General features: G+C 46.0%; 1 protein-coding gene and 1 pseudogene across 3 annotated transcripts; both read left to right on the top strand.

Annotated features, from left to right (window-relative positions):
* LOC145505247 (small ribosomal subunit protein uS2 pseudogene) overlaps positions 1 to 6,494 on the top strand; it is a 7,751-nt pseudogene extending 1,257 nt beyond the window's left edge.
* Positions 6,495 to 16,042: 9,548 nt separating this feature from the next.
* On the top strand, positions 16,043 to 70,540 carry VANGL1 (VANGL planar cell polarity protein 1). Of its 3 annotated transcripts, XM_081493323.1 has the most exons (10): positions 16,043 to 16,172; positions 18,600 to 18,789; positions 18,907 to 18,988; positions 27,286 to 27,492; positions 35,150 to 35,282; positions 39,826 to 40,433; positions 60,017 to 60,150; positions 61,624 to 61,756; positions 63,138 to 63,372; positions 67,692 to 70,540. In XM_081493323.1, exons 4-10 carry the CDS (start codon positions 27,422 to 27,424, stop codon positions 67,950 to 67,952), a joined length of 1,575 nt encoding a protein of 524 aa, XP_081349449.1. In that variant the 5' UTR covers positions 16,043 to 16,172; positions 18,600 to 18,789; positions 18,907 to 18,988; positions 27,286 to 27,421; the 3' UTR covers positions 67,953 to 70,540. The 3 variants fall into 3 exon arrangements, with proteins under 3 accessions (XP_081349449.1, XP_081349447.1, XP_081349448.1); XM_081493321.1 differs by lacking the exons at positions 18,600 to 18,789; positions 18,907 to 18,988 and adding an exon at positions 61,267 to 61,305; XM_081493322.1 differs by lacking the exons at positions 18,600 to 18,789; positions 18,907 to 18,988.
* The last annotated feature ends 686 nt before the right edge of the window (positions 70,541 to 71,226 follow it).

The following is a 71,226-nucleotide window of genomic DNA, read 5'->3' as shown; positions in this document are numbered from 1 at the left end:
TATAAAACCAACCACATCAATAATTAAATTACTTGTAAATCATCCAGGAGTTCTATTTATACTTTTAACTAAGATGAAATAACAGTGACCAGATTTATCCTTCTGCCTGAAATTTTAAAACTGGACAAAATGATGTTTGAGACATTTCACATGAGGCAACAGAGGACAGTGATCCCTGATAGACAGGGAACAAATAAGGTGAGGCCTCTGATTACCCAGGCTTACTTCCTTGGGCCTACTGTGGTTAGGAAAGGCAAACCCAGAAAGTCCCAGAAGACCACATGAGATAAGGAGACATAGCTCTGAATGTCCAGAAAAACTAAGTTAGAGTTTATCATAGAGAGTACCAGAGAGGAGAGGGCTGCACAGAGATGCTCAGAGAGTCCCTTTAAAGACTTGTACAATAGTGATGAGTGCATTGATGTGAGGAGAGTATTGAGACTAAGGAAAGGACCACTCACAAGGAGGAGAGGGAAAAATACCTGGCACTCACACTAACTACAGAGAGTATCTGTTCCCACGTCATAACCCATGGAGTGCTGGGTAGTATACTCAGAAATGTCTTCCTTGGTGTTGGAAAGCAACTAGCTTAGAGTAAACATGACCCTGGTCCCATATAAAGTGTTCAAAAATTAGGACCTAAAAGGATTAAACAACTTCCAAGTAACTTCACTGCATACCAAAACAATGCTCAGGAATATTTAAAGGAATACAAAACTATCTAACATCCAACAAGCCAATTCACAATGTTTCAGTTCAGTTCAGTCGCTCAGTCATGTCCGACTCTTTGTGACCCCATGAACCGCAGCACACCAGGCCTCCCTGTCTGTCACCAACTCCCAGAGTTTACCCAAACTCATGTCCATTGAGTCGGTGATGCCATCTAACCATCTCATCCTCTATTGTCCCCTTCTCCTCCTGCCTTCAATCTTTCCCAATATCAGGGTCTTTACAAATGAGTCAGCTCTTTGCATCAGGTGGCCAAAGTAGTGGAGTTTCAGCTTCAACATCAGTCCTTCCAATGAACACCCAGGACTGATCTCCTTTAGGATGGACTGGTTGGATCTCCTTGCAGTCCAAGGGACCCTCAAGGCTCTTCTCCAACACCACAGTTCAAAAGCATCAATTCTTCGGCGTTCAGCTTTCTTTATAGTCCAACTCTCACATCCATACATGACTACTGGAAAAACCATAGCCTTGACTAGATGGACCTTTGTTGACAAAGTAATGTCTCTGCTTTTTAATATGCTATCTAGGTTGGTCATAACTTTCCTTCCAAAGAGTAAGCGTCTTTTAATTTTATGGCTGCAGTCACCATCTGCAGTGATTTTGGAGCCCCAAAAAATAAAGTCTGACACTGTTTCCACTGTTTCCCCATCTATTTGCCGTGAAGTGATGGGACTGGAGGCCATGATCTTAGTTTTCTGAATGTTGAGCTTTAAGCCAACTTTTTCACTCTCTTCTTTCACTTTCGTCAAGAAGCTCTTTAGTTCTTCTTCGCTTTCTGCCATAAGGGTGGTGTCATCTGCATATCTGAGGTTATTGATATTTCTTCCAGCAATCTTGATTCCAGCTTGGGCTTCCTCCAGCCCAGCGTTTCTCATGATGTACTCTGCATATAAGATAAATAAACAGGGTGACAATATACAGTCTTGACGTACTCCTTTTCCTATTTGGAACCAGTCTGTTGTTCCATGTCCAGTTCTAACTGTTGCTTCCTGACCTGCATACAGGTTTCTCAAGAGGCAGGTCAGGAGTTCTGGTATTCTCATCTCTTTCAGAATTTTCCACAGTTTATTGTGATCCACACAGTCAAAGGCTTTGGCATAGTCAATAAAGCAGAAATAGATGTTTTTCTGGAACTCTCTTGCTCTTTCAATGATCCATCGGATGTTGGCAATTTGATCGCTGGTTCCCCTGCCTTTTCTAAATCCAGCTTGAACATCTGGAAGTTCACGGTTCACGTATTGCTGAAGCCTGGCTTGGGGAGTTTTGAGCATTACTTTACTGGCGTGTGAGATGAGTGCAATTGTGTGGTAGTTTGAGCATTCTTTGGCATTGCCTTTCTTTGGGATTGGGATGAAAACTGACCTTTTCCAGTCCTGTGGCCACTGCTGAGTTTTCCAAATTTGCTGACATATTGAGCGCAGCACTTTCACAGCATCATCTTTTAGGATTTGAAATAGCTCAACTGGAATTCCATCACCTCCATTAGCTTTGTTTGTAGTGATGCTTCCTAAGGCCCACTTGACTTCACATTCCAGGATGTCTGGCTCTAGGTGAGTGATCACACCATCGTGATTATCTGGGTCGTGAAGATCTTTTTTGTACAGTTCTTCTGTGTATTCTTGCCACTTCTTCTTAATCTCTTCTGCTTCTGTTAGGTCCATACCATTTCTGTCCTTTATTGAGCCCATCTTTGCATGAAATGTTCCCTTGGTATCTCTAATTTTCTTGAAGAGATCGCTAGTCTTTCCTATTCTTGTGTTTTCCTCTATTTCTTTGCACTGATTGCTGAGGAAGGCTTTCTTATCTCTCCTTGCTCTTCTTGCGAACTCTGCATTCAAATGGGTATATCTTTCCTTTTCTCCTTTGTTTTTCGCTTCTCTTCTTTTCACAGCTATTTGTAAGGCCTCCTCAGACAGCCATGTTGCTTTTTTGCATTTCTTTTTCTTGGAGATGGTCTTGATCCCTGTCTCCTGTGCAGTGTCACCAACCTCCGTCCATAGTTCATCAGGCACTCTGTCTATCAGATCTAGTGCCTTAATTCTATTTCTTACTTCCACTGTATAATCATAAGGGATTTGATTTAGGTCATACCTGAATGGTCTAGTGGTTTTCCCTACTTTATTCAATTTAAGTCTGAATTTGGCAATCAAGAGTTCATGATCTGAGCCCCAGTCAGCTCCTAGTCTTACTTATGCTGACTGTATAGAGCTTCTCCATCTTTGGCTACAAAGAATATAATCAAACTGATTTTGGTGTTGACCATATGGTGATGTCCATGTGTAGAGTCTCCTCTCTTGTTGGAAGAGGGTGTTTGCTATGACCAGTGCGTTCTCTTGGCAAAACTGTATTAGCCTTTGCCCTGCTTCATTCTGTACTCCAAGGCCAAATTTGCCTGTTACTCCAGGTATTTCTTAGACATTCATTTCTTTTTTATGTGAAAAAATCAAATTAAAAATATATATTCTATTTATTATGAGAAATACATTCTACATGAAAGAGGTTTTCAGAGATTTATTCATATATTCAACAAACTAGGTTACTTTTTTCATTATTTAGATTTCAGTTTCCATGATCTCATTTTAGATATTACTCCTAATATTTATTTTTATTTTTTAAAAATGTATTTATTTTAAATTGAAGGATAATTGCTTTAAAACATTGTGTTGGTTTCTGCCATACATCAGCATGAATCAGTCATAGGTATACATATGTCCTCTCCCTCTTGAACCTCCCTCCCTTCTCCCACCTCCCACCCCACAGGCATTCAAAGGGCAGAAAAATATAATCGTAATGAGGGGAAATAAATCAATCAACCATTTGAAAATGACAGAGAATTGATATAGATGTTAAATTTAGCTGACAAGGACATTAAAATAGTGATTATAACTAAATTTCATAGTTTCAAAAATTTAAGTAGAAACATGGACAATATAAAAGAGACATGAATAAAATTTTAAGGATGAAAACCAAAAAATGAAAAAGTACACTGGATAGGATTAACAACAGATTATACATTGCACATTTAGAGGTTAACAAATTTGGATATTTCTAATTCTATGAGTTCACTCATAATGCTATGAGTTCACATGAGTTTTTTTGAGTTCACTAATCTTTGTTCCAACAATGTCTAATCTTTTGTTAATCCTGTTAATTCTAGTTGGTATATTTTTTATTTCAGACATTATAGTTTTCATCTCTAGAAGCTCAACTTGGATTTCTTTTATATCTTCCTTTTCTCTGGTTATCATGCTTAATTTCCCCCCAAGCCTTTTTAAATTAATTTTTATTGCAGTATAGTTAATTGTTGTGTTAGTTTCTGCTATCCAAAGTGAATCAGTTATTTGTATACATATATCCACTCTTTTAGATTCTATTCCCATATAGGTCATTACAGAATATTGAGTAGAAGTCCTTGTGCTAAACAGTGTGTTTTTATTAGTTATTAATATCCATATTATATATAGTAGTATGTTTATATAAATCCTAATCTCCCAATTTACCTCTCTCCTTCCCTTTAATCCTTGGTAACCGTAAGTTTGCTTTCTATGTCTGTGATTCTACTTCTGCTTTGTAAATAGTCTCATTTGTACTATTTTTTTAGATTCCACATGTAACTGATATTATACTATATTTGTCTTTCTCTGACTTACTCCACTCAGTATGACAATCTTTAAGTCCATTTAAGTCACTGCAAATGGCATTATTTCATTCTTTTTTACAGCTGAGCAATGTTCCATTGTATACATACATAATATATATATACTATATATGTGTACAATATGGTATATATGTGTGTAGAGTATATATGTACTATCTCTTCTTTTTCCATTCCTCTGTTGATGGACATTTAAGTTGCGTCTGTGTCCTAGCTATTGTAAATAGTGCTACAATGAACACTGGGGTACATGTGTCTTTTCAAATTATAGTTTTCTCTGGATAGACACCCATGAGTGGGATTGCTAGATCATATGGTAGCTCTATATCTAGTTTTTAAAAGAAACTTCATACTGTTTTCCATAATAGATGTGCCACCCCTAGCTTTTTGAATTACTGTTTTGAAGAGGTTTTTGTTTGTTCTACTGATTCCATCATCTGTGTCAGTTGATAGATTTCAACTGATAGATTTCCCTCCCCCTTATGAGCAACATTCCTCTGCTTCTTTATATGTTTGGTCATTTTTACAGGATCCCAGTTATTGTACTTTACTGGATGCTGCATGTTTGTGTATTTCATAAATACCCTTGACCTTTGTTTGGAACACAAAATACTTGGAAACAGATTGAGGCTTTCAGGTCTTGCTTTTAAGCTTTGGCACAACCAGAGCAGCATTTAATGCAGGGTGTTTTTTCTCCCCCGCTACTGAGGCAAGACCAGTCCAATTATACTACCCAGTATTTTATAGATTATGAGGTTTGCCAGCCTGGCTGCTCATAACAGGTACTATTTACTGTGTGACTCTAGTATTGTCCCCTTTAATCCATTCAAGGAATTCTTTCCTCACACACATGCACTGAATAGAACTTAACCGAATACTCAAGGGAAGCCGCTGTGTTTTTCTAGAGTTCTCTTTGCCTGTAGCTTTCTCATCTCTGTTACTCTACCTCCTTAAACCCTAGCTCTTCCTCTTCAGTGCAAGAAGCCCACTAGGCTCTGACTGGTTCCATCTTCCCTGTGCCACGGCCTGAAAACTCTCTTTAGGCAGCAAGTTAGGGCAACAGTGGGGATTACCCAGTTGGTCTCCTTCATCACAGGGATCTGTCTTCTGTTACATGATCCGACTTCTTGAAATCTGTTGTTTCATATATTTTATCAGAATTTATAGTTACTTCATATGGGAGCATAAATCCAGACCTGTTAATGTACCTTGGACCTGATGTTTTAAAAAAGCATTTAAAACAAACATACGTTTGACATTTTATTACTGAACTTAAAATGTCAAAATAATTTTTAAATTTAGAACTTAAAGTTTTTGTACTCAAAAGAAAAAAATTGTTATTATATCATGGAATTTACAATTTGTTTTTCAACTTTTCACATAGCTGAAAAACACATAACACAAGTAACACTGCCAAGAAAGTTTTTTCTTTAAAGGGAACGGTAGGGCCTGTCTGCTCTACTCAGACAGGGGTCCATATGGCATTGTTCAGCATTTCCATAATCACTTAAAGGGAGTCCTTGATGTCCTGTAAATAAAGAAGAAGGATGGCCTCAAATTCCTTGCAGCAGAAACTCACTTTAGGTAGCATTAACTGTGACTTACAAATTGAATAGTACATCTACAAAAGGAAACTATGTGGCACCTACAACATAAAACTGGAGAGAACTTGGGTAAAACTTCTGTTGGTAGCTCTCATCATTGTTGTCATTGAAAACCTGGCTGATGTCAGTGTTATATTCCCCAGGAACACTGGCCAGAGAGTTGTGCAGAAGTTTGCTGCTGCCGCTGGAGCCTCTCTTATTGTGAGGACTCCACTCCCAGAACCTTCACTTAACCGGATCGAGGCAGCCCTCAGGGAGCTGAGACTACCAGTGGTTACTGACCCCAGGGCTGACACCAGCCTCTCACAGAGGAGTCTTGTGTTAACCATCGCTCCCATAACACAGACTCTCCTCTGCATTAAGCGGACATTGCCATCCTGTGGAGCAACAAGGGAGCCCACTCAGTGGGTCTGATGTGCTGGGTGCTGGCCCGGGAAGTTCTGGGCATACATGGCACCACCTCCTGTAAACACCCATCAGAAATTATCCCTGATCTCTGCTTCTAAGGGATCTTGAAGAGATTGAAAAGGAAGAGCAGGCTCAGGTGAAAAGGCTGTGACCAAGGAGAGATTTCAGGTGAATGGACTGCTCCAGCTCCCAAGTTCACTACTACTCAAACTGAGTCCAGACTGGCCTGAAGGCACAGGTGCCCTGGGTGCCTATTCAGCTATTCCCTACTTAAAAGCAGAGTGCTTAGCCCACAACTGAGGACTGGTTTGCAGCTCCCACTTCTCAGGCCACTGAATGGATATGAACAACCACTAAGTAGTCTTCGGTTTGATCTTCCATAAACTCTAAAAAATGGAAACAGGTTGATGGAAAATAAACAGCTTCTTATACATAAATAGGTAGATAGATAGATAAAAGATAGACAATGAGAAAGGTTGACTTCCCTGGTGGCTCAGACAGTAAAGAATCTGCCTGCAGTATGAGAGACCCGGGTTTGATCCCTGGATTGGAAAGATCCCCTGTAGAAGGAAGTGGCAGCTCATTCCAGTATTCTTGCCCGGAGAATTCTATGGACAGAGGAGGCTTGTGGGCTATAATCCGTGGGGTCGCAAAGAGTCGGACACGACTGAGGCACTAACACTTGACTTCACTTCAAAGGGAAAGGTGAAAGGAAAGAAAAGTGGTAGAGGATGGGGTGTGCAGTGATCATTAATCAGAGAAGGGAAGAAGGAATAAAGAAACAGCAAGAAAAAATCTGTCTTCATTATCTATGACTAGTGCAGTGGGAAAGCCTGGCTGGGAACTAGAAGGCCTGGATTTAGCCTGTGACCTTGGAAATGCCACTTTAAACTGTTTGAGTTTTTGTAAAATATCTAACACAGAATTACCAGGAAAATACTATTAAATAATAGACTTAAATGACTATTACAATGCCTACCACACAATAAAAAAAGCACAATAAACATTAATTCCTTCTCTCTGCCTGATCATTTATATGGTTCACAATGAGCACAGTTACAGTAGAGATCCTGCTTTAAAGTGTAGGTTTTATTACTATTCAGGTATAATAAGGCTAACAGATAAAGGGACAATTGCCTTTAGGAAGGTAATTCCAAGAGGAAGGGGTACCCTATACCATGCACAGTCACATAGAGAAGCATCAGGGTCAGTCAGGACGTAGGGAGAGTGGGAGGAACACATGGGTAGGAGCCTTTATTTTCTTGTGAAAAGGAACAAGCAAGGCAGGGTAAGCAGGCTTAGGATGGCTAGTTTGAATAATTTCAGCAGCATCTGGGATGCTGGGGCTGTCTCTACTTTTCCAGTACCCTACCCTGGGGTAATTAGGGCAGATGGATAGTGGTCCTGAGTGTGAGAGCTGGATAAAGCAGGAGGCTGGGTATGGGCTCTGGATGAGTTGTTTTGCCTATGAGGAATGTTGCTTGTGAGTATTAACCACCTCTACGAATTAGCTAGCCCTGAGGCGGGCAGGCTCTCCTGGGGCAGCAAGACCCCCAGAGGTCAAAGCATCAGAAATGCAGAAAATAAAAAGGCATGATTAACTCAAACCCTGATCACTAAGATGGATTAATGTTGCTGTCTTTTGATGACTCGATGAGGCCCGCCCCTTCTGCAGCAACCATGGAGACGGTTCTTGACTTGCAGGGAGTGGGTCCGGCTGTGGGCCAGAAGCCAGGGGGTGGGGTTGGGGGGGGGTTGCTCTTCCTTACACACCTGTGTCTCCTCAGAGAGAATGAGCCCAGGCCAGCAGCAGCAGAGGCTGGTTCACCTTCAGGAAACAATGCCACCTGGTGTCAGGCCAAGTAATTAGCTTAACGCGGTGTGTGAGGTGTTATTCAAGTGCTTCTCATAAATAGGTAATGAATTACTGACGATGACGCCCCAGATTAAAAACAGCAATGCAGAAGAAACTACCAGTTCCCCAGAAGGTACGATTAGCCTGCCTATCCCCGTCCACGGTCGGCCTAGAGTGTGATCCTTTGCACTGCCCCGGCAAGTGGAATTGCCTTGGGAATACTTAGAAGGCCCAAGGTCACGTGCACAGACTGGTGTCTTTATCGGGCTCTCTGCCCCTGGCTTCTCTCCTTTCCACTGATAACAAGTGAAAAGGAAGGGCTGACTGAAGCCTGGGCAGCATCCTGCTTCTGGAATCTGAGTTCTATCCGACATCCCGCTGCCTCCCAGCCCCCTAGGCGATGAGAGCTGCTGGGCCTGCGAGCGGCCTGCCCATCCCCAGGCCCGCAGAGCAGCGTCAACGCCGACATCTGGCCCCACTGGGGTGTTAGTGCACTTGGCCCAGGGGTCACGGCTGCTCCTTTAGGTCCCCCTGGGCCTGATCACTTTATACAGAGCACATTTGGTTTCTTGTCCACTGACTACAATCCCAAGACCCCCAAAGCTATATAATAGAAAGTCCCATCATTTCCCCTCCTTTTTCAAGTCTGTATTTAGACTATTTAGACATCCCACACTCACCTCAAACAACTCATTGAATATAACAATTCTTAGACATGGAAGAGACAGTAGAGAAGACAATGTCTGGGGTCCCTTAGAGGCTGTTAGTCTGTTTGTCCATCCAAATGATTGCACAAAGTAGGGGATGTATGCTTTCTGTGATTTCCATCTCAATGGGAATCAGACCCTCCAAGGGCTCCTGAGAAGCTGTCAGATACACCTCTCTCTGGCCCGACTCCATCTCCTGACCTCCCAGGCTCTGTCAGAGCCTCTTGCTTCCTATGAAGCGCCCTTGAGCCCTCCACACTCACCTTTGGCTCACCTCTGGCTCACCTCTGTCTGAGCCTTTCCAAAGCTGGTCCTTCTACCCTTCTCCTAAGTTACCCCTCCCTTCTTAAATTTTGAAATTTAAGATTTCTTCTCCCTGGTCTATAAACAGGCTTCAGGGCTTTCTATGTTTAAACGAGACAACGATGACCCTTCACCTGCACATGTCCCTGTCATATCTCTCTGCCTCACACATTCTGCCTGTTTCTACCCACCTCTTGCTGTTTTCTCTACTGTACTGTCAACCACGTGTAATCTCTGAAAGCCATATTCATTGTCAGTAGCTGATCTCCTCCAGAGTTGTAAACGTGCACTGCCAAGACGTAGTATCGCTGATGGGTTAAAGGTGGGGAGTCTGTGGTCGGCAAATCTGAGGTCAAAGCCTGGCCCCACCTGTCAGCAGCTTCGTGATCTCCTGCGACTTCTCTAACCTTTCTATGCCTGAGCTTCCTTCTCTGTAATCCCGAAAACACGGGTCGCAGTGAAGGATGAATCAAAACCTGTAAAATACTCAGCACAGTGTTGGTATTTAATAAATGCTTCATAAAAGTGACCTATTATTGTTTGTACCTGCACCTCCCAAAGGTACTTGCACTCAACATACCCGAAACTGAACTTGCTTTTTCTCCTGGAACTTCTTCCTCTCTGTTCCCCATTTATGACTGATACATGCCTACAAAGGCTGCAATAACTCAGGCTCAATCATCACATCAGGTTTCCTTTGTCTCTCCGAAAGGGTCCCTCTGCCTTCACTTTTTCCCCAGGAAGCCACTCTCCAAACCATGAAGTCAACTCATCTTATTCGTCTCTGTGAAAACCTTCAATCAATGGCTCCCTATTGCCTCCCAGATAAAATCCACAGTTTTAAGCCCACCGTATAAAGCCCTGAGAGCTCCGGACTCTGCCCCTTTTTTCATGTCGTGCCACCCCCCTCCACCCATCTCAGCCCTGCTTCCTCTCTTCTGCTCTCCCCCGACCAAATTGCCCACTGGCCTCTGAGGAGCTCTGCTGCTTCAGTGCTTCCTTCCTGTCCCCCCTGACACCAGCGGCGCTTCATTGCCTCATCCCTCCAGACCTGCAGCTCCCCGCGGGCCTCCTGGGCCCCCACTCGTTAGCGCATCAGGCTACGAACCCCCAGCAGACTCGGCTTCCTGGATACACTCTGTCACACTTCTGTGCCTGTGCCCAGAATGCTTCCTCCCTCTTTATCTGTCAGATAGTCATCCTTCAAGGTCTGCTCCCAGGGTCACGGCTGGGTGAAGCGACACAGCAGCTTCTGCAGGCTGCTCAGGTCCTGGTCCCAGCGCTCTCCTCTTCCACCTCAAGCCTCTGCTGAAGCTGCAGTCTCGCCCAGCAGCCCAAGATCCTCCAGGACAGTGAGGTGCACACCACGCCCCCACCTCCATGCCTCATCCAACTTTGTTCTCTCCTGAGCCTTTGCTAAACCATCTGACATGATATACATGCTGCTTGTTTGCCCATCTCCCCCCTCTAGAACATAAACTCCACCAGGGCAGAAGCTTTGGTCTATTTTGATGTATCCCCAGAGCCTAGAATTGAGACTGGCACAAAGTAAGAGCTCAATAAAGATTCGTTGACTAAATCGTTTAATCACAGATCAAAGATACATTATCTACTTTTGTATCCCCAGGAGCTCATATGTTGCCTGCCTCTAGAAGGTAGTAAGTATGTTTTTGAATGAATGGATGGATGGATGAATACTTTATCATGTTACTAGCCCATTTTTAAAAGTTCAGACACTAGAGTTGGATTTGAAGTTCTCAAACTTTTAATCCTAGTCACTCAATGTTGAATCCTCCATGTCTCAGCACAAGCCCTTATCTTGAGCTTAACTGCCCTGCTCATGCCCTTGACTATATCTCCACACCCCTGCCCAGACTCCAAACAGAAATATTATTCACTCATTTATTCAAATCAGATTTATTAAGCAAGCCCTTGAGATAAACCAATCAGTGTTGCAGCCACTGTCCTCCACTTATTCTCATTCTACTTCTTTCTTCCCTCTTCCATTTTTTCTTTCCTTGACCTCATGGACAATTTGACCCTGACCATTCAGACTCTCCTCGTAGGCACTAATAACCCATAGTTTTTGGCTGCAGCATGTGGGATCTTAGTTACGTGACCAGGGGTCAAACCCACACCACCTTCATTGGCAGTGAGGAGTCTTAACTACTGGACCACCAGGGAAGTCTTTTAATATCCCATATTTTAACACCTCATCGCTGACATTCAGTTCAGTTCAGTCGCTCAGTTGTGTCCAACTCTTTGTGACCCCATGGACTGCAGCACACCAGGCTTCCCTGTCCCTCACCAACTCCCGGAGCTTATTGAAACTCATGTCCATCAAGTCAGTGGTGCCATCCAACCATCACATCCTCTGTCATCCCCTTCTCCTCCCACCTTCAATCTTTCCCAGCATCAGGGTCTTTTCCAGTGAGTCAGTTCTTCGCATCAGGTGGCCAAAGGATTGGAGTTTCAGCTTCAGCATCAGTCCTTCCAATGAATATTCAGGACTGATTTCCTTTAGGATGGACTGGTTAGACTCCTTCCAATCCAAGGGACTCTCGAGAGTTTTCTCCAACAGCACAGTTCAAAAGCATCAATTCTTTGGTACTCAGCTTTCTTTATAGTCTAACTCTCACATCCATACATGACTATTGGAAAAACCATAGCTTTGACTAGAGGGACCTTTGTTGGCAAAGTAATATCTCTGCTTTTAAATATGCTGTCTAGGTTGATCATAGCTTTTCTTCCAAGGAGCAAGCATCTTTTAATTTCATGGTTGCAGTCACCATCTGCAGTGATTTTGGAGCCCCCAAAAATAAAGTCTGTCACTGTTTCCATTGTTTCCCTATCTATTTGCCATGAAGTGATGGGACTGGATGCCATGATCTTAGTTTTCTGAATGTTGAATGTTAAGCCAACTTTTTCACTCTCATCTTTCACTTTCATCAAGATATTATTTTCTTATAAACATTAAACAAGACATTAAACATAACACAAGACAAATATTTTCGTATTTTCATCACTGACATTATTAACATATAAACCGGTATTACACATACTTCCATATGTGTATTTTACACGTGTATACCTCTGTATTTTTCATAAAAAGGACTTTTAAAGAATCAGTATTTTGGACTTTCCTGGTGGTGCAGTGGATAGGAGTCCGCCTGCCAATGCAGGGAATAGGGGTTCAATGCCTGGTCTTGGAGGATTCCACATGCCTTAGAGCAACTAAGCCCATGTACCACAACTACTGGCCTGCGTGCAGCAACTACTGAAGCTCCAGAGCCTAGTGCCTGTGCTCGCAATAAGAGAAGCCACCACAATGAGAAACTGGTACACCACAACGAAGAGTAGTTCTTACTTGCCACAACTAGAGAAAGCCTGCATACAGCAATGAAAACCGAGTGCAACCAAAAATAAATTAATTAATTAATTTAAAAAAAAGAATCTGCACTTTTAAACTTCTCAAACATTTTGGATGGAAATCTAATTTTTTTAGCATCTTCCCTGTCTTCTTAAATAGAGTACTATCTGTAGAATATACATCTAACTTTTATAACTCAGGGTCATCAGTATTCTGTGCTGTGGTAATGTATCAAGAGGAGAAACTAGTGAAAGGAAAGAGTATGAGTTTTGGAGTTAAACAGTCTTTGCAATGATCCCCCCTTTGCAGTTCCTGGGGTCTCCTGAGGTCACCTCCTGTTCTCTCTTAATGTTTCTAATCTACAGTGAGCTTAGGAATCAGACAATGAAGTTTATTAGAAATATTTGTGAACTACACGTAAACAGTGTCTAAGTAAGGGCAAGAGACAATCTTATGTATAAAGTCTATCTGTTTTAAAGCATAACTTTATGCAATCTACTTGGTTGATCACAAGCCTTTCTCACTTAACTCCTGTTTTTCAAGTATATTCAGAATTCTTGAGGCTGAATAAGTGACTTCTTAAAAAGTGTTCCAATAGTGCATTTTACATATTCTTTTGTTGTTAATTATCTTTTTGTTCAGGCTTCTCATGTGGCTCAGCGGTAAAGAATCTGCCTGCTAATGCAGGAGACTTAGATTCCATCCTTAGGTAAGGAAGATGCCCTGGAGAAGGAAAGGGTTACCCACTCTAGTATTCTTGCCTGGGAAATCCAATGGACAGAGGAGCCTGGCAGACTGCAGCCCATAAGGTTGCAAAAGAGTCAGACAAAACTTAGTGACTCAACAACAACAATCTTTATGTGCACATGTCATAACTTTCCAATTAGATTATTCTCTGATTAGATTATTAATTTCCCAGGGCAAGTGGTATTTTATAGTTGTTCATTCATTTGCTAAGTATTTTTCAAAATGACTACTATGAGCAAAGATCTGATAGGAAAGAGATAAAGACAGCATTTACACATTATTGAGGAGTGAGATAAAATAACCAATACAAGGTAGAAGGTGAACATAAAAATCCAGAGAATTCAAATGAAGGAAAGAAAATATTTTCTGGTTGGGAGAACTGGAGAAGGCTTTGTGTAAGAGATAGCACTAGTAGACAGGAAAAACTTTCTTGGGTATCATTCTAGGGTTTGCAAGAGTGAGCAGGAATGGAGATTCACATGCATGATTGTGGAATTACAGTCACTCTGTTGTTTTGAGAGCACCCAGTACATAGTACCCCAATTCCTCAAATGAGTTTGGTGTAAATAATAAGACCAAGGAGTGACAGATTGAGTCCCCAGTATTACCTTTTTTTTTTTTAATGATTAAGGCTAAGCTGGAGCACTCGAGTCTAGGCAAGAGCTGAATAAGCCTGTTAAACAAACCCTAGGATGTGGCTGACCCACTTTGTAACAGATAATGGGAGCTGGGTTGCATAGAAAATTCAGTTCCTGAGAATTTTTTCAACTCGAATACTTGAGATTGTTAGATAAAAACAAGCAGTAGATGGTATTTATAGGTGAATTTATCTTTAAAAAGGGTTTATTTTGCACTACCCCTCTTTGCCACAAAAGCATCCACATAAGGTAGCTAGACATAATACACCAATGTGAATTAAAATCGCTTCTCATGGGAACCCACTGAGGATCTGTAGCTCACATGGGGGCTATTCAGGTATATCATAAATAGAATTGGAGATCCCTGGCCTGTTGCAACTTTGAAGGGTCTACATTTTAAAGATGAAAGAGACATGATTTTACAAAGCTCTACATTTCTGCCCCTGAGCACTGATTCAGGCTTTACCCCTAGGAAGCTGGCTGCCCTCAGGAGACAGGTAGGAGGTTGGGGGTGGGGATGGGAATTGATACCTTACACCCCTTAGAGTGAACATTAGGGCTGGTGGGGCTGCGTGAAGATCACCTACATGGAACATATTATGTCCTCAAGAAATACATACAGGAGAGAGAAAGGGGATTGGGGAGGATGGAGAAGAGATGGTGAGGGGAGTGTGAGGACTTTAGAGGCTAAAGTTCCATAACTAAGGCTAGTTCAGCATGGGTGTGTTTCCCCACCCAACTGCCCACACGGCTTCATTATACACCACCTCTATTGGCGAGCACTGCCACGTGAACTGCTGTGGGTCCCCGCCGGATTCTGGACTCTCCAACATGGATCCCTGACCCTATCCACCCACACCAGAAAACTAAGTAAGAAGAGTGTAAATGTTCCTTTGAATAGTTGGCAACTGTTCAGTGCCTCCAGGGACAAGCCACTTTTCATAATCCTCACCACTATTCTGCAAGGCTGGCTTTATCATCTTCTCTGCTTTTCAGACAGGGAAACAAAGACTTAGAGAGAGACAGATCTGGTTGAATCAGGATTGGAACCTGGGGCTGCCTGCCTTCAGAGGTGTGCTCTTCTAGTAGTTTCTAGAAGACTGGGGTTGGGGGGCAGTCACCACTCTCTGTTAAATGGAGGAGGAGGGGTAGAGTTAGCTTTGGGGGCCCATAGGGGGGTCTGGGTGTGTATGGTTACATGTGGGGTTATTTCCTGGGCTGTGTGTGAGTTTAAGTGTGAGCGTGTATGTTGTTTGAGATGTACGCATATATGGATATTTGTGGGCTAATTCTTGGAATATGTGTATTTAAGTGTGTATATGTGTATGGAGGGGGCAGTTTAGTCCCTGGGCTGCTATGCAAATACATGTATGTTGGGGCTCCAGTATGCACAGATGGGCTTGGATTTTTGTGTATGATTGTGAGTCTGCGTGTGCATGGGGGTGTGAGCTTGAGCAAGTGCTCTGCTTAGTTGTTCAGTCTCTCTGCGACTCCATGGACTGTAGCCTGCCAGGCTCCTCTGGCCATGGGATTCTCCAGGCAAGAATACTGGAGTGGGCTGTCATGCCCTCCTCCAGGGGATGCCCTCCTCCAGGGGATCCTCCCAATCCAGGGATCGAACCCAGGTTCCCCGAATTGCAGGCGGATTCTTTACCCTCTGACCCATCAGGCAAACCCTTGAGCAAGTGGATAGGGGTCAATCTCTGACCATGTGTCTGTGATGTGCGAATGTGTGTGTGTGTGTGTGTGTGTGTGTGTGTGTGTGTGTGTGTGTGTGTGTGTGTGTGGTCAGTCCCTGGGGTCTGTGTGGGAACGAGTGTGCTTGCGCGAGGGTGTGTGTGTGTGTGTGTATGTGTTCGGGGCGCCGGGCTCCTGGGGGTTGGGGAGACGCCGGCCCGGCCCCGCCCTCCGCTGCAGGTGGGCTGGGCCCGCGGCGCGGCCGGCCGCGCTCGCTGCTCTTGGCTCGCGGCCGCGCCGGGCTCGCAGGGCTGGGCTCGGGCTGCGGGGCGGCGCCGGGACAGGAAGCGGAAAGCAGCAGTGCAGCGGCGGCGGCGGCGGCGGGGCTCTGCCTCTACAGGAGCCCAGCGCAGGCCGCAGAGCCGGGGCCGCTGCGAGCCGAGACTGCGGGCCGCGGCGCCCGCACGACCGGCGCGGAGGTGAGTCCCGCCGGAGACCGGCTGCGGCTGAGCGGCAGGAGCGGGGTGCAGACCTTCTGCGGGAAGACGCCCCCACCCGAACCTGGGACCCCGCTAGCCCCTGCGTCCTCCTCCCGTAGCCCCACCCGGGACTCCGACCCCGGTTCACTGCCCTCCCCCTGCCTCTGGCCGGGAGCCCCCTCCCCTCCCACGGACCGCAGCTCGAGCCGTGCTTCCCGGGACCCCAGTCCTCTCCCATCCGCGCGTGGTGCGCCCCTCCCGCTCCCCTCCCCGCGCACCCCACTTCCTCGGTCCGGGCATTCCCTCCCCACGCCTCGGACGCTCCCTTCTCCCCAGGCTGTACTTTGGGGTGCGCTTCCCGGCCAGCAGGGAGTGGCCGAGCATTCGTAGAGGCACCCGGGAGGAGAGACCCGCCGTGCGAGGCAGAGGCCGGGGTGCCCTGCGCTCCACGGGAGCCAGGCGCGCTCCGAGGTTCCCACCCCGCTGCGGAGCTCGACCCGGGAACCTCCCGCTCCCGGGGGCCCGCCCGACCCAGGGCCAGAAATCAGCACAGAGCTGGCCTGTGTTTCCACCTCGCTTACAGAATGGAACCGGCCCAGGAGGCCGCGGGGGGGCGGGGGGCGCGAGTCCGGTTGCGCTTCAGAGAGCGCAACAGGCAGGTAGGAGTTTACTTTCAAAAACGCCGGGGTGGAGCAGGAGGTGTCCGGCAAGTCTCTGCCCGAGGCGTCCCGGTTGGAGGCGATCTCACCGCACCGGGGCAGCCTTCGCCACGGGCAGGACCTCATTTCCTCCTACAGGCTTTGAACTGCCCCAAGCAAACGCGTCCAGAGAAGTGTGAAGCTTTATAAAAATTTAAACGCGTCGGTGGCGGAGGCAGGAGTGGGGCGGAGCCGCGGCCTGGCGGCCGGGAGATGAGCTAGTTAGACTTGGAGCCGAGAAATCCGTGGCTCAGTTTTCACAGCTTCAAACCAGGGAAAAGGCCCACCCGAGAAGGTGTTGTGAGCTCGTTTAGCTGCTCGTGAAGAGACGTTAGAGCGCTTTATGATGATGATTGTGTGGCTGACACGTGCATTTTGTTAAACCCCTTTGAGGGGGCTGTGGTTGGAAATGCATGTATGTTTAGACGCTTATTCCAAAAGCTAGCAAGCTGTAAAGAATCCGGCGTTTTCACTGATGTGTTTATAAATTTTACAAGGTTGCTGGAAAAATATTATAACTTGTGTCACCAATCAACAATGCTAATTAGCATTCTCCTTCTAGTGGGTGGGTTGTTTGATTACACAGCTCCTAGGCTCTTTAAGTGAGATGGCAGAAACTGTCTGAATCCAGGGAGATGTAATTAGTCATTTTATGAAACCACTAATTAGAGTTTTTAGAGTTGAATTAAATCAATGTGATATAGTTGGGGCTTTGATTTGTGGGAGGAAACTGTTTATTCTCCAGTTCAAAGAAATAACACTCTTCACCTACCCCATGAGCTTTTAGCATTCCCAGACTTTGGTGTCTCTCAATATAATTAGTGAAACAGCTAGTGTGAAATTTTCACGGTTACAGTGTTGGCAGTGTGACTTGGCTGCAACTTAATTTGTAAGTAAAATGGGAGAATTTTGAGAATGGCATATTTGTAAGGACGGCTTGCCAGGCAGTACATGTTTTATTGCCTTGTGTATTTGAGCGAAAGGATGAGACCAAAAGGAAAGTGTCCTGACCAGGCCACAATGCCTTGTCACCCTGGTCCCATTGAAGATTGAACAAGTGTTGAATGAGGAAGGTACTCTCCATCCCCCAATACACACTCACACCCCCTGGTTGTAACTCCAGACCTCAGGAGGATTTGGTTTGCACAGGCGCCTATCAGATTGTATTTGAAAAGGCAGTTTCCACCTTTGGGCTGTGAGCTCTGTGGCAGTTAGAACTATTTCAGATTCATTTCTTTTCTCCTGTACCTTCCACAGTGCTTGAGACACTGAACCTATGAATAGGAGTTGAAATTGCAGAAATCTTTGTAGGTTATGTGTGGTTTTGGACAGTTTATGATTGTTGCCTACCCTCCTCTCTGAAAATAAGCAATTCTGATAATTGCTACATTGCTGTATAGTTTCTATAGTTAAGAGAGCAGTTCTGGAGTTAGACTCTCAAAAGTTCAAAGCCCGGCTCCAGCATTTACCATGTGTGTGACCTTGGTTTTCTTAACTGTAACAGAAAATTAATATTTTTTTCTCCCATATAAGTCTTGTTCTGAGGATTAAGTGAAATATAACATGCAAATGACTGAAAGTAGTTCCTGACACATCAGAGGCACTCGACTAACTTTGAGCCATTAGATTATTTATGGCCCTCTTCTCTGTATAAAGTGAACTAGCTGTGGTTAGGGGTCTAGCTGGGTATGGGTATATGATTAGAGCCTCGTTCTATACCATTTTCCAGAAGGTGGACATGACAGGATTAGGTGGACATGGGGCTGGCCCATGTTTCTGGTCGTGGCTTTGGTCTCACCTGAAGCCTGATGAAAAGGTACATGTGTGTTCTGCCGCAGTGTGTTTCCATCCGTGACCTTCTGAATCCCACTTATTGGACAGCAGTCATTGGACCTGGCACCACTGGATTTACAGAGGAGGTAGTAAATACTTATGAAGTGTATTTTTATGAAGCTTAAAAATCTGGCAGGGGACAAGGGGGTCACTTGAAAACAAATATACATCATAAGAATTCTGGACATATTAACCATTCGCAGCTCTGCAGAAATTTATACCCAGCTGCTGGGAGTGTTTCAGAGGTAATTGATGACTGGAGCCGAGAGCAATTATTTGAAGAAGGTGAGTTGAAATCATTGGCAAGACAGGTAAAGTGAGGTTGACATTTTCTTTCCTTGTGAATAGTGGCCCAGAATCACTCTTTTGTAAGAACCCTGTTGTAATGAAGAATCACTGAGTTTGTTGCAAATACACCAGTCCCTCTGATTCCCACATCGGTGACCTGGATGATGTGTTATGGTTTATAGACCACAAGTTCAGTAAAATACTTCTTCCTACCCTCCCTTACAACCCTGAGGTCCTCCAGATAAATCCGATAAAACACACATTTTTCTCTGATATTCACTTCCAACCTGGGAACAGTAAAAGAAGACCTGCAAGGAACAGAATGGAAATCAATAAATTAGTTAACTATAGCTAATGGTATCCATTAAAGGTAGATGGCTCAGATGGTAAAGAATCTGTCTGCAATACAGGAGACCTGAGTTCGATCCCTGGGTTGGGAAAAGTCCATGGAGAAGGGAATGGCAACCCACTCCAGTATTCTTGCCTGGAGAGTTCCCATGGACAAAGGAGCCTGGTGGGCTACTGTCCATGAGGTCGCAAAGAGCTGGACACGACTAAGCACTAACGGTAGGCTCAAATTGACCAAAAACATGTACATAAGTTTAATGAAAATGATACATAAATCATGTGCCTTATAAAAGTTTTCTTTCCAATGGAAGGAATTTAGATTTACTAAGTAATAATACCTATCCTGTGCCAGGCACTAGTCTGAAAGATTACAAATGATCTCATTTAACCCATGTTGAGCCTATAAGGTAAGCAAAGTATAATTCTGTTGCTATAATTAGGGAAATAGGCACAGAAAGGTTAAGTAACTTAATCTGAGGTCACGTAGCTGATAAGGAACAGAGCCAGGATATGAGCAGTAACGATCTAACTGCAGAACCTGTGCTCATGGCTTATCCTCTGTAAAAGCTGACTCTAAACAAAATAGCTAAGTTACCCTTTTCCTCTTGAGTAATTAAAAATGGGTACCTTGAGAAAAAATAAAAAATAAAAATGGGTACCTTGAGAAAAATGTTAGCTTGAAAACACTAAAAATTATAAATGCCATAAATCCTTTAGAATTCTGTATATGATAAAAACAAAATATTCAAAGTAATGCACACAGTATATGTAAACACAGATGCAGCAGAAACCTCTTTCCCTTGGAAATACATCCACTGCAGAAGGAGTGGAATGGCTCTTTAAATTCAGCGTGTGTCTTTGTACCCCTTGCAAGGTAACCGTCCAGTCCCAAGTTCACTTAATTACTTAATAGCTCTAGGCAGAGCTGTTGATGTTTTTATAATTTCCTTTTCTGAGAAGATTAGCTTATGTTTACCACTGTCATCCATAGCATATTATTTCCCTCTTAGGATTTTTCTGAACACTGTGTTTTCCTTTTAAGTAGGAGTCAGGTATATTTTATGTAAGTGAACATGGCTTTAGGGGCAGATAAAGAATCCCATGCAGGAGATGGACTCAGACTCAGATTCTCCTGAGTCTGCCATGCAGGAGATGTGAGAGACTCAGGTTCTATGCCTGGGTCGGGAAGATCCCACAGAGTAGGAGATGGCAAACCTACTCCAGTATTCTTGCCATGGAGAGAGGAGCCTGGCAGGCTACAGTCCATGTGGTTGCAAAGAGTCAGACATGACTGAATGGCTGAACACACACACTCTCTTCGAAGCCACTGATCCCCATTTTGGTTTTAACAAAGGGTGGTGAAGAAGATTCTCTGCTGTTGTTGCCGAGGAATTCCAGATTTAAGATGCTGCCCTCCTGCCCCCCTGGGATGTGACTTGATGAGCACTGAGCCCTATCTTGTCATTCACCTCCAGTTCCCGGAAGGGATAAGTGACAGGAGGGGGAGGCAGAGAACTAATGCTGATTCTTACTCAGTGTGTCTGGAATATAACCTTTGCCGGTGAGAGAGACTTGTGTGAGCAGCAGGGCACCTCCACTCTCGGTAGTTCAGCTGTCACTGTGGAATCTAATCTCTGCATCTTTTCCCTCTGTTGTAAAACTGAGGATTTAAAATAGATGACCTCTGAGGTTTCTTCTGCATGAGTCTGTGGCCTCCACATCTTGATATCTGCCACCAGAACCCTTCCTTCACTCAGCGTGCATTACTGAGAGCCTGGTGTGCTCCAGGGGTTGAAGAGACGGTCATGAAAGAGGCCCCGCCCTTGTGGAGCTTCCTGTGTCTCCAGGAGCCAGTCCCCGTGTAACTGAAAACCAGGATGTCAAGGAGAAGTACGGGGAGCTGAGACTGGAGGATCAGGAAAGGCTTCTTTAAAGAAGCCGTATTTTAGTTGAGAGGGATGGGTAGGAACTGGGTGGAATGAGGTGGGTGAAGAGTCAGTAGAGCATATACACTGAGGCTGCAGAAAGGCATGGTGCCGTAGAGCAGGGGTCCCCGACCTCTGGGATCTAATGCCTGATGACCTGAGTTGGAGCTGATGTAGTAATAATAGAGTATAATGTGAAATAATAATGAAATAATGTGCCCCATAGACGTCATGTGCTTGACCCATCCCACAAGCAACCCTCCCCCCGGTTCCGTGGAAAACTTGTCTTCCATGAAACCAGTCCCTGATGCCAAAAAGGTTGGGGACTGCTGCCTTAGAGGACCTTAGAAAGAGAAGGAAGGCCAAGCTGAAGATATGGGCAGGGCCTGGCCGACCAAGTGGAAGATTTTGTGTTTTATTCGAAGCGAGGCAGAACACCATGGAAGGGTTTCAAGCAGGGAAACAACAGCCACATTGTGACCTGAGAGATTGCTCTGGCAACTGCCCAGTCAGGGCCAGCCAGAGGCTGGGTCTTGTCAGGGGTCAGCATGATGGAGGGACAGTTCTACATTCCAGGATCCCCATTTACACCTTTTTATGACCCTATCCCATTCAGGCTAGTGCACAGCCTATTGGTTTATTACCCCGGGAACCGAGCCCTTTTCATTACTTTATCTTCACGATAAGGCATCCCCCTCAGACCTTATCTGAGGTCTGCTAATTTCTTGTGCATACAAGGGAACTATCTTCTAAATGCATTGCTGCAAAGATAAGCTTCAGGATATATTTTTCTGTTAACCATACCAAGGCTCTTGTGTTGGCTTTTGAAATGAGTTCACTCTGGCTTTTGTCAGTTTGCCTTTGGCTGCTGCTTCTTAATCCTCACTGAGATCTTAAAAAAAATTGATAGCTCTGATAGAAACTGTGACGTAGAAGGGGCCTGAGCTCTGTAGAGCCTGGATTCTGTGAGGAAACCTGCAGGCTTTGTAACAGTTTAACCCTGTGTCCCCAGAGCCTGGAAGAAGCAGGTGGTTGAGAACCAGAAGAGTAAAGGGTGGATCACGGGGGACAGAGGGCACTTAATGTCAGTGAAATATGTGGGATGAGAGGGAGAGGAAGTTATGAAAATGGTGCCGGATTGGCTCTATAGGGTCAGTAGGGTGACTGTATAACTCCGGTGAAGGAAATTGAAAAGAATAGGCTGGAACACTGGAGAGCATCTTGGGGATGATGATCATCTCAAGTGGAGCAAGAGGGGTCTGAGGTGGAAATGCGAGTGTCTGTGTGCTCAGTTGCTGAGTCTTGTCCAACTCTTTGTGACCCCATAAGCTGTACCCCACCCGACTTCTCTGTCCAGGCAAGAATACTAGAGTGGGTTTCCATTTCCTTCTCCAGGGATTCTTCCCGGCCCAGGGATCGAACCTAAGTCTCCTGGGTCTCCTGCATTGGCAGGCGGATTCTTTATTACTGCACCACCTGGAAAACACAAGTAGGAAATGTGCACTGGGGATTTATCCTTTCAGTAAGTATCTGTTGGGTACCTCTTATGTTCAGTGTATCCCAGGAGCTTATCCTAGAGTAAATCCATAGATGGAGGAGAATAATGGGAGAGATTTTTTTTTTTTGGCTGTGCCCTGTAGCATATGGGATCTTTGTTCCTTCATCAGGTATCGAACCTGAGCCCCCTGCATTGGAAGCTCAGAGTTTTAACCAGTGGATCAGCAGGGAAGTCCCATAATGGGCAAGTTTTGAGACTTAAGGGATGGTGGGGGAGAGGGGAAGGAGCATGGGAGAAGTAGTAGCATAAACCCCATCACATTGGAGGAGGACAGGCAGCAGAGAGCTCCGTGAGGGCAGCTGTGTGCTGTGGACCGCTGTCATTGCTGTGCCCTAGCATCACCTAGTAGGTCTCCTATAGTCCCACTAAACATGGAGGTGGATGAATGGATACATGGCATAAGAAGGTCTGGGGGAAGGAGGACAAGGAGGGGACCTATGGATCTGGGCTCATGGCAAACTGTGGCATCACGGATAGCATCACCGACTCAATGGACTTGAGTTTGAGCAAACTCAGGGAGATAGTGGAGGGCAGAGGAGCCTGGCACACTGCAGTCCATGGGGTCACAAAGAGTTGGACACAACTTAGTGACTGAACAACAGCAACCATCTGTGGCCAACTTAGAGCTGTATCAGTGGAGTGTCGAGGATGGAGAATTGGGGTGACAAGAGGGAGGGGATGGCAGGATCTACAGATCACCTGTTTGATAAGTATAGGCAGGAATTGTCTGAGGAGCAACCAGACAAGGGCAGCTGGTAGACTGGAGGTGAAGCCCTCCCCCTAAGAGCACTTGGGAGCCCATGATTTCCTCTGAGGGACATGCCCAGAGTTGCTTTACTGGACGGCTGGAGGTTTTAATGAGGATGAAGGATGACGTCCTTTTTCAGAAGGGCAGGGGGAGTAAAACTTGGGTTAGCATGTGCCAGAGACTTTATTTTGGGAGTTTCCAAAATGAATTGTAAATCGATGCTTACAACAACCCTAGGAAGAGACTGCATTAAGTCTCTTTTTTTTTTGCCAAGGGGAGGTAAATTCACAGAGGAAAGCATCTGTCACACTGTGTCATGGCCAGGAAATGTGAATAGGATCAGCCCAGGTCTTTGGAGCCTGGGGTGCCTGCCTCTGAGACACCTTGGCAGCATTTAGCCGGAAATAGCTAGAAGCTGGCATGGAAAGGAGAATCGAGAGTTATGGGTTGAAGGGCAAAAAAACCATAGACATCGTGGATGATCAGTTCTGGATGTAGGAGATGGCAGTCGGGTTTCTGAGCCAAGCAGCCTGGTATGAGAACCTGCGGGTTAGCAGAGAGCTGGGTGAAAGGCCTTCAGGGAAAGAGGCTTGTTCAAGGGCAGGTCTAGAGATTTTGGCTCACCTTTTAAAAAGGGCTAATGTCTGGCAGGTATGAAGCAGAATAAGCAGAAAGGAAGTGAGAGTCTGAGGTGATGAAAGCTCATCGAAATTGTTACTGAACCTGCTGAGAGGCAGAGTAGGGAGAAAAAAAAGGTGAGCTGATTCTTGAAGTCTTCTGCAAAAGTAGGGGTAGGTCCGAGAGCAAAAGTATTTTAAAAATGCCCACGGTGGGTTTTTTTCCTCACACTGATTCTTTACAGTCACCTCACAAAATAGGCCACTTTATTTCCACTTTATGGATGAGGAACCTGAGATTCCGAGGGGGTCAGCAAGTTAGTAAGCCCTGGGCTTACCTGGGATGTGGACCCAGCACTGTCTGGCTGAAGGTGAGCACAGGTACTCACTCTGGCCTGCTCCCTTCCCAGCCTTTCTCTTACCGAGAGAGAGATGTGGAGAGCCGCTGGGTTGAGGACTGGTCATAGGCGTCCTGAGAACCGCAACTACCCTTTATCTGGCACATCAGAGTGGTTCTGGGTGCAGTCACTGTTGTAGCTTGTTTGTTTCTCGCATGAGCCCTTTTCACATTTTATAGATGCGGGTTTCTCTGTGCATGCTAAGTCGCTTCAGTCATGTCTGACTCTTTGTGACCCCACGGACTCTAGCCCGCCAGGATCCTCTGTTCATGGGATTCTCCAGGCAAGAATACTGGAGTGGATTGCCATGCCGTTCTCCAGGGGATCTTCCCAACCCAGGGATCAAACCCATATCTCTTATGTCTCCTGCGTTGGCAGGTGGGTTCTTTACCACTAGCACCACCTGGGAAGCCCAGTGTGGGTTAAGAGAGGTTTAACAGTTCAATGGAGGTCATGTATCTCATAGGTGAGTAAAACCTGGGATTGGAACCCAGCTCCCAATACTGTATCAGCTTATATCTCCAGTTCAACCCTGTGAAGTCTGTGCCTGTTGGATTTATCCCCATTTGACAGATGAGGAAACCAAGGCTCAAGAAGGCAAGTGATTTGTCGCAGGCTTTATTTGACATTGAGGAGCTCTGGCTAGACCCCAGGTCTCTCACTGATCCCCTTGGACTCACATAGGAAAGCAGACATGAAATGATGTCAGGATGTCAGGCTGAGGGAGACTAGCCCTGTGACAGACCCGAGGGAATGAATGATGAGGGCAAACACAATGTAGGTGGTCCTGAGGCTTGGGATTTGTTGGCCAGTGGTGGTTCTCAGGTGGTTCCGTCCAGACTGGCAGGTCATTCCTGAGGAGCTTTGGCCTCTTCCCAGCTGAGGGTGCTGTGCTGTGTTTAGTTGCTCAGTCATGCCCGAGTCTTTGTGACCCCATGGACTGTAGCCCACCAGGCTCCTCTGTCCATGGGGAATCTCCAGGCAAGAATACTGGAGTGGGTTGCCATGCCCTCCTCCTGGGGATCTTCCCAACCCAGGGGTCAAACCCAGGTCTCCTGCATTGCAGGTGGATTCTTTACCAGCTGAGCCACCAGGGAGGCCCCCCAGCTGAGGGTAGTGATGGTATTTGCAGCCTCTTTGTTTTTTCCTCACACTTATCTCACTGGCTCTGTTTGCAGTGTCAACTCATGAGGGTCACTGGAAAGAGGAGCCCTGCGGGGTGGAGACCAGCCCTGGGATGAGGGGTGTAGAGCTCCTTTTTCTCTTGAAGTAAAGGTTTTTAACATGTGGGGCTCAGGAATGTACTTGGAAATGTTTCCAATTTATTTTTATTGCATAGCAGTGTCTAATGAAAGTGTGGCAAAAGACCCAGGAGCCTGCAACAAACAAATCACCTGCTTTCATTGTCTGATGTTCCCTCATCCTCGTCCTTACACAGTCTTGTTGTCATCCAGTCGCTCAGTCGTGTCCAACTCTTTGTGACCCCATGGACTGCAGCATACCAGGCTTCTCTGTCCTTCACTCTCTCCTGGAGTTTGCTCAGGTTCATGTTCATTGAGTCAGTGATGCTGTCTAACCATCTCATCCTCAGTGATTGTAACTGAAGTGTAGATTTCAGTGTCTGTCTACAATGCTATATGTAGCCTGCATTTTTTTTTAAATGTATTTATTTGGCTGCATTGAGTCTCATTTGTGGCACGTGGGATCTTTAATTGCGGCATGTGGGATCTTAGTTCCTCAACCAGGGAGTAAACCTGGGCCTCCTGTGTTGGGAACGTGGAGTCCTAGCCACTGTACCACTAGGGAAGTCCTGTAGCCTGCTTTGAAAATTTATCACTAGATCGTAAACTGCCATTCTTTGTAATTATCACTTTAAATAGCTCTATGATATTTCTTTGGGCTTCCCTGGGGTCTCAGTGGTAAAGAATCCGCCTCCCAGTGCAGGAGATGCGGGTTTGTTTCCTGGGTTGGGAAGATTCCCTGGAGAAGGAAATGGCAACCCACTCCAGTAGTCTTGCCTGGGAAATCCCATGGACAGAGGAGCCCGGGGCGGGGGGGTGGGGGACTATGGTCCATGGAGTTGCAGAAGAGTCGGATGTGACTTAGCGACTAAATAGCAACAACAATGATATTTCTTTGGGTGAATGAATCATGTTTCCCTTACCAAGTCCTCCTTTGGGGAAGCATTGAGAGGGTTTCTAGCTTTTCACTATTATAGGCAATGTGCTAATAATAGTTTTTCTTTTCAAAAGAGAGATTCTAGAAGTTTGCATTCCTGGATTAAAGAATTGAGAACTTTTTTTTTTTCCATTGGCTTTCGGAAACTGTGAGCAAATGGCTTCCAGGCTGCTTCTCTGGGTGGTGTTTTGTAACCACCGCACTGATAATGGGGGCTGGATATGGTGTCTCAGGCCTGGAAGCGGGGCAGACTGGGCTGTGTCCTGGAGATGGCCCAGCGCCAGGTCTCTCCCGCTTCTGCTGCTGCGGTGGGGTGTGGCTTGCCCCTCCCAACCTGGCCCCCTCCCAGACACCTGAGCGGAGCATTTAACCCCCTGGAGCCTCACCCTTGCTCGTGTGTTTCATAACATAGATCCCAGAGCGGAGGTTGCCACTGTCATTTATCTTCCAATTTAACTTCCTTGAGGTTGGCTTTGAAGGTTGATATCTTTTTTTGTTTGTTTGTTCTTCTCATTTTCCCAGAATTTGTTCCAGTTGAAGAGTGACTCCTTGATTCCCAGGCCCTTTGAGGTCTGAGGAGTCCAGTAGGTGAAATTCTCTCTACCTCTAAGGAGAAACAGTACCTGCTCCTGCAGCAAAGAGCGAGCCCTCCATTGCTATGGATACCGAATCCACGTATTCTGGATATTCTTACTATTCAAGTCATTCGAAAAAATCTCACAGACAAGGGTATGTAAGCTCTTGCTTGTTCCACTTTTCCTCTGGGGGTGGAATTTGCAGGATTCTCAGGCTTCCTGGACTCACTTGCACCATCCCCCTGGGGGGCAGCCAGCACTGGAGTTTCAGTCCACTGGTGCATGAGAAGCTGAGCTTTCAGAACCTTTTAACATGCGTTGGAAGGAACTATGACCACAAATTTACATTTTATAGCCACCATTACCATTGATGACCTTCACTTCTCACAACTGATTTTAAATTAAAGTTTCTCCCTTCAGTGGAAATGTTTTTCATTTCTAAGTACCTCTCCGAGATGACGATTCTCCCAAAAGCTTTACCAAGAATCTAAGTGAAAGTTTAAAAAAAAAGAAGTGTTAATTTGTCGCTTCTTACCCAGAGCTGCTGACTCAGGGTCCATTATGCCCTTGCTGTGAGGTTTATCCATTGAAGTGGCAGGTTGGCAGGCTTGGCCTGGTGCCTTACGTATTTCTCTGTCTCTGACTAGTCTTCCCAGTGAACATGCCTGGGTTTTGGACACTCTGACCTGGATAATGGTGGGGGCCAAATTTCCCCTCCTCTGTACAGAATGAACCGATCTGCACTGGTGTTCCCAGGGCCTGCCATGTTACAGACCTGCAGAATGGTGAGGAAATGAGTGAATGAAGAGGTAGTGCCAGGCCGATGAAGAGTTCGGTTGATACAGTTGCAATGCTGCCTCTTACTTAGACCCCTCATCTGTAAAATAGGGAGAGCGGTACCCTCCTCACGGGGCTGTTGGGAGGATTAAATGCGATGATGCCTGTGAAGCATTTAACACAGCACATAGTAGGCCACTCACCAGTGCCTGGATTTATGCTATCAATGGCCCTGGCATTTCAGCACCACATTTGAAGGCCCCAGTTGACCCCAGTCCACAGACCCACCTGTGGTGACAGCCCTGTGAGAGCTGGGAATGGTGATTGTAGTGGTGTTTCGCTGACTGAGCAGTTCCCCATACAGGCAGCTGAGTGCAGAGCAGGATTTTGTTCTGTGAAACAGCAGTATGCCACGTATATCTAATTGACTTATTTATTTGTGAGTCCACATGGATCTACACACGCAGAAAGAGGTCTGGAAGGATAGTGTCCGAGCTGCCCCAAGTGGTCCTCCACAGGAAAGGGGTCCACACAGGATGGTGACTGATGGGCACTTCGATGCTTTATCTTTCTATACTTGTTCAATCCTTTATAAGTATATAAATTTTTGTGATTAAAAATACAAATAGAATAAAAATGTAAAAGACTTTCAAAGATTAATGACATGAGAAAATATATATGAAGCCATGTTACTAAAAACCAAGATTCAAAACTTTGCACATTATAATAGGCATATATTCTTATGATATGATGAATGGTAACAGATAGTTTGTGTGTGTGTCGTAAACTTTCATTATTTTCTAAATTTCATGTATTGCTCTTACACTCATAACAATCTGGGGAAAAGAAGTAAATAAGCTTGTGCTGGAGCCCAGGCAAGACTTTCTAGCGAGCATGGGAAACAGAAAGAAGTGCGGCTGAGTGAGGCCAGAGCCCAGATCCTGGGAAAGTCAGGAACCCTCTGGTGAGAAAAATTTAATCACCAATTTCAATCAGTGGGTAAACATATCAGATTCGTTCTAAAATACCAGAAACAGCTGTTTAAAAATATCCAGTCTTTAAGCTTAACTGGGAAAAGCAGTTCCCCTGTCAGTGTGCCAGGCTTCCCCCTCCTACACTGTGAGGAGCAGAGTGGGAATCTGGGGTCCTCTGGGTGCTTGGAGACGAGTAGAGTGGGGATGTCTTGCAGGGTTCCGAGGAGAAGCTGTCTCTGGCCTCCTTCATCTGCACTCACATCCCATCCCAACACTCACTGCTCTGTGTTCCCTCAGCCCCTTTGCCCCCCAGAAATTGATACTGTAGTGCTCTTGTGGTAACTTTAAGAGACTATAACTTTCCATGAAAACAGCACGCAGAACTCTGAGTACCTTCTTGGACCCCTGCAGAAAGCGCTAGGCAAATGATAATACAAGCTGACACCTTTAATGCTTTAATCAGGGGTGTTGCTGAATGCCTGCTCAGGAGGGCTCTGGGTGAGAGATGACCAATGGAGATTTCTAGGCGCACTCCCTGGTGTCTTTAGAAAAACAACAGCCACTGAAATGGATCCCCTGACAGGGCATAGTGACTATGGGGTGGAGGTTGTAATCCGTAGATGATAAACGTCAGGGGTCCTTTGTCTGGGTGTAAAGGGTATTGAACAGTCATAGTAGCCCTCCAAAGGCGTGCCCTGGACCCAGCAGAGGGTAGTGTATCAGCGGGGAGTGTCCCTGTGAAGGCTGCCCTGCTCAGCGATTTGAATGGCAGAGTAGGAAAGGAGAGGGACTGAGCTCTCTGAGAATCTTCGTAGAACTCTCAGAGAGGAATAATGAAGGGCAGCGAACTTGATACACTTGATGACACTGAGATCACCTTTGGAGTACTGGCAGAGTTCCAAGCAGATGACAGATGACTTTTTCCAACAAAGAAGCTAGTGGTCTGGTTTTTTGATACCTGCCTTCTCCAGAGGGTATCCAGTTAACCTGCTGGGGAAATGACGCAGGCTCCAGCCGACCTCACCTAACCTTCGGGTTTAGAGCACCAGTTCCTCGAGTTCAGTGCAGCAGCTTCCAGTGCTGTTCACGACCAGTCTGAGAGTGCCTGTTAAGACCCTGGGTCATGGTCCCCCATCCTCACAGTAGCCCTTAAACGGTAGGAGGGGGGACCCCCGTTCAGCAAGGTGATAACACTGAGATGCAGAGACAGAGCATTATTGCCTGAAGTTATGAGGTTGGTCGGGACCCTCAGGTTTCAGGCCCCATTTCTTGCTCCTTTGCAAGCCATGCTTTTCTCCCTGGGACGTGCACAGGGGAGAGCAGCAGGAGTAACTGGTAGGGAAAAAAGGCCTGGAGAGTCAGCCCTGGGCCTGATGTGTAAAATGCATTGTCCAAAAGAGGCTGCCCAAGCTGTAGGGGGAGTGGTCCTTTTGTTCCGAGGCCACTTCAGAGTCAGTTTGTGCCGTGCCCGGCCCTCCCACCCAAGAGGAAGCAGACAGCCAGGCCCTGCAGTCGGTGGAGAGAAAGGACAGGTGGTAGAGAAGGAAAGGGAGGAGTAACCGGTGGGGCCGGCTTTCCTCCAAATAGAAATAGACAAACAACAGAAATAGAGCCAAATCATTTTCCCAGGAAATGCCGTTCGAAAGTGGAAATGGTTTGGGGCTCAGTGGGGATTCTGACTGGACTGAGAGAGACTTTACAGCACCCTCCGAGAGCTCAGCTCTAGGATTGCCTAAACACATGCGTTTGCACACGCACACATCTGCAGGTACAGACAGATACCTGGCCTCCAACGTGTTATTGCTTGCCCCCCCCATCCCTGACTTATCTTTACTCATATAGGCAGATGCTCCATGGAGACAGGCTCAGAGATAAAGATACAAGGATTCCTGTGGCTGACACACCTGCCCAGCAAAGGTGTGTAGGTGATCAAGACAACTCAGGTGGAGCTGGAAAGACCCTTTCAGTAGTTTGGTAGCCTACTCCATGTCTCCTGTTTCTTTTAGACATGGTGAACTGATGGTCTTCACCACTGTGAGGGGGGCAGGGGTCTCTCCTGTAGGTACTTGGCACGTCCTTGACATCACAGCAGTTAACGCTCTGGGGATGAAAGTTTGGGTACCGATGCAGTGAGGCAGCCATACTGGACTCATAGCTCTGCATTCTGGAAAGTACCGTATGGCAGCATTTTTGCTGGACTTCTCTACGTAGTACAGGCTCAGGCATCTTCCCAGAGCAGTCATTCAGGACCAGTGATTTTTACAAAAGCTGTACGACAGATCTTGCTCCCTCAGCAAGGACCAGCATGATGCGCAGCCCATGTTGAGTTGATACAGTAAGCTTTCCATTGGCCCCTTACTTGACAGCATATGGAAAGCGCTTGGTTCTGGACCCAGTGCAGAGTATCCTGAGTCGTGCTCCCAACCTCATCCACTTAATGCTGTTTTATTGTAGAAGCCACAGTGTACATTGTATAGCCAAGCATTGCACTCACGGCTCCCATTATCAGGCCCTAGCCGTATACAGTGCATTTCACAAACAGGGTGATCTCTAAGCTATTCCACTTACCTCCTCCCTGAGCAGCATTTGGGTGGGAGAGCCTTGAGCAGTTTGCTGCATCCTAATCAGCTGGGGTGCTGTATGAAAAGGGTAGATTCCTGTTGTCTGTCTGCTCCAGACTATTTCTCTGGGGTGGGGCCAGCGAATCTGTACTTAATCTGCACCCCACGTGGCTTGTCGGTACATTCAAATCTTGAGAAGCACTGGTTTAGGGTTTCAGTCTTGGAGGATGAGAAACCTTCCGGGGGTTATCAGGTAATAGTTCCTATCTGGTTTAGCTCTGCTGTTACCAGGGGAATTGTAGAGATCACTTCTCCTTTGGGAACTGTTGGGCCCTTTAAGAACCAGACTAAGCCCACTGGGGTCAGGTCGAGGGATGGCTGGCCTCCCAAGAGGCTGTTTCCAACCCCGAGTGGTTCCCTGCCCGCTTCTGGCCCTAGTAGTGTTCAGGCTGCAGGAATTGGCACACAGTGAAAGAATTTTGATTGCCAGTGGAATCTGTGCTGTCACAGGATTTGACCTGTGGGCCCAGTGAATAGATAGATGGGTCAGGGGAGCACGTGAGTTGGCAGATGGCAGGGCAGTGATAGATGGGAGAGCAGTTGGGGAAAATGGGAACACAGTGAGAAGAGGAGGTGCCTCGGTCTGGCCTGGCTGAGGTGGGGCCCTGGGGAGCAGTGATTCCAGACTTAGTCTAAACAGCTCATTCTAAGACTGACCAGACACATGGGAAATCGCTCCCAAATCGCTTATTGCTTCTCACAGTGAGTCCTTTTGAAGAGTTGTCTTTGGCAGGCCAGAGTGTTGGGCACACTGCTTTGTGTTCTCTGAGGTCAGGGTCCAGTCATGACTTCTAGAAGCAGCTTCAAAGGCAGATTCTGCAGTCTGGTAGTTCAAGTTCAGGGTGTGAGAATGAGCATTAGGAATACTTAGGCTACAGAATCTTCCATTTGCTCTTCAAATGGTGCGGCATAGTGGGTCTGAATCAAGAGAGTGGGTTCACACCCTGCTCTGCCACTTACTGTGACTTTGGGGAGTCACTCAACCTCCATAAGCCTCAGTTACCTCATGTATAAGATGGAAAAATAATACCACATAGAGTTATTATTGGGATTGAACAAGTTTCATATAATAAAGCACTTGGTATGGTGCTCTTTGGGGTCCCCGGGTGGCGCAGTGGTCAAGAATCTGCCTGCAGTGCAGGAGACGCAGGAGGCATGGGTTCGATCCCTGGGTTGGGAAGATCCCCTGGAATAGGAAATGACAACCCACTGCAGTATTCTTGCCTGGAGAATTCCATGGACAGAAGAGCCTGGTGGGCTACAGTCCATAGGGCTGTAAGAGTTTGACATGACTGGGCAAACAAAGTGCTCTGTGCGTTGGGGTGGGGAGCAGAGTGATTGTCAATGAGACAGATCTCTGGATAAACAAACAAAATCTCTTAGCCATTTCCCTAGTTTCCCGGTTAAAATAAAACATCAGTGTTGACGAGAACACATCTCTTTCTGGACTCTTATTTAGCAGAAGATTGTAATGATAGATTATGCTGTGGGGATTAGAGATGCTATCACTGAAAGCGTCTCTGGGACGGCTGGAGCCTCCCTCCCCTTCAAAGGAATTAACCAGGGCTTATCCGAGGGCGGTATGGATAAGGCAGAAGTCTGACCACAGAAGTCTGCATGTGATTCTGTTAGCTAAGTAGATTAATAGGAGAAATACTGTGCAAGGTAAGAGGGGTTGATTGTATGTTATAAGCTTCTTTTTCATCTTTCTCCAAGGAACACATACTCTGCTTCACCAAGTCAAGTCAGCGTTCTTTGCGATGTGTTGATGGTAACAGCAATAATTATAGCTTTTGTTAATATTATTGCTACTATGTATTATTTCACATCCCTATATCTATGTGGTGTGATTATTATCCCCATTTCATAGGTGGTAAAACTGAGGTTTTCAGAGGTTTGTTGATTAAAATAAAACACACAGCATGGGAGCTATGAGTTCACTTTTATTTGGGGCTTCCTAAGAACTAAAGCACAGAAGACAGCATCTCAGATAGCTCTGAGGAACTGCTCCGAAGAGGTGGGGGGGAGGGTGGCAGTGAGCATATATATGACTTGATGAACGGGGTACATGCAATTAAGCCCACATCTTGGTAGAAGGTTGCTGCTAGTCACGAGGAGCAAATGATCTCTTAGTGATTTTAGTGCTTTTCTAAGTATGAAAAGATGTGAGAAATTGGGTTCATAAAACTTTCTCCTGAAAATATCTTGTCTGAAGTCCTGTTCTGCCAGTTTTCCCGGAGCATAGATGGTCCCATTCCTACTCTCTGCCCTGAACTCCCTTCAGGGTGTGTTCAAGTTCACCAACTGCAGGGACTCGTGACTTTACCCTTTGAGCCACTCAAGAGACGCTTTCCTTAGTTGGCAGGTTGAATTTGTGCAAGCTCGCACATCAAATAGGGACAGAACCAAAATCTGACTGTCCGTCTCTGCAGTCTGTGTGTGTGTGATGCTTCTGTTCTACCTGGAAACCTTGGGGAGGAGGACACCTGGGTAAAGAAAGGGGGACTGATGTCAGGGCGACCTGTAGGACAGAAGTTGAGGGAACTTATTCTTGGTCACTGAGGGGCTCCTTTGGTGGGACTCCTGGGCGGACTGTTCACAGTTGGGGGTGGGAGTACCAGTCTTCATAGATGGTTAGTGCCCCGGTCACGACTTGCACAGTGGTTAATTCCTTTCGTAATTTCAGCATTGACCCACAGCAGAGTGCTTTCCTAGTCACTCTAGAAGACCACCCAGGAAGTTCATCTGGGGTAAAATGATTCAGCAGCCTGCTTTCCTTAGAGAAAGGAGATACACACCCACACACACATGCACATGTGTGTACCTCTTGGTGTCATTTGTCCTAGCTTTTGTCTGTTTCTGTGGGTGCCTTGAGTTCATCTAGAACCTATGAGAATGACTTTTAGTTTCAAATTTGTAGGAAAGAGAAATAAGTGATTCTCTTGGTTTAGAATCTCCTTTCTTCTCTTGTCCAAAGGTGTAGGGTTGACAGTGTGTCCCAGATTTTTTTGGACAGACCGAAGCTTAAGTATTTTGCTGTGTTGTCCAAATAAAATAATGTCCTAGAAAATAAGTTTAGGCAATTATAATCAAATCAAATCAGTAATCTTACAATGAAATGTGCCTTATCTACAGAAATTCTAAAATTCACAATGTTAGACTTTGAAAAAATATGACCACTGTTGAGAGAGAAGGAGTGACAGTCTTTGTTTTAGATCTTAGGGTGCCAGAAACAAAATACTAAGTAGGGAATAAAGATCAGCTTACTCCTCACAGTGGAGGTGGCAGTGGGTAGGGATTGGCACTGTGTGTGTGTGTGTGTGTGTGTGTGTGTATCTGCAGGATTTTCTTAAATTCAAGATGAAATTTATAATGTTTTGATGAGGGTTAATTAACATGATATAAGTGTGCTAGCTGATTATCTTTCATGTTTTTTCAGGGAAAGAAATAGAGAGAGGCACAAGTCACCCCGGAATAAAGATGGCAGAGGGTCAGAAAAATCTGTCACCATTCAAGCTCCCACTGGAGAGCCCCTGTTGGCAAATGATTCTGCTCGGACAGAGGAAGCTCAGGTAAGGATCAAAGGCAGTCTGTAAGTACACTGCTGCTTGATTAGGCTTCTTTTCTGTAAATGTTTTCCTAAGTCTTGTTGCCATAGGTTCTCTTGGGTTTTTATCTTTATTTTTCTAGCATGTTAATTAGTTTATCTATGTCCCGTGGTTTCTTGTAGGTCTAAGAACAGCCTGTCCTGCTATTGGTCAGGCTTGAGGATTATTCTGAAGTGTGATTGGTTGGCTTGCTTGGAATGGTGTTGAAAAGAAGCCAGCAAGGGCTGATGACAGGACAGAGAAGGGAGGGTTGCAGGCTGTGGGCTCTGGAGACTCATTCCAAAGCAGAACAGTATAGAAGAGCAGGAAGCTCGCTCTCCGGAGCCCCTAAGTCATGTTGGGAAGAGGAGCAGAAAGGTTAGGACAGCCAGACGGAGCCTCACCAAACCAGAGGCCACACACTTAGATGCCTGATAGGGAAATATAAGTGAGTGAAATAGGCCCTGGGTTACACAGAAGAGACAAAAATATATCAGGCTAGCTTGGGGATAAATAGCAATCTGTGTGGTACATCAATGTCAGGGCTGTAGCATGGAGTGATGGAGTCTGGCACCTGGAGAATGTATTTCTTCTGTCAAAGGAGTGGCAGCTTCTCAGCTCTGAATGCTTATCACTGTGCAAGAATGCAGGAATTCAGTGTTCCTGGGTCTTGCAATATTTAAGAAAAGCTGGAAATTGGGATTTAATGTGAAATCACCCAATTTTTTTTTAAGATTTTTTTTTTTGATGTGGACTATTTACCGTTTGAGCCACCGGGGAAGCCCTCCCGATGTGGACTCTTTTTAAAGTTTTTTTATTGAATTTGTCTCAATGCTATTTCTGTTTTATGTTTTGGTTTTTCGGCCACAAGGCATATGGGATCCAAGCTCCCGAAACAGGGGTCAAAGCTGCACCTCTTGCATTGGAAGGCAAGGTCTTACCTACTGGACTGCCAGGGAAGTCCCCAAATCACCCAGTTTTAAAGTATTGTCTATTTATTAATTTTTTAAAAAAAAACATTGTTTTCTCTCTGGGTTCCAGCTGTCTCACAGTCCAGTTGATTTGAATAAACATCTGAGTTATATTCAGAAACGTGTTTGCACACTCTCCTGAAGTATATGCATGTCCAGCCTTGGCCCCAAATAAACGAATGGGTGCCCACACAGCTGTAAAGATATAGATAAGCATGTATCTGTATGTTCTTACAAGTACAGATAGATATGCATTGGTAAGCAGACATATGGATTGAAATTGGAATTCTTCAGAGCACACGAGATGCTGTTAGAAGCCAAAGCTGCAGTTGTGGTTGAATGTGGCGTTTGTTCAGTGATAAGTAAATGACTTTAGTCCTGACTGTTGCACTTCCTGCCTTGGCTCTGGGACAGTCATAGGGATGGAGAGCCAGAGGGCCAGAGGAATGGTTGAATAGATTGGGCTAGTCCTAAGATTGGACCACCCTTAAGTGCTACAGGGGTCAGTTTCTTCTTGGATGAATTCACAGGTGCTGGTAGCCTACTGTGAAGGGAGTTCATCTGTCATGTCTACATCTTTTAGCTTACTCTGAAGTTACATTAGGAAGCTGTTGGTGTTTACACCAGGGAAAAGCACTGAAATGGGCATTTGGAGGCTGTACTTCTCAGCACCTATGTGACTTTGGGCATGTACAACCTTTCTGGGCCTCATTTTCTTCATTGAAAATCTAGAGGATTGGGTTAGAGGGTCTGAGATCCTTTCTATTCCAAGAACCTCAAGCTTGGGAAGACCTTGGACATCTTCATTTGGGGGCACAATTGGGCACACATTATTAAAATGGACAGGGGATTTAGTTAGCAACTCTTTGGCAGGAAAAAGGATGAGTAACTAAGTCAGCAATGTCAACCAAATAACCACAACACTGTGCTATGCTATGCTATGCTATGCTAAGTCGCTTCAGTCGTGTCCGACTCTGTGCGACCCCATAGACGGCAGCTCACCAGGCTCCGCCGTCCCTAGGATTCTCCACAACACTAGTGATCATTATTTCAATACTGATCATCGACTGAATATTAGGCCCAATGCAAAACATGGAATCCAATATTTGCCTTCACTAAGAGTGTAACAAAGTAACTTATTTTACTAATCTGTTGGCTTCCCAGGTAGCTCAGTGGTAAAGAATTCGCCTGCAATGCAGGAGATGCAGGTTCAATCCCTGGGTCAGGAAGATCCTTTGGAGAAGGAAATGGCAACCCACTCTAGTATTCTTGCCTGGAAAATCCCATGGACAGAGAAGCTTGGTGGGCTACAGTCTATGGGGTCGCAACTAAACAACAACAAACTCACCTTAGGTTAAAGCAAATTGTCCATCTTTGAATGTGTAGCCATTTCTTCCCCTGCTTGTGATTTTTTTCTTTTTACAGAATTGAAGTAAATTTACCCAGAGATATGAACAGATCTTAAGTGTGTAATTCAAAAAGTTGTAACAGCTAAATAAGTCCATATAACCTACACTGCTATTAAAATGTATATTTCTGTCACTCTAGAAAGTTCTCTCATGTTTTCCCAGTCAATCCCTGCCCCCAGCCCCCTCCAAGGCAAGCCTTGCTTTGATTTCAATCGCTGGAGATTAGTTTTGCCTGTTTTAGAATTTAATGTAATTGGAATCATATTTTTTGTTTTGGACCTTTTTTCACTCAGCATCATAACTTTGAGATTTATCCATGTTTTGCTGTATTTCAGCAATAGTGTTCTAGTGTATGCATATACCACAATTTGTTATCCATTCTTCTTCCTGTGGATAGGCATTTGAGTTGCATCATTTGGGGCTATTATGAAAATAAAGCTATTAAGAACATTCTTGTACAAATCTTTTTGTGGACATATTTTTTCATTTAATTGGGGTAAAAACCTAGAAGTGGAATTACCGGGGCTATCCAGTTAAGTGTAAATTCACATTTGTATGAAACTACCAGACCAGTTTTCAAGAGTGATTATACCATTTGTACTTCCACCAGCAATGAGAGAATAGTGGTTGCTTCTGGCTGTTATCTTAAATAACAACTTCTCTCTTAGTACATGATACTTGTAACTTTCTGAGTCAAAGAACTATTTGTTCATAGGTTCAGATCTTTGTTGCCACCACTACTGTTTCTTTCTGTGGCCTATACATTTCATGAATCATATTTATTTATTGTTGCTAGGTTTGAGGTTATTGTTTAGCTGTGAGATCTCTAGCTTGCCGATTCAGCTATTAACTTAGACTGGATTTTTTGAAATTGGTATCTTATGCATTAATGTCACCCAGCTTACCACCATATCTGACTGTTTTTTCCAACTTAAATCATATACACAAATTTCTGAGGCAAACCTCTTTGGACCCAGTGTGGCTTTTCATCGTCTTCTTGCTCTGTTGTTGCTTTGGACTGGAGTCATCTTTGCCAGAGAAATAGCAAAACTGTTTAAAACCCTGACAACTGGATCATGTTAAGTGAGGAGACAATTGCCCCAAACAACCACAGACTTTAAAAAGCAAGCAAAAGCAAGATAGTAAAAGACACACATTCTGGTAATCTTGGTATTTTGTAAAGTTTATTTGTATTTATTTATTTATTTGGCTGCACTGGGTCTTAGTTGCAGCACACGGATCTTCCATCTTTGCCGTGGCCTGCATGATCGTTAGTTGTGGCATGTGGGATCTAGTTTCCTGACCGGGGATCGAACCTGGGCCTCCTGCTTTGGGAGCATAGAGTCTTAGCCACTGGACCACCAGGGAAGTCTCAATCTCAGTATTTTTATACCTTTGATGCTCAATTTGTCACAGGAACTCGTGTTTAAGAAGGAATTTTTGAGCTGTGTGGGCCATCGATACTTGAATCTGTTTTGCTTGCTCAATGAGAAATATCAGAGAGTACTTGATACTTATTAAATGGGTCTTAAAAACATTATGGAGGTTTAAAAAAATGTGTGTACCAACTACAGGCGGGCTTCGCTTTGTACATAACCATGTAAGTTCCCTCCTGTGCAAGATCTTCACTCCTCAGAGCTCCTAGAGGGCACAGACTACTATTACTCCCCACTTCTGAGACATGGACCTTGTAAGCCTTTATAGCCCAGTCGTGAATCAAGAAGGAAATGCAGAAGGTTTTCTCCTTGGGCTGTAGGTGAACTTGCACACAATTTTCTAACAGCATATTGTCTATCACCGAGCCTCTCAGGAATTCCAACGCAGTGGATGATAGTCACTGTTGTAATAATAAATCACCCAACAAATGGGTTATGTTTTTTTCTGTTGGAAAAGTTAAAGATGTGGTATAGTTTGCAAAACTTCAAGGAAAATTGTCATAGTTTAAAAATTCCTCTATTTTACAAAGTTAGGCGTTCATTTCCCAGGAAGCCTATGTGTGTATCAGGCTTCATTTCCCAGGAAGCCCACGCGTGTGGATTGTGGTTGGAGAGGGTGGGCCCTCCTGTCCCCCGTGCTTCTGTGGGCTTTGTGGCTTTAACATGCAATGTGCCACGTGGCCATCTGTCCTCACTGTTCTCTCCCCCTCAGGATGACAACTGGGGCGAGACTACCACGGCCATCACTGGCACGTCGGAGCACAGCATCTCACAGGAGGACATTGCCCGCATCAGCAAGGACATGGAGGACAGCGTGGGGCTGGACTGTAGGCGCTACCTGGGGCTCACCGTGGCTGCGGTGCTCGGACTCCTGGTCTTCCTCACGCCCATCGCCTTCATTCTGCTGCCCCCCATCTTGTGGCGGGACGAGCTGGAGCCTTGCGGCACCATCTGCGAGGGACTCTTCATCTCCGTGGCATTCAAGCTCCTCATTCTGCTCATCGGGACCTGGGCGCTGTTTTTCCGCAAGCAGAGAGCTGACATGCCGCGGATCTTCGTGTTCCGTGCCCTCCTATTGGTCCTCATCTTTCTCTTCGTGGTCTCCTATTGGCTTTTTTATGGGGTCCGCATTTTGGACTCGCGGGACCGAAATTACCAGGGCATCGTGCAATATGCCGTCTCTCTCGTGGACGCTCTCCTCTTCATCCACTACCTGGCCGTCGTCCTGCTAGAGCTCAGACAGCTGCAGCCCATGTTCACACTGCAGGTGGTCCGCTCCACCGACGGCGAGTCCCGCTTCTACAGCTTGGGACACCTGAGGTGAGGGGGCTCTTCTGGGGGCGGAAAGGACCACTGCTGTTTTGCTAGAAGACAGTTAAATCTGCAGCAAGTGAGGGATGTTGCCAGGTACCAAGAGCAAGACCGAGGTCTGACTCTTTTTTTTTTCAGGTTTTGGGAGGAGCTGTGTGTGTATATGTGTGTGTGGAGGGGGAAATTCATGTACATTGACTTTCCTGAATTCTGGATGGCATGTCACAGGGACTGGCTGTCTTCCAGGTTGGAGTTTTGTTGGGCCTGTTTCCAAAATTGTTCGCAGCTCTTGAGAATGATGGAGAAAGGAAGCCTTAGTGATGGCTGCTGCTCTTGCCCCCGAAATCAGCCTGTGAATGATGGAGTGATCAACAGCTTTGTTCATAATGATACATCTGGTTTACTGTGTTGTCCCGGTGGAATTATTAATCATTCCTTTCTCCCCCACTCTCAGAGGTTTCCTGATTTGGGCAATAAATTATATGGTCACCCTAGCGACCTTCCAGTAAAGAATCAGGTGTGGATTAGAGACTCTAAATTTGTAAGAGTTGAAAATGTATACATGAGAAAAAACTAGAAATACTTTAAGATGTCATATTCGAAATCTATACATGAAATCTAATTATTTTGTGTTTAACGAAAAGAGTGATCATCATTATTTGTTGTATTCAGTATTTTGTTCTGCTTTGTTTTTATGTACCTTGAGATAAGCACATCATATAGATTGTCTTCATAGAGCTCATCTATATTTCAGATGAGGAAACAGGGATTTAGGGATTTTAAGGAATTTATGCAAAAGAACATGGCTAACTTTGTTTAGAATCTACCAGATCCCGTGAAGCCAGGCCTGAGTTAATGTCCTCATTATAGCATTTCTCACTTTGTGTCACTTGGCCTATTTTTCTGTTTTCTTCCACAAACTGTGGGCTCCTTAGGACAGGTGCTGTATTTTACTCCTCTTTGCATCCTCAGTGCCTGACCTATAGCATGGCACACGGTTGGCACCCAGATGGGTACAGGTGAGAGAACAATCTGAAATGTCTGACATTGTCTTCTCATAGGGCTCTCCTGCCTCCTCGGGCAATGTATGTCAATGTGTGTATCTGCTTGGCATATGGTATGTGCTTTGTTGATGGTAGCTATCATTGCTGTGATACTGCAGAGCAGCCAAGATGGCAAGGGCACCTTAGTGGGGATCAGAACAATGGGCTTTGTCATATTTTTGGCTGGGGCTTGGGGAGGTGGCCTAACTCTGGTTTGGAGTCAGTTATACTGCCAAACCATCTCGGTACTGGCACGGATCTGTCATTCCTCTGGCTCAGCTCATACCACCCAAGGACTGGGTGGTTTAGCAGTCAAGGACTGTGCCACCTTGACCAATCCTTAGAGGGAATCAGTGTCTGATTCCCATGCTTGGCACTGCAAAGCCAGGTGTATTGAGTCCTTTGTGGGTGCCCGTGGGGCTCTGAAGGCAAGTAAGTCACTGCTGCTTATTCATCTCAAACAGCATTTTTTCCCCATATTTTACATTGGAGAATGACCAGCAGGCTTGTATTAAATGTCTGCTGTGTGCAGAGCTCCAGAGGCACAGGGTCGCAGCCTCTCAAGCTTCGTCCCAAAACTCCTTGGAGACAGACCAGTGGACAGTTGCTGACACAGGCCTTGGAATGGGTGGGAACCCCAGAGGATGAGGGCACTTCAGACTTTATTCAGCAATAAAGCCCAACCCCACATCTGTCTCAAGACTGGACAGGTTTGGCCCGAATCAGGAGGGTGGAAAGAAATCCAGCTCTGGTTGCAGAGAGATAAGTGACATTTGGAACTCTGTAAATGTCAGTAGCTAGAACACTGGCCCGTAGCGAGCCTGCCATGGTTTTGAGTTTTGGCTTGGCCCTAGCTGTGTGAATCTCACCTGCAGAGATGGAAAAGGGAAGGGCGACTTCTCACTTTAAGTAGTCCATGCAGTGGGACTGACTCCCTCCAGGGGCTTCCATGCTCCAACACTGCTTGCTCTGCATGCTGGGCCAGGGTGGGAGCAGGGAGGGGACGCAAAAAATGGCCCCAGGATGCGCGCCATGGTATGTTCAGACAGTTGTGGGTGGTGGTTCCTTACCACGTGGGTGCATCGGCCAGAGGTGACGTGCACCCGGGAGGCAGTGCTGGGTGTTCTGTGTGGCCCAGGGCTTATCATAGATGCCTCAGGGTTGTCCTCACCATGACCAGCAGCCGCCCGGTCCATACTGGCTAAACTTGAAGCCTCTTTCCCCAGCTGCCCCGGGAGACACAAGGTGGCCTGGGGCTGGCCCCCTATCTTCCTTCTGACTCCTCCTCAGGACCATTGGTTTTCCTCCTGTCCTGCTTTCATAAGGACCCCCTTGTCCCTTGTGTGGAGACCCTGGTTGTGGGGTGGAAAGATGGCCAGGGAAGGAGAGGCGTCTTCACTCACAGAGCCCTCAGGTGGGCCTGGCTGCCCATGAGACAGTCAGGCTGTGAGATCTGGGACAGATTTGGCATCCATCTCTCCCTGCTGGCCTGAGCCGGCCTGTCACCTGCCGAGCCTTGGGCTAAATCTGGTCTAAACCCAGCAGCGGCTGGAAGAGTCACTGGGCCAGAAATAGAACTTCTGAGCTCTTTTGTAAAGTGTAGAAAAAGACAGGAGGGAAAGGGGAATTGGCATAGACAAAGAGCAGGTCCTGGGGAGCAGAATAGCGGGTTGTCAAAATCAGGAATCAGGACGGTCCACCCTCTGTTATATAAGTTCCTCCCCCAGCAGCGACCTGTTGGGCTGAGGTGCAGAGTGATGACAGGTTCTTTTGTTGCTTTGTTTTCAGGCGGTTTTATAGAGTCAGCTGAGGTATTTTTGAAAACAGTCAGAAGAATGCCTCTCCTTTGGTGTCTTAAAGAAAATCCGTGTCTTCTTAGTTCTCATAAAAGTTACTTTTAGGAGCCTTGCTTGTTGGCTGGAATGGCTTTTGGGGGCTTACTTGAAAACTTTTAGAAAACGAAAAGGTTCCTGTTGTGCAAAGTGAAATACCAAAGTAGGTTAAGATACTTCTAACCTTTGCCCAGTGCTGCACGGGTTAACAGGGCTTTTCAGATGTCTCCCTTTCCCCTCCTTGCTGCCATTGGGGTGGGGGCAGGTGCTGTGGTGGTGTTACCCTGTTATAGTTGAGGGCCCCAAGCCATAGGTTAGGGACATGCTTGAGGCTCAAGGAACCAACATCTTCCTGTGCATCACACCCCATCCCTGTGTTCTCCGCAGCGTCCTGGGGTTTCAGCACATTGTAATTCTACACACATGCTTCACATGTTTTCCTGGCCACATTCTCACAGTGAGTTGCTAACTTTTCCAGGATTTCACCAAACACTAGTTTTGTTTTGTTTTTTTTTAAGAATTTGTAAAATATTTATTTAGCTGTGCTAGGTCTTAATTGTGGCGCGAGGAATCTTTGATCTTCATTGTGGCATGCAGGATCCTTAGTTATGGCATGCAGAATCTTTCTTAGTCATGGCTTTCAAACTCTTAGTTTTGGCATGTGGGATCTGGTTCTCTGACCCGGCATAGAACCTGGGCCCCCTATATTGGGAGCATGGAGTCCTAGCCACCGGACCACCAGGGAAGTCCCCAGCCACTAGATTTTGATCTGACTATATCTGGGGAGAAACCCAGGAAAAAAGAGACTTGAAATGACGTTTAATGATCCTCATTAATGATTTCTCAGTTTTGAAATCTTTAAAGGTAAATACTGTGACTATTAGAGCATAGCAACTAGTACAATTGACTGACTGAGTCCAAGTGGCAGAACAAAGCAACAGCAATGGAAACCTTACCAGTTAGCAGTGACATAGTCCTTGCCATATGCTGGGCACCTTCTAAACTCTTAACATGTAAATCATTTAATCATCACAACAGTCCTGCAAGGTAGGCATGTTTTCCTCATTTTCAATTGAGGAAACTGAGGCTTGGAGGAGTTACGTAGGTTGTCTATGGCCATACAGTTTGTAATTGTGGGAGGTAGGGTTTGAGCCCAGGCTGGTTCCAGGATGATCTTAACCATTTCACCATGGTGCCCAGGAACATATGTGTTCATGTTCGCTGCTTTAAGAATGCGTGAGTGAAATTTTTAAGCATTTTTTTGAGTGCTTATTGTGAGCCAAGCTGAGTGCTAGCTATTTTTATACACATTATTCTATCTCATTTAAATCATAGCTTCAGGGCTGGACAGGAAGGGATGAAGAGCACTGTCAGAGATGGCTGGCTCCCACTCTGCAGTCATTCCTTAGCCCCATTGGTTCTTTCATTCAAGCAGTCAGCAAACAGACCTCTGCCTTATTACCACAGTAGTAAGTAGGTTTGAGCCTTTGTCTGGTCAAACCTTTTTAACTTTCTGTTTGTCACATGTCCCAAAGAACACCTCTCTTATCTGTTGCTGTTAAAACTACCCCAAAACTTACTAGTTTGGGCAACATTACTTTATTATTTCTCATAGTTCTGTGGGCAGGGCTCAGCTGGGCAGTTCTTTGGCTGGTTTGGCCGATGGTCCCTCTGTGATTGTAGTCATGTGGTGAGTCAACTGGGATTGGGCTGCTCTCCTATCCAGGTTATTCTGTGGTTCTCTTCTTCCCCAGAGGACCTTCCCTCTGGGGAGTAGTTTCTTCATTAGTGTACTACAGTGTCTCAGGGCTCCTAAGCAGAAATTCTCAGGCCTGTTAAGGCTTAGGCCTGGAACTCAACCAGTACCTTGCGTTGCATTCTCTTCTTAGAGCAAGTCAAAGCCCCAGCCCAGACTTAAGGAGCAAGGACTGCACAAGTTAGGGGCTTTTGGAAGGGTTGGTTCATTAGGGTCCATGGTGTGGCAGGCTCCCAAGACAAACTCAGGCTCTTGTTTTCAGAGCCTGCATATACTTATAGTTCTAAAAAATTTAATTATTGACTTCAATTCCTCCCAGAGTCCAGAAGTAACATATTTTACGTCAGAGAAAGAGCTGCTATACGGAGGTCATGTGACCATCAATGGAGGGTGATAGCTCATGATCATAAGCAAGGAGAAAGACACAGAAGCCACAGAAGCAGAGTTAACTCTCATCTTGGTCTTCTGGGAAACTTCTCTATTCACAGTGACCCGTTGTGTGAGATATTCAGATTGCTGAAGCTCCATTGTACCCAATCCAGCCAGCCGGGGTTTTTTTAGCTCAATGTTGCATTCATTGAGAATAAGAGTACCTTATAAATTGGCATTGACCATGGACCTTTTAATCAAAGGTCTGGTTACTGCTCACAGAACCACTCATGCATTAGAAGAAATGATTCTTGAATTGATTTTCGAACAGTGGAAATTTATGATTGTGCATGGTTGCAGCATTGTGTTAGGACTATTGTAGACTGAATATGTTCCCTCCAAAATTCATAGCTATAAATGAGAAAACAAAGAACATGTATTTGAACGATGAAGAAAAGATGATCTCTGTAATAAAATGGCAAAGAACTTCGTGGGATTATGTTTCTGTTCTAGTGTTTTGTGGAAGGTAGAACTTGCAAGCAATGAAATTGGATTTTTTAGCTGAAGAGATTTCTAAGCAAACTATGGAAGGTACAGCTTGAGTCCTCCTTATTCTTTATTTTAAAATGAAGAAAAGAGAGGAATTGAAGAAGGAATTGTTAAGCAAAAGGCAACCAGAACTTGAAGATTTGAAAAATTCTCAGCTTATCCGTATTGCAAAAAAATGAGGAAGCATGTACTAAAGAGAACGCCAACAGGTGACTGACAGCCATTTGATAAGGAGATCAGTATAGGTGTGAACCAGGGATGGAGTCAGTCATCTCATCAGAAGCAGGAATAAAGATGGGATTATACCACTAGAAACACTGTCAACTGAGACTAAAGGAAACAGAGAAAGTGTTGTAAAATGAGGCAGTGCTGTGAACATGCATTATCCTTCAGGAAAAGAGAAGAATGACTCCAAAGGTGATTCAGGATCATCACTCCTACCACAGGCTCAGGGGCAAGGCTGCTTCCTCACTGGATTCAGAGGATGGTCCCCTGCCTTGGTTTCAGTGGGTTCCATTGGCAGGGCCAGGCCACAGAGCCTTAGGAGGGTGATGGGCAACCCCTGTGGGCCCCAGGGACAAAATGTTAAGCTAAAGAGGATCATTCTCAAGTGTTAAGATCTGATGGAATTTACCTCGATAGGTTTTGGACTTGCTTAGGACCCATCACCCCTTCCTTCTTTCTAGTTTTGTCTTTCTGGAATGGGAATGTCTCTCTTGTGCCTGATTCACTGTGAAATTTTGGAAACGCATAACTTGTGTGGTTTCACAGTTCACAGCTGGGGAGGAATTTTGCCTCAAGTCTCATCCATATCTGATTAGATGAGATTTTCGACTTTACACTTAGAGTTATGCTGGAATAATTTAAGAGTTTGGGAACTGTGGGGATGGATGAATGTGCTTATGTGCTTATGTGCTTTGCATGCAAGAAGGACATGAATTTAGAGGAACCAGAGATAGAATGTTATAGGCTGAATTGCATACCCCCAAATCCATAGGTTGAGGGGCTTCCTTGATGACTCAGCGGTAAAGAATCCACCTGCAATGCAGGAGATGTGGGTGCTATCCCTAGGTAGGGAAGATCCCCTGGAGGAGGAAATGGCAACCCACTCTAGTATTCTTGCATGAAAAATCCCCTGGGCAGAGGAGCCTGGCAGGCTACAGTCCCAAGGGTCTTAAAGAGTTGGACACAACTGAGTAACTGAACACACATACAAATACATAAGTTGAAGTTCTAAACCCCCAGAAGTAATTAAGGTTAAGGGAGGTCATCGGTCTTGCAAATTAGTGTCTTTATAAGAAGCACCAGAGATCTTACCTGTGTGCTCTCCTGGTGCACATGGACTGGGGAAAGACCATGTGAGAGCATAGTGAGAAGGCAGCCGTCTGTAAGCCAGGGAGAGTCTTCAGCAGCAACTGAATTGGCTAGACCTTGACCTTGACTTTGAGGCTCCAGATCTGTAGGAAAAGAAGCTTCTGTTGTTTAAGCCACCCAATCTGTGGTGGCTGAGCTAAGGACGGGAACATTCCCCATACTGTTGACCTTTGACCCCAAATCCCTAGGAAACCACAGATCAGTGAGCATAGCTTGACCCCATGAAACAGAACTCCTGTTGTCCTCTCTCCAACTCACGCCTGCTTCCTCTCAGCTTGAGTAGGGGGCCTTGTTTCTCTCCATGGCACTTTGGCTTTCCAGTTAGACGTGAAAAAGGGAGAGTCTCCAGGGGAGGTTAAGGTTATTTCAGGGTATATCTATCTCCACTGGAAATCTTATGTCTGTGATTCTGGGTCAAATAATATCAAAACTGGTGATTACACTGCTGACCGGGCTTGGTTGTTGTGCTGGGCTGTGGACCCCTCCCTTCCATGTCCAAGACCAGCACCAGCTGTCTCGCGAGCCTGGCTCTGTCACCTTTGAATTGGGAGTGCTTTTAAATGACCACCAGAGGTCTTGGTTCATGTTTTTTATGATCATGGCTTCGCATGCAGTCTCATTTTTAGAAATATACCTTCTTGTGTAACTGCTCTTCAGTAAAGATAGCTGTAGTCCCCATCCCCACTCCCTAAGGAAACAAAGGATAAGAATGAGTAAGAGCTGAAGAGCAGAGTATCAGGTCTTGCTCAGTCTCTGCTCTGCTGTGGGAGAATTTGGAAGGTGGGCTCAAAACTGCCGTTTGTGGTTTGGCCCTGTGGTGCCTGTTAAAAGTGGCTTTAATGAGAGTGTAAGGTGCTGGACACTGTGGGTCTGTGTTTGCTCAGCTGCCTGCTGGCAGCAGCCGCAGCTGGGAAGGCTGCCCTCGCACAGCATCTGCCCACAAGCCCTGCTCCAAGGCAGAGCAGACAGATCGGAGCTCGGGACGCGACCCTGGTTTCCACCGTCTCCCCAAGGGCCCTGGGCGGCTGGTGGTGGGTCCACACTGGAACGGTGTGTGGTCTGTTTTCCAGGGACTCACCCCATGGCCAGCCCAGCATTCTGCACATCCCCTCCACAGACCAGTGGGTGTGATTTAGTGCAGTATGTGTGCTGTGCTAACACTCGAGGGCAAGTGGACAGGACTCTCTTTCCCTGCCCTGCTCTGTATTGGCCTCGATTAATCTCTGTAAGCAGAGATCCATTGGCTAGGCCTATTGCCCTTGGCCTCCAGATCTTTCCATGTGGGCCCCTGCAGTTCTTCTTAGGGCCAGAGGTACCCGAGTCAAGGGATGTGAGGCTGGATAAGAATAGGCCAGCCGAGCATCCTGGGTGGGTCTGGGAGCTGCTCTCAGTCCTGATCTAAATCTGCTTTTCAAGGCACCCAGAACAGGTGGTTGTCTTTGATGTTTATCTGCTGTGATTCAGCTCAGTGATTTAAAGCTTGGAAGGCAGAATTCCCATCGCAGGCATGGCAGGAGCAGCCCAGGTTGGACCCTGAGTGAGGTGGCAGTGCACTGGGGCTGTGCCCTGGCCTGGAAGTGGGCTGCAAGCTCTCTGGGCAGATGTGGCCATAGCCAAGCCTGTCAGTGGAGGGGAAGCACAGCTTGTAGGTCCCCCAGGTGCGGGGGTCTGCCAGCATCTTTCTGTTGTGGGACAGTCAGCCGTGACTGGATCATCCCCTAGGTGGGGACTCTCTCATCAGCGGTGTCAGCTAGCTCAGAACCTCCCGGTGATCGCGGTGTTCCAGCCTAGAGGGATGCCGTGCGTCTGGTTGTTTAGTTCCTGCGACTAGGAGGACCAGGGTGTTGTATGAAGCTGTCAGCCACTTCTGTGCTCATGGCTCCTCCCAGTGCTGACCATGTGGCTCTCTGTGGCTTTGCTTGTTTTATTAGAGAGGATGTTTCCCAGGTTACACTTTCTTAGCAAGAACTTAAAGGAGGATGTTACAGGAAGGGGTGACCCCTTCTAGGGCCCAAGAGTGGGCTCTTATCTAACATTCAGAAATGAATTGTCCAACGAGACACACGAGCTGACAAAGCAAGAGACTTTATTGGGAACTCTCCACCCAAGTGGAGAGCAGTAGGGTGAGGGAACCCAGAACTGCTCTGCCACGTAGCTTGCAGTGTCAGTTTTATGGTGATGGGATTAGTTTCTGGGTTTTCTTTGGCCAGTCATTCAGACTCAGGGTCCTTCCTGGTGGCTTATCCATTGCTCAGCCAAGATGGATTCCAGCGAGAAGGATTCTGGGAGGTGGTTGGACATGTGGTGTCTCCTTTTGACCTTTCCTGAACTCTTCCAGTTGGTGGTGGCTTATTAGTTCTGTGCTCCTTACCAAGATATCCTGTTGTAAAATAACTCACACACTTGGTTGCTGTGGTGCTTGGCCAGGGTGGGTGGTTTCAGTTAGTGTGCTTCCCTTAACAGGGACAGTAAAGGGCCTGAAGTGCCCTGAGTGCCCTCCAGACCGCACGTTCATTTCACCTCCTTCCTCCCGGAAGTAGCTATCCTGGCTTCTGGTTGCAGTTTGCTTTCTTTCAGTGGGATCCCCAGCAGGGCTTGTGTGCAGTAGGTGTTCAAAGCCTCATCCAGGGACACCTGCCAGTTTGCAGATCTTGATTCAGAGAACGTGGTCACTGAAGCTGAGGTTCTAGCAGACCTGGGTCACCGGGGAATCCATGTGGCCTAGGGAAGGGCCTCCTCGGACCTCACCAGCAGGACAGGGATGCTGACCACTGTCCCCTCTCAGGATGGGCCTCACTTCGAGATCTCAAGCAGCCATGTATGTCCCCCCTGCTCTTTCATGACAAGGTCCCAGAAAATCCTGCCTTTCTCCCACATCTTCCTACATCCTAACCCAGACCTGTCCGTGAACACAAGCAGATTCCAGTTTTTCCTGCTCCCTGTCCTCAGGTTCCAAGGTGATCATTGCCTGTTATCTACGTGGGACTTGTGTAGGCTACCGGCCCCAGTGCCGCTGTAAGACAAACATTCTAATTAAAGGGCAGAAGGGCCAGGAGGTATAAACACTTGTGTGTCCAGTTCTCAGCAGAGGAGGTGGCGGCAGCGTTCAGGGGTAATTATATGTGCATCTCTGGGATTCACATGAATGAGTCCCAGCATTACTGCAAACACTCCTGACTGTTGGTCACATGGAAGTCAGTTTATCTCCCAAGTCCAGTGACACCCACACATCCAGGAAGCTGTTGCCTTGTTGACTGTCCTGGGAAGAAGTAGCAATCAGGTGAAATCAAGGTCATCTGTTTCTCTCCCAGGGTGGGATTCTCCCAAAGAGCTGAATCAATTTTCATTGTGGATCCTTCATTTTAGAGTTTTCCCAAAGACCCGATTCCAGCCTAAAATGCATCTTCTGGGTAGCACACCTTAAATAGCAGGAGCTGGAGTGACTGTGATACCCAGGCTCCTTTTACTGGCTACATCCTCTGGGTCTTCACTGCTGGCTCACCCTCTCTACTACCCCTGTCCCTAACGACCTCTCCTTCCTCAGCCTCTCTGCTCACCCTCTCTCCCTTGCCATTCGTCCAGAGCGTGAGCCACCGTTAACCTTTGCCCAGCCTTGACCTCTACCTGCCTTCATCCTTCTTTACTACACAGAAGTGTATTCACTTCCCTGGTGGCTGGCGTGCATGCGTGCTAAGTCATTTCAGTCGTTTCCAACTCTTTGTGACCCTATGGACTGTAGCCCATCAGGCTTCTTTGTCCATGGGATTCTCCAGGAAAGAACACTGGAGTGGGTTGCCTTGCCCTCCTCCAGGGGCTCTTCCCCACCCAGGGATCAAACCTGCATCTCCTGCAGCTTCTGTATTGCAGGTGGATTCTTTATCACTGAGCCACCGAGGACCACAAACTGAGTGGCTTGAAACAATTTCCTCTGAGTTCTGGAGGTTAGAAATCCAAAATCGAGGTGTTGGCAGGGCCATGTTTTCTCTGCACCCGGAAAGAGGCCTCCCTTGCTCCTCCTGGCTTCCCGCAGCTGCCTGCAGTCCTTGGTGCTCTTCCTCTCTGACCCCATCGCTCTTGTCATAGCCACTTAGGAGGATTGTTGAACACCAGTCTGTTTCTGCTTGTGATGCTTTCTCCGCCTGGAATTGACTTAACAGCCTGTTATCCGCAAGGTTGGACCATCATTCATCTTTTAAGACTCAGCTCAAAGACTCGGCTCTGCCTTCTCTGTGGATCTTCACCTGAAACCCCTCCACTCAAATGCTCTGTCTCAGCCCTGGGTCACTCAGTGTACTTACCTGTGCAGGTGGTTGTCATCACCGATGGGACTGTGAGCCCCATGAGGTGTCATTCACATCCATCCCAGAACTTGGGACTTAGCAGGTGTGCATAATTTCTATTAATACTTGCCTGTGGATGGAGTTGTGAAGGCTGGTCATTAAGATCTTTCTGAATGTCAGTGTCTATAGTTGGCTGGCACGATAATGAAAATTGACCCTGAAAGGGGGCTTTGCGGATTTCACTTTGTGATCAGAACACTCTCTCTCCAATGCCTTCCTGTTAGTGGGGTTTTTCTGTTGTTGCTGTTGTTCAGTCACTAAGTCGTGTCTGACTCTTTGCGACCCCATGGACTGCAGTACTTCAGGCTCCCCTGTCCTTCACTATCTCCTGGAGTTGGCTCAAATTCACCCCCATTGAGTCATTGACTGGTTTGATCTCCTTGCTGTCCAAGGGACTCTCAAGAGTCTTCTCCAGCACCACAGTCGGAAAGCATTATCAACAACAAAGCTAGCATTTGTGTGGGTAAGAAATGCTTTCTTGTTTTTCACACACTAGGAAAGCTGTTTTTGTTGACAAACTAAAGGAAGCAATTAACATTTGAAAAGAGGTGGCTAAAACCTGAGCAAGGCTTCCCCACTTGACCCTGTCAGACCCTTTCTTTGCTCTGGGAGAAGATAAACCTGCAAAGTGTGCCTCTGATGAGTGAGCTCTAAAGCCTTAATATTTCTGATTTTAATAGCATGTGCTAGATTAAGGAGATCAAACCAGTCAATCCTAAAGGAAATCAACCCTGAATATTCATTGGAAGGACTGATGCTAAAGCTGAAGCTCCAGTACTTTGGCATATTCATTGGAAGGACTGATGCTGAAGCTGAAGCTCCAGTACTTTGGCCAGCCGATGCCAAGAGCCAACTTATCGGAAAAGACCCTGATGCTGGGAAAGATTGAAGGCAGGAGGAAAAGGGGACTACAGGGGATGAGATGGTTGGATGGCATCATTGACTTAATGGACGTGAGTTTGAGCAAACCCCGGGATGTGGTGAAGGATAGGGAAGCCTGGCATGCTGCAGTCCATGGGGTCACAAAGAGTTGGACACAACAGAGCTTCTGAACAAAAACAGCAAGATTAATTGCGGAAGTCCCAGTCAAATCCAAGGAAAAGTGAGTGAACAGGAAATAGGCAACTCTGTACTGGGTGTGGTGGGGGTGAGGGGAGGGTACAGTGCTTTTTTTTACGTCTCAGAGCCCTTATCTGCAAAATAGAAAGGTTAAAAGGGAAGAGATTTATGTCCACAATTGTTTTCTTCTAGTACTTGTTGGACATTCACAAGAAAAAGGGGCTTGGGTGTGGAAGGAAGTCGGGTGGGGGGGAGGTGGACCAGTGGGTAGAACTTAAAATAAGGTCATTTTAGTACAGAGTGAGAATACATTTATCAAGCATAGGCTGAATGATTTCTGGGGTGTTTTAAAGAGCCGGTGCTTGGATTGGAAGTTGGGACTAGATGGACTCTGATTTTTTCAATTCTTGAGTCTATGATTGGGTGGGTGAACACTAAAACTCTTTTCATTTCTAAAATGTTGTGATTTGATGTAAGTAGAGATTGAGTCATGCTTTTATGTCCAGGAATGGGGTGAATATTTTAGCCAACAACCAACCCTCTCCCTCGCTACAAAATTCTCATATTCCTTAGTAATATGATAATGCTTTATGTTCATATAATCCTTTATAGTTTATAGATGCTTTCACTGGCAGTTTTTCATTTGCTCTTCTCAACAACCAAATGCAAAGTTGGTATTCTCTCTCCATCATCAGCCAGTAAACAGGCCAAAAAAGGAAAAATGACTTACACAGTTTACGGAGCAACAGGATCAGAGCTGGATTCCAGGCCCTCTGACTCCAAGTCAGTGCATTGTCTACGTTGTATACCAGGATGACTCCCTGAAACTATAGTTTTGATTTTTCAGAAAGCTGAGAGTTGGCAGCAAATATTGCATAAAAACAGAGAGAGAGTAGCCTGACTTTATAGTCTGAGTCCCTAAGGAAAACAGTACAGAGGGGTCCAGTCTTCATGGTACCCACTTGTTGGCCCTTGATGGGAAGGGTCATCCAGGTGCACACGGGACAGATTGGCCCCCACAATAAACGTGGACAGGTAAGCTCACAGTGCTACCATTAATAAGCCATTTGCTTTGGGTCAGGACCTTAAAGTTTATTATCTCATTTAATCTTTAAAACAAACCTAAACCAGGCAGGCAACTTCTTCTTGGGAAATAGGAAAGTGGAGGGCAGACTCTGAGTCTCCAAGATTTTTCCTGACCTTAGTGCCAACTGTTGAAGTCTTAGGAAGTCATTGACTTTATAATTGTCCCCATTGATATTTGTGCTTATGAGACAGTTTACCATGGGTGACTCCAGTCCCAGTTCAGACCTGTATGTTTGGATCTCACGATCTGTCACTAGAATTTCTGATCAGCTGCCTGCACTGGGCTTGCACACACCACTTCATTAACCTTTTAGTCATACATTTTATACAATTGAGCATGTAATAGGGGCTTCCCAGGTGGCACCAGTGGTAAAGAACCTGCCTGCCAGTTCAGGAGACGTAAGAGATGTGGGTTTGATCCCTGTGTTGGGAAGATCCCCTGGAGGAGAGCATGACAACCCACTCCAGTATTCTTGCCTGGAGAATCCCATGGACAGAGGAGCCCGATGGGCTACTGTCCATAGGGTCTCAAAGAGTCAGACACAACTGAGCGACTTAGCACACATGCATACCATGTTATAGCGAGATTATCTTGTGTTGTTATAGTCTCATTTTACAGATGAAGAATCTGGGGTGTGGAGAAATGAGTTAATTTGTTCAAGGCCAGAGAATAATGGAAGAGTCAGGGGTCATGCTATCTGGGTCCCAAGCCCGCACCATTTGCAGTGTGCATTCTTCTCCCCCTATCAGAGAGCACGTGGAGGCTGCAGAGACATAGATACACAGGACATGAATTTGGTTTTGTTTTTCAGAATTTATTTTTTGAAAGCATGTCTTTCAGAGTTTTATGAACTAAAATTTGAACTGTGTTCAGAGGTGCTTCTCTTGGTGTTTTAGAAATGTAGCACGTAAGTGGAGCTCTCTTTTCCGTTGCTGTGGCACTTGTATGATGGTTATCACTGACATTGGAAGATGTTTTATGGCTGATTAGATGCAGCATTTCACATCCCACCTTCTTTGTCCTGAAAAGAAAATAGGCCAATAAGGCAAGGGTGAGTTGCAGATTCCACTGTGGATGTTGAATTCCCTCAGATGTCTGTGCTGATTCATCGCTGCCCTGTCTTGTCCACAAGCTCAAGTTTGGACCAAGTAGTGTTGGGGGGTTACTTTCCCATTGGGAATGATATCAGCTACTTCTGGTCCTGATCATGGGTATTCCATCGTCTGTGTTGTCCTTTCCTAGGCCCATTTGGGATTCCTGTACTTGATTTTTTTCTTTTTAAATTATTTATTTATTTTATTTTTGGCTGGTTCTTCACTGCTGCATGGGCTTTTCTCTAATTGCGGTGTACAGGCTTCTCATTGCAGTGGCTTCTCTTGTTGCAGAGCACAGGCTCTAAGGCGCAAAAACTTTAGTAGTTGTGGCCCGTGGACTCAGTAGCTGTGGCTCCTGGGCTCTCGAGCACAGGCTCAATAGTTGTGGTGCAAAGGCTTAATTGTTCCACGGCATGTGAGATCTTCCTCAACCAGGGATCGAAACCCTCTCTTCTGCATTGGCAGGTGGAATCTTTACCCCTGAGCCATGAAGCCCTGTACTTGTGTCTTTATGTGCAGATCTCAAGTGAATTTCTGTTACGAGCTATGTGTATCTATGGGCTGTTTTCTCCACATATATGCAGTCTATGAAGACAGGTATTTCCCTGGGTAGTGACTAGGGGGGATATTAAAATGCAGTAATTACTGAGCTCAGAGCTCCATATCTTGGGAAAGTGCTCCTTGCCATGAGGTTTTGGTGGGGCCCTGTGCACAACCAATCTGGACATCAGACTCCACCTGCCTGTATTACAGGGTTTCTGCATGAGGATGTTTAGCCAGGTTACTGCCTCTTGTCTCTGACTGTGATGGTGATAAGAGGGGTGGCACATTTCTCACCAACTTGGTTTTTCTTGCCTCCCTCCTTCCCCTGAGATGATCTGGTCTGGAGACTGGGGCTAGTTGAAGGGTTTACTTTTGTTCATCTCTGAGGCCCCTTTGCTTCTGAAACTCCACGGTTTTATGAAATACTTGCTCAGAACTGATCCTATACCTCTGGCAGTTCTAGGGTTTTCTCAATGAGCAGGCTGGGCCAATGAGTACCATGCACTGTGGGGAAGCCACAAAAGGTGTCTCCCTGTGCGAGGGGATGAGGGGAGACTTTCACAGGCTTGCTGGAGAGCCAACCTAGCGCTTGAGACTCACCTGAGAGATTAGTGGGGACCGGAGGGTTGGAAAGGTTTCCTGAAAGAAGTCATCTCTCCTTTGGCCCTGCAAGATGCTATATTTGAAAGATGCTAAGGATGGCGCTAGTGGTAAAGAACCTGACTGCCAGTGCAGGAGATGTAAGAGATTCAAGTTTGATCCCTGGGTCAGGAAGATCCCCTGGAGTATGGCATGACCACCCACACCAGTATTCTTGCCTGGAGAATCCCGTGAACAGAGGAGTCTGGCTGTCTGCAGTTCATAGGCTTGCACAGAGTCATACACAACTAAAGTGATTTAGCATGCACAAAAGGAGCAGAGGCAAGTGGCTTCTGAACCCCCACACTGGCTGAGGACAGGGGGTGCTCCTGCATCCTGGCCTTTATCCTGGTTGTCGAACAAACTCAACCAATTCAGAGCATGAATCAGGAGCCAGAATAGAAACAAAAAAGACCTTAGATTTGGGGTTGAAATTGACATCAGACTGTTGTATTGGAGTGAGTGTCACTTAGTCTGAGCAGAGCTCCTCACTCAGGTGCCTCAAAGCTCATTTTCTCTGTTTACACTAACGTTGAAGGTGTACAGGAACAGAGGGTGATGGCCCGAGGCAGCGAGGTTAACAGCAACTAGGAATGACTTAGATAGCCAGTTGCGAGGGAGAACATGGAGAAGAACATGGCGTGGGCGTGGGCACAGAGCTCCGCCTCCTAATGGGGTCTGACATCTCTGCTCTGATAAGTAGGCGGCACAGCCCAGCGCTTAATGCAGGCGATGAACATGCCAACTCACCAACAAGATTTCAGTCATATATCACATAGTTTACTGTCTTCGAAAAGATGTGGAAAGGCAGACTGGATTTTAATCCAAATCTCAGCTTTGTTTTTTTTGTTTGTTTGTTTTGTTTACTTTTTTAGCTTCCACTTTAGCTGTCAGCTTGGGGGCAGGAGATGGGGTGGGGGTAGAGAGCATGTCCACAGTTGCTTCTGGGGTTTTCTGGAGCCTCTGTTGAGACGGGGCTGGAGGAAGAGAATGCCACCTGTCCCATGTTACCTGTCCGGTCCCTGAGCCCTCCGTACACCTCCCGGGGGGCTCTGGCTTGATGCTGGCTGTGGACTTGCCCAGCTTGGAGAGCATCATGCTGGAAGCCCCCTTCCATAGCTGGGCGTGGGCAGACACCCTTTCTCTGGTGACACGGTGGTTTGGGAGGCAGAGAGGTTGGAAAATATGGCCACCAGGCTCCGGTCCAGCCGTTCGCGCGCCACCTCCCAGGCCCCAGCTGAGTTAGTGTGATGGTCTGGGCCCCTCCTTGTGGGCAGGCTGAACAAAAAACCCAAACCCCACAACCACAGAGGGTTTGCTTTGAAGATGGGCCTGAGAATAACCTCTGAGTTGTCTTTTAAGTTTTAAATCTTGATCAGGGGAATACTTCTGTGCTGGAATCCAGGCCTTTTGAGATGCTCCTGTGTCAGCACGGGAGTGTGGGGTGAAGTGGCCTGCAGGCCGAGAATCTGTGTGCGTGAACAGACCTGTGTCTGTGTGGAGGGGCTCCTCATCTCCAAAAAGCCCAGAGACTTTGGAAAAGCAGTGCCTGGGCAGGGGAACGAGGTACACAGGAACTCCGGAGCGTTTGTGTGTGACGAGTGACCAGGCAGGGGCCTTGGTCAGTCTAGGATGGAGCAGCTGTGCTGAATCAGCATGTGCCCTGCCCCGGGGGGAAGGTCGCAGACAGAGCGACAGGGAGGAGGCTGGCCATGCTGAGCCAGGGATCTGCTGGGCAGGGGCATCTGTGGAAGCCGGGAAGTCTTCTGCACAAAGATCTGTGACACACAAACCTCAAGGGCCACTTGACTTCCTCAGGAAGCCCACCCAGGTGCACACCCAAGTCCTGGGTGGTTAGAAGCCCTCCTCTGTGCTTTCTCGGCTCCTATGCATTCCAGTTAGTGGTCACAGAGCTTCCATTCCACTTCCATCAGCAAGGAGAAGCTCTTCCCACCCTATCTTTGCATTCCCAAGACTTGACTGAGGCAGGTACTTAAATATGAACATGATGAGTGGGTGACCAAGAATCAAAATGACTAGGAGGGCTTTTGAATGTAGGTTTGCTCTTAGGAATTTTATTCTTCTGTTACTGGAAGTTGATCTTGCCACTTCTCCCCAGCCCTGTGTGAGTGTGCATATATCTAGGTTGATACTAAGCTGCGACTGAATGCAGATCACAGATCAAGGCCCTGTGTGGGGATATGAGTCAGAAAGTGCTGCTGTGACTCAGCTCTCAAGGAGGTTAGCTGATTGACTTCTAGACTGTTTTTCGACTCCCATGTTAAACTCTGGGGACACGACCCCAAGGGGAGCTGAGGAGTAGATTGACAGTGTCAAACTGATGGGTTAGGGGCTATCTTGTCTTGGTGTAAAGATCCCTGAGCCAGTTGGAGAGCTGTAGCAGGCAATGGAATCCTCTAGGAATTAAAGACAGTTGTGTCCTGGTGCCCAGGCTATTGTAAATAATCCTTATAAGCACATGTACTTCAGAGGGCCAGGGTCTGCCTTCAGTGCAGGAGCAGCAGGAGACTTGAGTTGGATCCCTGGGTTGGGAAGATTCCCTGGAGTAGGAAATGGCAACCCACTCCAGTATTCTGGCCTGGAGAATCCCATGGACAGAGGAGCCTGGTGGGCTAAAGTCCATAGGGTCTCAAAGAGTCGGACATGACTGAAGTGACTTAACACACACACTTAGCAGGGAACCAGGAAGACAAATATAAAGGGCAGAATACAAATAACTTTGTGGAGTTTAGCATACCAGTGGTTAGTGAACATCTAAGAGACCTGGAGAGGTTGGTACATATGTACACTGTCCTACAGCAGCCACACATCTGGGAGAAGGAGCACAGGTTAGAGGATGGAGATCCAGATTGAAGTTCCAATGCTTCTGTTTGGCAGATGTTATCCTGCCTGCAGCTCATAGATTTTTGAGTCTTGGTTTTCTTCCCTTGAATGATTGTGAATGTCAGATGAGGTGAGATATGTAAAATCCCTGGCTATGTTAGTATAGGCCACTCTTTGAAGTGTCCCGCATCTGTGACTAAGAACCTGTTCTTTTGCGACTGATACCGAGTATGGGTGCCTCAGCCCCCCACCCCACCCTGCTACCTCTTCTCTGCTCCTCCACTACTCTCAGAGGGACCAAGCAAAGGACAGGTTCTCAGGACACTGGCAGGGAGAGTCCCCTTCACATACCCTCTTGGAGGGCCGGAGGCAGCAACTCATGGAGCTGGAGGACTTGCAGACCAAGAAAGAGGGGGGTTTCAGCTGAGACCTCAGGGGAGGGAAAAGGGTCTTACTTCGTCTGAAAGAGGGAGTTCTCGCTGGCCTGGGATGGATGGGACTGAGAGAAGGAGGTGTCTGCAGCTAGCATCTTTCCAGTGCACTCTGCTCTGTGCAGGTGGTGGTTGAGCTATAGAAAACTGAAAACCCTACCTGCCTGCCACTGGGGGCAATGAGGTATATGTAGAGACACTGCTCTGGATCCTGAGAAACTTAATCTATACTTTGTTCTTTCACTCAGTAGCTCTGAGGCCATCTGTAAGTCTCTTGACCTTTTGGGGGGTCCTTAGATTGCTCTTCTGTAAACTGGAAAAATGAGAATAGTTCTGTGTAGCCTAAACAAATCTAAATGAGAAGTTATAACATTCCCTTCTCACCTGTTGGCTACATTTGATGTGGCTAATGATGTGGCCTGGGAGAAGACATAGAATCCAGTGGACGATGGGGCTTAGTTTCGTCTTTAAATTTTCATCCTGGAGACAAAAGATGTGGTGAAACCTAGGAGCCTTCTGTATGAGGCTATCTTTGATGTTTTATTATCTTACCTGACTCCAAAAGACGATTTTTTTTTTCACATAGGACCTACTGGGAAAAAAACTGCATTAATTTTACCTTCTTTTCTCAGTATCCAGCGAGCAGCATTGGTGGTTCTGGAAAATTACTATAAAGATTTCACCATCTATAACCCCAACCTCCTAACAGCCTCCAAATTCCGAGCAGCCAAGCACATGGCCGGGCTGAAAGTCTACAACGTAGATGGTATGTGCCTTGAAGTGGTGTCTCTGGTGGGTGTGGGAGCAGGTGGACAACTACATAGATTAAACTCTGTGTTCCATTTGGTTCTGTTCCTCTCTCAGTTTGCCTTTATGGTACATTCTCATGTCAGAACAATTTTTTCTTTTCCTCTTTTTCTCTTTTGTTTGGCTGGCAAACATATTTTTATAGAAATGTTGATTTACAGTCTACATGTGTGGGAGTTTGATTCATCTTGAGATTTTACGAAAACTACACAGAACAATAATGATGTAGATTTTCTTCCTTCTGCTGTGAACATCATACATTGAAAGCTCATAGGAAAAGGCTGCTTTTCAAAATTTGGATAAATTACCAGAAGATTCAGCTATCCCAATTTGTTAAGACTGTAACTCCCAGTTCAGGCATCTGGTGAGGTTCTTACAGGTGTTTCTCAGTCCTGGCTGGGAGCTAGGGTTGAGTGGGTGGAGGGAGGCCAGAGGCCAGGGTGGGGACATCAGAGCTGTGTTTCAGGCTATCAGATGAGTAAGTGTAAGAAACGGGACACGGTATCATTACTTGCAGGACACCTTGGGTCAGGGCAAGAGCTTTGCAGCCTAGAAGAGGATCATATTGTTAACAAGTCAAGTAATTTACAGGTGGTGTCAATTTGAGTGACAGTATCCTCCCTGGTTTTTCTTTTTATCCTTTTGGCTACATGAGATGTTCACTCTCTTGTGAGTCCTAAAGGATTGGTAAATTTCACCTGTGATCTGAAAACTTAGTGCAGAATCCCATTAGCCAGCCAAGCCATTAAGTAGATACTACATAAGAAAGCATGCGTTTTTGCCTTGTCCTTCTGAAAAGTTCAGATAATCTATGGTCAGAGCTATGAGACCAGGAGTTCTCGGTCTGTATTAATGAACATGACATTTTGCAAGCCCCGAGCATGGGTCTTTTCTGTAACAGTTGTGGCTACCATGACACTCCAGCAGGAGCATGGTCGTTGTCTCTGTGGGCGTTGACTCTTTTCAGCTGGAGCATGGTCAGTGTCTCTGTGGGTGTTGACTCTTTTTTTCTGTCCTTTTCTCCCCATCCGTTTCATTCTCTTCCATTGTCTCATCGCTGAAATGCATGTTCCAGCTGCTCTGATGGCCAAACTGGAACTTCCTGTGACAGATGGTAAATAACATCTTCAGCACACTCTGTTATTTTGGGTCAGCATTTTAATTTTCAAGCATTCTTCATCTCCTATGGAGTTTTTTTTTTTTCCATTTCCATTCATCAGATTGGGGTTTCAGGAGATTGCCTTCCTCTTGTGAGCATTTTGAGTGCAGAGCAGGGGTCACGTTCATCTTTCTGGGAGGTTACCTTTGGGATTTGTATATGGGCTTCACAGGGGTTGGGCAGACGGTACTGACAGACTGTGGACTAGTTTTCTGCGGTTTCTCACCCCAAGGCATTAAAACTGTCCTTCCTCCACCGTCCTTTTCCCCAAAGGCCCCAGTAACAATGCCACTGGTCAGTCCCGGGCGATGATCGCTGCAGCTGCTCGGCGCAGGGACTCGAGTCACAACGAGTTGTATTATGAGGAGGCGGAACACGAGCGACGGGTGAAGAAGCGGAGAGCAAGGTACACTGCCCAGCCCCCACACTAGCACCCCAACTAGACTTTCTTTTTGAATGTACACTGACTCTTTTTTTAAAATTTATTTTACTGAAATGTAGTTGATTTACAATGTCATGTTAATTTCTACTATATAGCAAAATGATTGTTATACATACATACACATTCTTTTTTGTATTTTTTCTGTTATGGTTTTATCACAAGATTTTGAATATAGTTCCCTGTGCCATTCAGTGGGACCTTGTTGTTTATCCATCCTACATATAATGTGCATGCATGTTAAGTCACTTCAGTCATGTCTGACTCTTTGTGACTCTATGGACTGTAGCCTGCCAGGCTCCTCTGTCCATGGAGCCAGAATACTGGAGTGGGTTGCAATCCCCTCCTCCAGGGGATCTTCCCAAACCCAGGGATCAAACTGGGTCTCCTGCCTTGAGGCAGATTCATTATCATCTGAGCCAACAGGGAAGCCCTCCTACCTATAATAGTTTGCATCTAATCCCAAACTCCCCATCTGTCCCTCCTCCACCCGCCTCCCTCCCTTTTGGCAACCAAAAGTCTGTTCTCTAAGACTTTGTTTTTTTAACCAGAATGAAATTTCAGTTTATAAACACAACCTGCTTGGGACTTTGGAGGGAATCTCGCTCCAGTGTTTCTCAAACTGTAGCATGCAAAAGCATCACCAGGAGGACTTGTTAAAACACAGGTCTCGGGTTCCGGCCCCACCCGCAAAGGTTACTTACTTTTCAGTAGGTCTAGAATGGGGCCCACCCAAGAATTTACATTTCTTAAAAATTCCCAGCTGATGATGAAGCTGCTGGCCTTCAGCCCACACTTTGACTGGCCCGCCCTCTATCCCCAGGCCCTTTCTGGTTTTCAAGAGCTGATCACTTTAGCTGGAGTGGACAAAGATGGTTTTCATCATACATGCTGAGCCCCTTCCTTCTTTGTTCCCTGAGGCTGCTGGTGTGGGCGGCCGGATGGAGAGGATGCAGCTCTGGTTCTCCATAAAGCTGCTTCTGTACCACCAGCCATCCCTCAGTGCATGCAGTCTTTTGTAGCCACAGTTTGAGGGCCCTTAAACTCTTTTCATCTCACCCTTCATTATAGTGAGTCTCCCAAGCAAATGAGTGGCAGAATTGAGATTAAGAGTCATCTCCACAGTCCCAGCCTCCTTCCTCCTCACCCCTGAGCCCCCATTCCACGTATTACTTTTGCCTTTGTCTTCCTTCCCCCTTCCCTCACCTCCCTACCATCTGGGGTGACACCTGAGGACGGGAGCCTTGGACCAGCTGGCGGCCGACTGGGAGGAGTTCTCCCACGTTCTGTGTGACTCGGTTCTCAAGCCCTGCACCGCTGTCTGATTACCGTGTTTCATTGCCTCCAGGCTGGTGGTTGCAGTGGAGGAGGCCTTCATCCACATCCAGCGTCTCCAGGCTGAGGAGCAGCAGAAAGCCCCAGGGGAGGTGATGGACCCCAGGGAGGCTGCCCAAGCCATCTTCCCGTCCATGGCCCGGGCTCTGCAGAAGTACCTGCGCACCACTCGGCAGCAGAACTACCACAGCATGGAGAGCATTCTGCAGCACCTGGCCTTCTGCATCACCCACAGCATGACCCCAAAGGTGCGTCTTGGCACCGAGCTTGCAAGTCCCATTTTAGGGTGTTGTCAGGAATGATAAAATCAAAGGTTTCTCTAAAGCACCCACTGATAAGAATTAATGTTTCTCGCCTGTTTTATGTTGTTTTGGTGCAGTTGTTTTTTTTTTTCCTTTTTTAAAAAATTTATTAATTTTTTAATTGAAGGATAATTGATGTACAGAATTGTGTTGGTTTCTGCCAAACATCAACATGAATCAGCCATAGGTATACATATATCCCCTCCCTATTAAACCTCCCTCCCCATCCCACCCCTCTAGGTAGTTTGAGTCCCAGTTTGAGTTCCCTGAGTCATAGAGCAAATTCCCATTGGCTGTCTGTTTTACATATGGTAATGTATGTTTTCATGTTACTCTCTCCATACATCCCACCCTCCTTCCCAGGTACAGTTGTTTTTTAAATGTGCCTTTGAATTGAAGGCTTCTGGATTCAAGCAGAGGAAAGACTTTCACTTAAAGACAGCCCAGGTAGTAATTCAGGGTACTCTGTATATCCTGGACCTGAGTTGATTTGTTCTAACCTGGCACCTCCATCAACTAGTGGGAAACCTTGGGCCAAGAGCTTAATGGCTCTGTGCCTCAGTTTCCTAGTCTGTAAATTGGGAATAATACTAATGTCTACCGCATGGAGTTGTTGTGAGAACTAAAAGAGTTCATTCCTGTGAAGTGCTTAAAACAGCATCTTTCATAATGTAAGGACCAAATAAATAGCCATTATCCTCAGGGGTAGAAACCATGCTCTCACTTTGGCATTTTGGGTGTTGGGGGGTTAGTTTTACTAAGTGATCTTCTGGACCATTATGACATGAACATGCTTTTGCGGATGTTGTATACAACAGCCATGTGTCTAATAGAGGGCTGTGGCCAAGGAAGCAGAATCAAGTGTTCAGCCAATGACCTCTTCAGACAGAAGTGGATTCAGATCCTGACTCCACCACCTAATTGGTTTGTGACTTTGCCTAAGTTACTCTATACTTGTTTCCTCTTTTATAAAATGGAGATAATAATAGTATCTACCTGATAGGGTCATTATATGAGAATTATATTAAATATAGCAGCATGACATGTAAGTCATGTGGTAGAGAGTAAATGAGCTTGGCATATGGTTTGCATGTAACACTGGTAGTGATATTATTGGTATAAAGCCCTGTGTTCATACATTGCCCCATACATGTACAACTGCTGTTTGCACTGTCACTAACCTTATCAAACCCTAGGAACGCAATATGGAGATATTCAGTAAGAAGCCATAACATTTTCCATATTCCTTGGTTCGCTAATCCCCCTCCTAGAAAAAGTACTCAGCACAGTCAGTGATACACACTAATGTATATGTGGATTATTTTGCAAAATAATCTTTATTAACTCCAAACTGGAAATAACTTAAAAACAGAGCAGTGGCTTACAAATTATGGTATATCACCTCTTAAAACATAGAAAAATCTGTTAGAATATTAAGTTACAAAAAGCAGAATGCAAAAAAGTATGAACACTGTAGTTGCAAGTGAGTATAGCATGTCTGCCTATGCAAAGGGATAGCTCATACCACATAGAATGGAAGTGGTTATTTTCCTTTTTCCTCAAGGTTTTTAAGTTTACCGGTTGCTTTCTTTTTCACTTAAAAAAAATATATACTTTTCCAAATTAAAACTAATAATCTTTATATAAAAATCCAAACATTAAGGAGAAGTGTAATGTACGAAGTGGAGTTTTCATCTCTGCTACCTAGACAGTTCTTACTAATATAAAGAATGGGTTTATATTCTTTGAGGTGTGTGTGTGCGCATAAAGCAGAAATGAAAAAAAAATAAAAGAAATGGGAATCTCATACCATATAGGTATAGTTTGGAAACTTGGTTTTTTCACTTAAAGCTGTTCTTGGCTGTCTTTCCCTGTCAGTACTTCCCCATCCCTGTCATACAGATTTCCCTTATTCCCTTTAATAGCTGTGTCCTGTTGCACTGAATACGATGGTTTGTTTAACGGACGGCCTACTTATGCACGTTTGGATTAAGATCTTTTGTTAGTCTAAACTAGGGGTTGGTGGTTTTTGTTAATCGAGTTTTATTGGGACACAACCACACCCTTTTGTTTACAGATTGTCTAGGGCTGCTTTCTCTCTACTGCGGCTGAGCTGAGTAGTTATGACAGTGTGTTCCTTGCGAAGCCAAAAGTATTTATATTTAAAGGAAAGTTTGCCAGCCCCGCGTCTAAACAATGTTGCAATGAATCTCTCTTTTTTTACATATGTTTTCATGCATTAGATACAAGTATTTCTGAGGGATCAATATCTAGTAGAGGAATAGCTGGATCAAAGCTTGCCAAATTATCCTTCTAAGGGGTATTACTGTTATATATTTCTGCCTATAGGATATGAGACTATTTATTTGTTTATCCCCCCACCCCACCCCGCCCCGCACACACTTGACAGCATTGGGTATTACAATTCTTTTTTAATCATGCTCATCTGAGAGGCTTCCCAGGTGGCGCTAGTGATAAAGAACCGGCCTGCTGATGCAGGAGTAAGAGATGCATTGATTCCTGGGTCTAAGAGGATCACATGCATCTAAGAGGAGGGAAGTATATTGTTTTATTATTTGAATTCATATTTCTTTAACTATGGGCATCCCTGGAGGCTAAGATGGTAAAGAATCTGCCTGTAACGCAGAAGACCTGGGTTTGACCCCTGGATCAGAAAGATCCCTTGGAGAAGGGCATGGCAATCCACTCCAGTATTCTTGCCTGACGAATCCCATGGACAGAGGAGCCTCGCGGGCTACAGTCCTTGGGGTCGCAAAGAGTCAGATACAACTGAGCAACTAACACTTTCACTTTTCTTTAACTATTAATGTGATAGAATATCCTTGCATATCTTATTTCTATTTTGTAAGTTATCCTCTTAGTTTCATTTCTCTGTTTCTTTTCCTTATGATTCATAAAAGTTTTTTTTTTTGGCCATGCTGCACAGCCTGTGGGATCTTAGTTTCCCAACCAGGGGCCAGCAGTGAAAGCACCAAGTCCTAACCACTGGACTACTGGGGAATTTCCATATAAGAACTAATTTTATACGAGTGTGTTTTATAGTAGAGGCACAGCTCTCCTTTCTGCCTCAGAATATATACTTACAGGTAGAAATATTGTATCTGGCAGCAGTAAGGTATGGATGGAAGAGAACACCACTTTGTTTAGGACCAGAGTGATGTATCCTAATATTTTCTATCTGTATCCCTGGTTTGTTCATTTTTCTTTCTCACAGCTAAAGCAATATATTTATTGATGTAACACACTTGCAGTTGAGCCTCCAGCATATGCCAGGCACATGGGAAATTCATGTTGAAAAAATAGTTCCTGCCCTCTAGGAGAGGATAGTTTAGTGTGGGGCTCAGACAAGCAGTCAGCAGTAATTGTTCAGAAAGTAGAATGTCACATGGGAGTCATGCCCAGGATTATAGGCACTTACAGGAGGACATGTTTACCTCTCTGAGAGGCTCAGTGAGCAATTTGAGAAAATTTAAAGAGCCAGGAGAAATTTGCCGAAGGACGACATTCAGCAGGAGGACTAGCACATGTTAAGGGGAATAGCTCACCCATGGAACTCAGTGCTCCTGGAGCCAAGGGCTTGGGACAGGGAGGTGGACGTGGGACCTGGCCAGCCCTTGGATTGCCATGTGCACACTCCATCCAGAGTCAAGTAACCATCCTTATCTTGCACTATGAGATGGTTCAGGTTAATCATTTTGTCCTCACAGCCATTCTGTGCATTACAGCTGCCATCTGCTCCACTCACAGAGAGGTTAAACGGCTTGTCCAAAGGCACATAGCAGTGAATGCAGAGCATGCATTTTTGTGTGAGCAGGTATACCCTGTATTTCTTCCACTCACATTGCCAGAATGCTTCTCTGTGCTTGGCACTTGCCCCGAGGAGCTCTCAGGATGGGAGGAGACCAACCTATGAACAGGTACAGGCCGAGGCATATGCCATGGGGCCCGGGCCCTTGGATGGGGCTGGTGCCTCAGCCATGGCTTACGTGGGTACCAGCCACCCCACCTTCCTCGCCCCTGTGCTTACCACTGTCTGCACACTCTGGCTGGAGAGTGAGAAATTCAGGAAGCCTTCTCTCCCCAGCAAAGGACTCTGTTGTGCAGGTCTCTGATGGAACTGGTATATGATCAGCTGGGCTGTCCCGGTTTGTTGGGAGAATGTTTTTCTCCCCAAGACTGGGAGCCTGGCAGCACCACCTGGAGGGGGCATTCCCTCCCTAACAGCATCTCTGCTGTCCTTACAGGCCTTCCTCGAACGGTACCTCAGCGCCGGCCCCACACTGCAGTACGACCGGGAGCGCTGGCTTTCCACGCAGTGGCGGCTTGTCAGCGACGAGGCTGTGACCAATGGGCTGCGGGATGGACTCGTTTTTGTCCTCAAATGCTTGGACTTCAGCCTCGTTGTCAATGTGAAGAAAATTCCATTCATCATGCTCTCAGAAGAGTTCATAGACCCCAAATCTCACAAATTTGTCCTTCGCTTGCAGTCCGAGACGTCAGTTTAAAAGTTCTATATTTGTGGTTTTATTAAAAAAAAGAAAGAATATATAGAGAGATATATATGTATACCAGAGGGGCATCTTTGTTTTTATTATTCTTCATGGCTGACTGAGCTGGCACATGAGAAACCAGGGTCCTTTGACCATCTGCACTTTATTTGGAAGGAAGCAGAAGATGGCCATCCTGGAAGAAAATGACTGATGACATCTGACTTGGGGATGGGCCATCTCCAGAAGCAGTTCCCTGGCGTTTTCTGTGACAGCTGCAAACCAAAGAGGAGCTGGAGGTTCTTAGGAACCTTGCCTTACAACTCGCCCTTGCCTCTCGTCCAGCACCCAGCCCTGCCCTGGCTTCCGGCCATCCCACTCCTGAGCCTGTAGGGCACACATCTTCGTCCTGTTTCAGGGAACCCGACAGGACCTGTCCACACGTGTTTGTGTATGTAAACGTCCAGCACCACGGGAGCCATGGGCTGTTCATGAAACGCCTGCCTTTGTCTCCATTCTCTGTTGCCTTAGGTTCTGCAGAGAAGGATCAAGATGACAAACGTGCACTGTCAGTTTACAGCTCCTCTTGATTTGGTGTTTTTTTCCCCAAAGAGAGGATTTGCCTGCCCTAGTTCTGACCTGCTTGCCTACCGGCTTGAGCAGGTAGCCCTTTCTTAACCCTGTGATGGCCCACCTGTCCTCTCTCCATCCTGGCCGGCAGGCCTGGCCAGGAGCCCAGTCTTCAGAGCCACAGAGAACCTGGCTGTTCATGGGTGCCTTTGGGCTCCATGCACAACCTCGGGTCCACCCCATGGATTGATTGTTTGTGTAGGAAAGGGTGGTGTGCCCACCGGGTAGGTCCCAGGGAGAGCATGCCTGCTAGGACGTTCCCTTTAGGCTGCGGCGGGAGCCCCTCCCCTCCCGATCCTCCTCCAGCTGCTCCACACCCACCAGGGAGAGACCCACACTGTGACTCTGGGGCTGGCACGTTCAGCTCGGAGCCTCTATTTCCCAGGAGATATGCCCTCACAAAGCTCCATAGCAAGCTGCCTTGCCAAGGGACAGCTGCAGCATCCAGTCCCTGACTTCTGACCACCGTCACTGTGTGTTCATTGCCTCTGCCCCTTACTACCTGGAAAGGGGCTGATTTAGGCCCTGGTGCTAAATTACTTGTCGTTGGTAGTCAAGTGTGGAGAGGGAATAGGCAGGATCCAGCATTCAGGGAAAGGAAAGTAGGGAGACAATCTTAGGGTTCAAACGATGCCTGCCTGGTCTGTTCTTAGAATCAGCTGGTTTCTGTGGGCTTTCCCAGGCCTGGGGGAGCAGCTGGGCCATATTCTAGGAGGAGGTGCCGTGAGGGAGCCCTGCAGCAGTCTTCAGTTCCTCCATCTACCTTCTGGTATCCACAACAAACTTTTGCCAAATACTCACTCTCGCTTTTCCCTGGCGGTCAGGCTAACCAGTCACGTTTCTTTAGCCAAGGATAACACTGTCCAATGCTCTTTTCGTATGTGTTCCCATGTATTATGCATTCCAGGAGGGGTGCAGTGTTTGTTATTATTGTCTTAAACCAAACTTGGCTTTGGCTGTTTGTCACACACGTGTATCTGAAAAAGTAAACAGCCGTCTTGAATCCACAGCCTTCAGGTCAGAAAGAAGATGTGTTGGAAAAGGAGGAAAAACTGGTCGGTATGGAGTGGAGCCAAGATGTACTATTTAACTGCATGGTTTTCGTTTATGAAAAACACATACCATGTAACCATGGTGCTTTTGTTCTTCTTAGTTTTGCCTTTAGGTCCCCTTCAAACTGGACATTCCTTATGATGTCTTTCTCAGGAATCTTATTTTGGGAGACTGGGCAAGGGATGGTGAATGTACAATGAGACTTTGGCGATATAAAGGTTATACTGTCTCAGACTAAACGTATCAGAGGCTGCTGCATCAAGAACCCAGCAATAGAAGTGCCATACATGTATATTCATATGGTTAATAATGACACTATCCATCAGCGTTCCACAAAACTGCTTCCAGCCCCGTCTTCAATTACCAGTCCAGAAGGGGTTAAGTTGGAGTCATGGTTTGGGTGCCTGCCTTCCCAGCAGGGTGAAGAAAGGTTTAAATTAAGGAATTTTTTTTTTTCCCCTCTCCACCCCTTTCTCTCTCTCCCAGTCTTTGCATAGGAGAATGTCAGACTTTCTGAAATTATTGTTTCTGTTTTAAATTGAGTATCAATTTTTTTAATGCTGACTTTGTATTGAGTCCTTTTTGAAAGAATAACATAATAAAATGCAGGATCTTTGTATCAAGCCTTTGCACTTGCAAACTCTTAATAGCTTGAGTTACTGGTGCAGTGGGAACAATGTAGATGGCATTTAAAAAATTTTAACGGTTCAGAAAAACTGTATCACACAGTTGAACACAATGCATTTCTATTTCAGTTCTTGGAGCCAATCGGCTATTCTTTTTAAAAGGGGTAAACTGTGCTAGTAGAATTAGATAAATCCGCACTGGGGGAGACAGGATTTTTTTGCCTTAAATGTTTATAGATTTTCTATAGTGAACCTAAGTTATTAAAATATGAACATTAAACAGTAAGTGGAAAAACTTAATGAAGAGTTTGTGTCTGAGGTTGCTCTTTTCCCTCCCGATGTTTTAACCAGTAGGTATCTAATTTCTGTTCCTAAGTGGGTACTTTTGAAGATAATGCCAACTTTTAATCATCCATGAACTGAACATTAAAGTCTGCATTCTTAGAGCTGGAAGGGATTTTTAGGTTTTGTGATTGATTCATCCTTTGCATCATCAGCTAAGTCAAAACGTGTAATACTTTGCTAAAATTTATAAAGTAAGCCCTAGAGAAAATGCTTGCCCAGTTTTATTGTCCAACTATCATCATCTCCCTCTCTCTACTTTTCATATCTGTGGACAGGACAAATTCTGTAGAGCTGATGGATAGAAGAGGTGGCCCAAGTACATGTGTGTTGCACTGCGGCTCATTGCCAGAGCTCGGACCTCCTTTGCAGTGGGGAGATAGTGACTATGTGGGTGTACGTCCAGTGGGGGAGATGTTCCCCTCTCCTCACCATAGCTGGTGGTAGTTGAGTGCTCTCATTCTCTTGTCTCCTGGTTGCTTTACGGCCTCCTGTATTCAGATGAGGCTGTAACCCTGGAAAGCCATGAGCCCATTAGGCTGACAGAAACTGATGATCCGCCCCTGGGAGAGTGCCTGTTGCAGTCGCTCAGTGAAATCAGCAAAATCGAGTCCTTGGTTTACCCTCATCTGCGGGAACCC

The sequence above is a fragment of the Giraffa tippelskirchi genome, chromosome 5 (assembly GCF_054371585.1).
Source record: "Giraffa tippelskirchi isolate mGirTip1 chromosome 5, T2T-mGirTip1v1.2.pri, whole genome shotgun sequence".
NCBI lineage: Eukaryota > Metazoa > Chordata > Mammalia > Artiodactyla > Giraffidae > Giraffa > Giraffa tippelskirchi.
The sequence above is the reverse complement of the archived record's forward strand: the minus strand, read 5'-3'. Positions and strand labels throughout refer to the sequence as shown.

Excerpts from the sequence above, each read along its gene's own strand:
- VANGL1 (XM_081493321.1), top strand. The coding sequence starts at position 27,422 with ATGGATACCGAATCCACGTATTCTGGATATTCTTACTATTCAAGTCAT. Across the intron at positions 27,493-35,149 it reads AAAAAATCTCACAGACAAGG|GGAAAGAAATAGAGAGAGGC; the intron begins GTATGTAAGCTC and ends ATGTTTTTTCAG. Across the intron at positions 35,283-39,825 it reads CTCGGACAGAGGAAGCTCAG|GATGACAACTGGGGCGAGAC; the intron begins GTAAGGATCAAA and ends TCTCCCCCTCAG.